The sequence below is a fragment of the Gastrolobium bilobum genome, unplaced genomic scaffold (genome assembly GCF_033153095.1).
Source record: "Gastrolobium bilobum isolate Gb01-03AN ecotype WA unplaced genomic scaffold, APGP_CSIRO_Gbil_v1 utg10602, whole genome shotgun sequence".
NCBI classification, from domain to species: domain Eukaryota; kingdom Viridiplantae; phylum Streptophyta; class Magnoliopsida; order Fabales; family Fabaceae; genus Gastrolobium; species Gastrolobium bilobum.
The window spans coordinates 1-72,089 of NW_026896827.1; the positions used below are offsets into that span (position 1 = coordinate 1).

The following is a 72,089-nucleotide window of genomic DNA, read 5'->3' on the forward strand; positions in this document are numbered from 1 at the left end:
AAGAAAAGAGTATGATCTCCTTGACTCTGTCTATATCCTAAGGTCATCATAACCTTAGTAAACCTTCTAAACCAAGCACGAGGTGACTGCTTCAATCCATACAAGGCCTTTTTTAATCGACAAACTTTATTTTCCCCCTTCACAGAATCAAAACCAGACGGGATTTCCATGTAGACTTCTTCTTCTAACTCACCATTGAGGAAAGCATTTTTCACATCAAATTGATTTATATCCCAATTGTAATGGGCAGCAAGGGACAACAAGATTCTCACTGTATTCATCTTTGCAACTGGAGCAAAGGTTTCTTCAAAATCAATGCCATAGGTTTGAGTGTAACCTTTGGCGACTAATCGAGCCTTGTATCTCTCAAGAGTGCCATCAGAATTATATTTTAGGGCATAAACCCATCTGCACCCTACTGCTTTCTTTCCGTTGGGTCTATCAATAACCTCCCATGTTTTATTTTTCTCCAACGCATTCATCTCCTCTTGCATGGCTTGAGCCCAATTCCCATCTTTCAAAGCTTCATGTACTGATTTTGGGATTGAAGTAGAATCTAGTGCTGAAACAAAGCTTTTGTGCTGCACAGAAAGATCAGCAGAGGAAACAAAATGGGAGATAGGGTATTGAGTACAAGAGGGACAGGAAGAACAAGATTTCTTGGAACAAGATCTTTTTCCTTTTCTTAAAGCAATGGGTAAATCATCAGAAGCAGTAGTAATGGGTAAGTCATCAGAAGTATTAACATCATGATCAGAAATATGAGATTCAGGACTTACCAATGGTTCAGACGATTGAGGTTGCTGTTGAGGCAATGTGGGTTGTTTCCTTCTTTGATATACCAATTCAGGTGTTACAATCTTCCGTATCTCTTGTGTACTTGATGTATCAGTCATAGGAGGATCAGACATAGACACATTAGGAACAGGAACAAGAGGAAGAGACACTGACACAGGTGAAGGAGTAGACTCTGAAGTTTCAAAGAAGGAAGGTGATGAGTCTTCTGGTGAATTATTCTCCCCCTGAAGATGAGACCTTGGAAAAAGGACTCAGATTCCTGAAATGTAACATCCATAGAAACAAAAAATTTCCGACTTCCACGGTGATAGCACTTGTAGGCCTTCTTATCAGGAGCATATCCAAGGAAGACACGTTTAAGAGCCCTAGGATCCAACTTACTGCGATGCTATTTATGAATATGAACAAAGACAACACACCCAAACACTCGAGGAGGAAGACTTTGCAAAGTTGGAACAGAAGGAAAAAAAGAAGTCATGGAGTGAATACGACTTACATGATCGAGAACCCGAGTGGGTAGACGATTGATCAAGAACGCTGCAGTAAGAATGGCATCTCCCCAATAGCATTTGGGTACATGTGTTTGAAACAGTAAGGCACGAGCAATTTCAAGAAGATGACGATTTTTCCTTTCAGCAACCCCATTTTGTTGAGGGGTGTCTACACAAGTAAGTTCATGAATCATACCTTGATTTTGTATAAATTGGGAAAAAGAGTGATTGACATATTCAGTACCATTATCTGTCCTTAGTCTTTTGATTTTTTTACAAAATTGAGTCTCAATCATTTTATAAAATTGAAAGAACAGTTGTGGTACCTCAGACTTTTCATGCATTAAGTAAACCCAAGTTACACGAGTGCAATCATCAATAAAAGAAACAAACCATTTATTTCCAGAAGAATGAGGGACCTTAGAAGGACCCCAAACATCAGAATGAATAAGATCAAAAGGTTCAACACTTTTAGTAATACTAGAAGGGAAAGACACACGATGATGCTTAGCAAACTCACAAATATCACAATGAAAAGACTCAACAGACTTAAAAAAAACAAAGACGGAAATTCAGACTTGAGTAAACTAAATGGAGGATGTCCCAAGCGCTTATGATGAAGCCAAATCAGAGAATCAGCTGTTGACTGGCCATGTGACAGTAAGATGTGATCCTTAACATGAGTTGCAGGAGATTGTGACACCAGATAGTACAGCCCACCTTGCTCTTTAGCACCCCCAATCGTCTTCCCTGTGGCGAGATCCTGAAAAACACAGTGAGTAGGAAAGAAGGTTACAGTGCAATTTAAATCTTTTGTGATTTTATGAATAGAAAGAAGATTAGTAGAAAGTTTAGGGACATGAAGAGCATCTTTGAGATGTAAGGAAGGCAGTAATTTTATGTTACCAAAACCCGCAACTGATGTATGGGAGCCATCAGCTACGGCTATCGTATGAGTGCCAATGGTAGGGTTATAAGAAACAAAGGGGTCAGCACAACAAGCCATATGATCAGTAGCACCAGAATCAACAACCCAAGAATGTTTAAAATCAATACATGAAGTAAGAAAAGAAGAAATTTTGGAGCTCATACCAGTCATAGCCAAATCACTAGTACCAGATGGCTTACTCAGAGAATCAAGTATGGTCCGAAGTCGTTCCAACTCATCTGGACGAAATGCAGGTTGGGTCTCATTAGGTGTAGGAGCTATATCAGAAGAAGTAAAATGCGTTTGACCACGCATCCTTGCCATCTTTTCTAAGACAGTTTGTTTTCCATGGAGGCGATAGCATAGATCCTTGATATGACCTGTTCTTTTACAATAAGAACACCAGCGATCATCTTTCTTAGGTCTAGAAGATGCTCCATCAGAATATTTTGGAAATGAACTCCTGTAAGTAGAACCATCCTTTTTTGTTGAAATCATAGCAGACCCATCAGTGGGTTTAGAAGCAGCACCATCTTTTGATGATAACATGACATATTTATCAGGGTTCATCATAACACCCCGACGATTCTCCTCTCCCCGAACAGTATTGAAAACAGCAGAAAAGGATGGAAAAGTTTCTTTGCCAAGTATCTGAACCCGAATAGGATCATACTCGGAATTCAAACCAGCAAGAAAATCAAAAATACGCTCATTTTCCACCTCCTTGGCTAAAGCAGTAGCATCTGCATTACATTTCATCTTCAAACTCTGAAATTGATCAAGTTCAGTTCATAACTCCTTCAAGGTGCCATAGTACTCAGTCACGGATAAAGAATCTTGTTTTGTAGTGAATATTTTATTGCGCAATTCATGGCACGCAGCCATATCCTGTTTCAAGGAATAAGTGGAGCGGACAGTTTCCCAAATCTCCATAGCAGAAGACAGGAACATACAATGACGACCCACTTCAGGAGTCATCGAATTCCACAACCAAGTCATGATAAGAGAATCCTCATTATCCCAAACAGCAAAATCGGGATCCGTGGCAGCAGGAGCAGAGCCATCAAGATGAGCAATCTTATTGCGACTCTTGATGGTAGTACGAATGAACTGAGACCACGACAAATAATTTGATCCGTCAAATCGATAACTCTGATGTAGACTTGGAAGATCATTGTGACCAAGAGGGGTCACCACATATGGGGTAGAAATTTTTCCAGATAAGTTTAGAGTTGAATCACCGTCGGAAGCGGCCATACTGCAAAACAACTCAAGGAATAGTACCACGAAGCCAAAAAATCACGAAAAATTACCAAACGACGTCCGATCAAAAAGGTGAGCACAAATCCAGAACGAACTTGGAGAGTCGATCAAGACTGCACCGGTCCGCAGCCAATAGCAACCGCCACGCGCTGTCACACACCGGTGAAGCTGGCGGCGCGTGGGATTCACGAGCAGGGAAAGGAGCGGCGCGTGGAGGCGCGTCTGACGCCCGATCCGGCTGGGCTTTTCAGGCGAAGGTCGTCCAAGAATTGCGAACCTATCTGGGGCTGATCGGAGTTGAATGGCCGCCAGAAAGAAGGTCAATCGCGATGAACAGTGTTCTTCGTTAGTGAAAAACGCGTTCTGTTTGAAGGTGACGATGAACGGTTCTGTTTGGGGTCTTGTTATTGAGGAAGATGAGAGAAAAACAAAGAGAAACAGTGATCTCTCGGTCCAAGAGGTCCCCGGAAAATTTTTCCGGTGGCGGCTGATGGCAGCGAGAGATGGGAAACAAAAAAAAAGGTTTCGTAGGCGCGGAAGCAGAGCCCTCAAGATCGAGAGATCTGATACCAACTTGAAAAAGGGTATTCTGATATATTTTAGAATTGTAAATAATCTGTACAAAGGGTTCTCTATTTATAGAGAATATTTGACCTAATTTTGACCTAATGAGCTTGGCCCAATACAACAATAAATGACTAAATAATAACTAAATCATTATTATTTACAACAAATAGACTCCCAGTCTTTCATATCAGCTTTCAAGAATAATGAACTCCCTAATGTTCTCACAGCCAATGGAAGCCCGCCACACTTTTTCACAATTTCTTTCCCAATCTGCAACAACTCAGGATATGTTCTCTCTTCTCCTTCTTTAAAAGCCCATTTGACAAATACGGACAAGGAATCATCTTCAGAAAGACCTTTTAAATTGTATGATGAATTAGTGGCCATCATAGTAGCAATTGAGTGACTACGTGTAGTTGCCAGGATTTTACTTCCTTCGGCCCCTCCTTGTAGTAATTTCATCAACTTGACCCATTTAACGCGATCCTCGTTCCATACGTCATCCAAGACAAGCAAGAACTTTTTACCATCAAGTTTACTCCAACAAGATGTTGTAGTTGCTCCATATCACAACTTTGAAAGCTTTCCTGGTGAGTTAGGGTAGGAGCAGATGTACTACTAACCGTGTCAGACCTGAGAATTTTACGAAGCAAATCCTCAAGCTCAAAATTGTCAGAGACACACACCCACTTCTTCAATGGGAAAGACTTATCGTCTATACTCTCATCTTTAAACACCAATTGAGCAAGTGTAGTCTTCCCCAAGCCTCCGATTCCCACGATGGGGATAACAGATAGACTTATATCATCACCATCATGTTGTAACAAAAGCTCTAAAATTTTATCTTTAGCATTTTCCCTTCCTATCACATCCGAAGCATCAACATGTGAGTGAGTCATTTCCCTCCTATGCACAACACGTCTATCATTCTCAATGTTATGAAGGCCAAACTTATGCTATCAGCGGCAACCTTATCTAATATTCTTTTGATATCTTTGGTCTGATGTGCCATTCGAAGACGATAAACAAGAGGATTTGAAGTTGAAAAGAAATGACGTACCTTCCTTGTGTTGCTACCGTAAGTGTTGACAACATGCTTTCGTAAGGCTTCGCACTCAACATCATCGATTATGTCTTCGGCATCAGAGAAGACACGCTTAATCTGTCTTAGCCAAACACGCAACTCATTGTTCTGTTGCTGCTTTTGCTCTGCATCCAACAGCACAGCTTTGATGAATGACACAGTTTCTTTGAGCTCTCGCAGATCATCGTGCACACCCAGCACCAAAGAAGCTTCTTGAACAGCAGGAGAAGCAAGCTTCCCTATGAGTGACACTGCGACACTGAAGAGAAGAGATTCAGCCATGATTTTGGGGGGAGAGAGAGAGAGATGAAAGAACAGAGACAGGAATTCAAAGCAATGCACTTAAAAGAAGAGGGTGACACGGTTTGTGTTGAAGAATCAGAATTATACCAAGTCTCGAGTCAATGGCCATCTTTTAAGTCACTTTTTTTATGTATACGGTGTGCAAAACACGATGTCGTTCTTTATTCGCGACATGAGCTGGACAAAATTGTCGTTTACAGCAAGTTGCGCATAAATTATAAATTAGAATATAATAGCAATATGGTATTAGGTGTGATTATCAACTTACACATTACGCAAATTACTATTTATTTGTATGAGGTTGCAACTTACAAATGAATTACAGATTAGGTAATAGTCCGGTGACGTGAGGCGTGATTTACGAATATGCAAGTTTCTCTAAAAAAAAACAATGGGATAGGATATTGTGACAACAAGTAAAGTTACAATCAATGTTACTACCAATTAATCTCACTGTTAGATTGGTAGTAACGATCCGACCAGTAGCGGACCCAGGAATTTTATTCAGAGGGGACGAAAAATAAAAATACCTCTTCATAAATAAAAGTACTTCAAATACAATACAGATCTAATATGCAAAAAATTGAAAGAAATCTATTACAGAAATTAAGATCACCTCACTTGACTCTTACTCTACGTGTTTTCATATTGTTAAACTCATCTATAATTGAATCCGTGCTAAAACTCAAAACAATTTCTTTTTCAATATATGTAATCAAAGAATCATTAAGAAATTGATCTTCCATTTTATTTCGAAGTCTGGTCTTGATTATCTTCATAGCTAAGAAAGATCTTCCAGTAGTTGCGGTAGAAACTGGAAGAGTGAGTACAAGTCTAATCACTCTATCAATAAGAGGGTAAATGATGGACTTTTCAGTTCTTGCTAGTCCTTGACATAATTCTAATGGATTTTTCCTGTTCTGTGAACTCTCTATAATAAAATTTATCAACAAGTTTGCAAATATCTTGGGACATTCGTTGCAAAGCTTGACAAAGGACTTCTGTAATGCCCATAATTTCTTTCATAAAGTGCAATATGATGATAAAATCAAAAGATGTCAATGATGAGTATGCATTATCTGCATCTCCACGGTGTGATGTTGTCTTTCCTTCATTAGAAATATTGTCAAGAACTTCACATGTGGCTTTAAACATTTTAAACAAACTTCATATTGAATTGTAATGCGAACTCCAACGAGTAGCTCCAGCTCGATGTAAAGTACCAATCTGATTAAGACCAACTCCTGATTCGAGTTCATCAATAGCAATCATTCTTGCAATTTCACTTGCTTGGGCAGCCCTTAACTCATCATTACGTTTATAAGAAGAAGTAACAATATTAATTATGAAGTTTAATTTTTCAAAAAATTGATGAACATGTTTTACCTCATGAGATGTAGCAACCAAGGCAAGTTGAAGGCGATAAGCTAAACAATGGACATAATAAGCAGTTGGACACTCAGCGCAAATTAAAGCCTGCAATCCATTCCTTTCACCTCGCATATTGCTAGCTCCATCACAGCCTTGTCCTCGAATATTTTGAACGTCAAGATTATGGTGACGAAGAGTGCTGAATATTCCTTGTTTCAAAGTCTTAGCACTTGTATCTTCCACATGTACAAGACCGAAAAACCTTTCCCGTATAAAACCATCTTTATCTACGAATCGCAAAACAATAGCCATATGCTCTTTTCTAGATACATCACTAGCTTCATCAACAATAAGACAAAACTTAGCATTGAAAATTTCTTCTCGTATTGTGTTCTTTACCTTTTGAGAGAAAACATGAAGAATTTCCTTTTGAATTCGAGGAGAACTATATCATGCATTTTGAGGAGCTTTTTCTAAAACAACTGCTGCAACTTCTTGATTATAAGAAGCTAAAAACTTTATCATCTCAAGAAAATTACCTCGGTTAAGTGAATTTTCGTTTTCATCATGACCTCTAAAAGCACATCCTTGAAGAGCAAGCCATCTTGTCACGTCCACAGAAACTCGCAGTCTTAAACGATTAGTTGCAATCTCCTGAGTAGTAAGCTTTTCAACCAATATCTCAATATGTTGAGATTGGTTCATAAGATCAATACTTGAACTCACAGCATTTTTATGCATTGAGATAGCATTTTTCCCAACATGGCGTAGAAAAGCACAATTTTCTCCGTCATTAACCTTTTCCAATTTCTAAAGCCCTCAACAACAAATGTATTAAGTCCAACATGACCACTACCACCTGGTTTACTAAATAAATAACAAGGCAAACAAAATGCAGCATCTTTACTTGGAGAATACTCTAACCAAGATGGAAACAAATCAAACCAAGAAAAGCAAAAATGACGTTGATTCCTCTCTAGCCCAGAAAAAGGATAATTTTGAAGCTTGCGTTGAAATGGACCAAGTTTAAGATAAGCACGACGAATTTCATCTTGTTGATTTATAGAATATTTCCATATTGGAGGGCGTAGTGCAGGATCTCTTTCCAGTGAATCAAAATCAACTTTAACTACCTCTTTATTTTCAATTTTAGGAGACTTTGAAGAAGGAGTTTCAATATTTGACAATACAACAGTAGAAGTAGATGACGACAAAGACTCACTATTCTTTCTCTTAAAATAAACATCAATAGTAGTACTCTTCCCCATAATAATTACCTACAATCTTTCATGTATAAATTCGAGAAACCCATTTTCCATATTTGCTCTTGTTACAGCGGTCTTCCATTTCCATATGTACCAACGGACTTTTTCTTTTTAAAATCCGTTAATGTCAAAACGTCTAGAAAGTCAAAACAGAGATATGAGCAGATTTATAAACAAGTGGATAATATTAAATGAGTTTCGACTTTCTAGAAAAACAAACAAATAGAACTACCACTTGCTAAAACATTATTTATTTCATAAAAAAACAAAAAAATAAGGATAGAGAAAGACCTGAGATTTCATGGCGTTGAGTGGGGTATTTTGTTTTTTATTCATCACTTAAATGTCGAAACTTGGAAACTGTGGGGCGGTCTTGTCAAAACTTGGAAATAAATAACATGCGGATGCAGAATTCATTGGATTTGAGACAAACATTTTGAAACAGGTTTATGAATCACAGGTATTAAACATTATTTATTTCATAAAAAAGAAAAGAAAAAAATAATAGAGAAAGACCTGAGATTTCATGGCATTGAGTGGATAATATTGAATGGGTTTTGACTTTCTAGACAAAACAAACAAATAGAACCTGTTAAAGCATATTTATTTCATAAAAAAAACAAAAAAAATAAGGATAACGAAATACCTGAGATTTCATGGTGTCGGGTTCTATGCCTCCATGGATGCAATGCAAATGAGGTCTCTAGGTTTGTTAAAGACTTAAATTGAGAGAGAGAGGTTTTTTTTTTAATAATTTAGTAATATTATTTAAATTTTATTTATATATATAAAAAAAAATCTGAAAATTTGGGGAGGGGGGCGGTGGCCCACCCTAGCCCCCCCCTAAATCCGTACCTGGATTCGACGGTCATGATTTGTTCCTTATATAGCCTCTCTCTCCCATTCTCTTTGACTATACTCTCTAACGCAGCAGCAGCCGCCGCCCATAACCTCCGTCGCGCCGCTGCACTCTACAGCCTCTCTGCCTCCGCCGCCGCTGCCCATAGCCGTCGGCCGCCGCCGCTTGTAACCCTAATAACATAAGGCGATGCAGTTTTGATGCGGATAGACCTTCCCATTTTTTGTGTTCTGATTGCTCTTTTAATTTATTACAATATTCCATGTTCCAAAACTATAGCAGCTTTTTCACAGGAGAAGGGTTGTTCGTATTATAAAAAGTGCATTCTTTGTATTCAACGAGATACTCATCACAAGGGGATAGGTAATAAAAAATCAATCACAACTTAGAGAACGGAAGAGAGAGGGGTTATGGAAATCAATTAAATCAGAACCGTAGACTGCAGCGGTAGAGTGCAGCGGTGCGATGGAGGCTATGGGCGGCAGCGACGGCTTCTGCGTTAGAGAGTATAGTCAGAGAGAAGGGAGGAGAGAGGCTATATAAGGAACAAATCATGACCGTCGGATCGTTACTACCAATCAAACGGTGAGATTGATTGGTAGTAACATTGATTGTAACTTTACTTGGTTGTCACAATATCCTATCCCTATAATTATACTATTAAACTTTTTTTTTTTACTTTTCACGTCAGTTTAAGTTGATGAAAAAAAATTTATACTAATAAATTTTTCAATAAATTATAACCATTAAATTGACGAAAATTAACGATGATTAAGTTAATTATAAAGGTGATAAAAAAAATTTAATGATAAATATATCCTGCCCCATTAATTATAATAATATATTTTTTAGAGCGACTTGCAAATGACTCCATAATTCGATACTGAAAGTTTACATGTTGATAGAAAATGTGTTTTACGTTATTTTAAGTTGCCAAATCAGTGGTAAATCTAGTCAAAGTTGCTTTGGCAAACCACCATTTTTTTTTAGTATGATTTTCCCATTGGTTTATTGGAGTACCCAATTAGCTATTCCTTCCGAGAGCTCAAACTCATGCCACCTAAATAAAACCAATGATTTTTAAAAACTTAATAATAAATTATTAATTTTATAAAAACTACGAGAAACTTGATTGTTTGTATAATCATGTTAAGGTAACTGGCCTAAGAAATCAATTGCTTATAATTCTTTACTCAGCCACCTAAATTTAATCTGTCTTTTCTCCCCTTATAGATTTGGCTTGATCAATTCATCAGTATTAGCCACTAAAAATAAAGAATCCTAGATCAACACTGCTTTGAATCGTTTTCAAGTGGGTACGAACTAACTATGAGGAGCAGTTCATATCCATCGTTGTAACCATTTTAGATAGATGTTCAAGGTCTCTCAAGGATACATATGATGGGGCTACTACATGTGTGAAAGCTTGTAATGGAACATCAAGTTATTTCCCTAACACGGTAGGTGTACACGGCTCTAAGTCCTTATCTCTTTGCCTTAGTTATGGATGAACTAACAAAAGATATTCAAGAGGAAGTGTCATGATGTATGCTTTTTGCAGATGATATTGTGCTTATTGATGAGAGCAAGGATGGTGTTAATAGAAAACTTGAATTGTGGAGAAGCACATTGGAATCTAAAGGATTCACATTAAGTCGAAGCAAGACTGAATATCTGAAGTGTGAGTTTTCTCTGGTAAGAGATGTAGACCAAGATCACGTGCATCTAAGTGGTCAAGAGGTACCCAAGAAAGATGCTTTTAAATACCTGGACTCCATTTTGCAAAAAGGTGGAGAGATTGATGAGGATGTAAATCATAGAATCAGAGCAGGGTGGATGAAGTGGCGCAGTGCATCTGAATTTTTGTGTGACTGCAAAATCCCCCTTAAGTTAAAAGGAAAATTCTATAAAACAACAGTAAGACCTGCAATGCTATATGGAGCTGAATGCTGACCAGCACATAGGCAACATGAGCATAAAATGATAGTAGCAGAGATGAGGATGTTAAGGTTGATGTGTGGTTATACGAGGATGGATAAGATAAGAAATGAAGATATTCGACGAAAGGTAGGAGTACTACCAGTGGCTGAGAAGATGAGAGAACATAGATTGAGGTGATTTGGGCACGTAATGAGAAGGCCCCTGGATGCTCCCGTAAGAACAGAAATTTGTTACCAAGAGCTCAACACAAAAAGAGGTAGAGGTAGACCGAAACTTACTTGAGAGAAAGTAGTAAAACAAGATTTAATGGAGTGGGATATAGATTGGCGGACAGTATGCCTTAGAACGGAATGAAAAAAAGCTATAAGCATGGTGGAGGATTAGACCCGTTGTTATTCCTATGTTCCATATAGTCCTTTTTAGTCTTTTTCCCCTTCATTTCCCCAACTTCTTCTTTTCCCTTTCTTTTTTACTTTGATATATATATATCTAATTCGAATTGAAGGGTGAGATAAAATCGGTTATATATATATATATATTATTACTTTTCTATTTATTTATTTTTATATTTATTTTTATGTTTCTTTTTTCAACCTTTTTGTATCTTTCATTTGGGTTCATCTACTACCGACCCCAATTAATTTGGGATAAAGATGATGTTGATTTTGATGTTCAAGTCTCTCAAATGAAACTAAAACAGTTATGCTCAATAATAAATGCTGATATATTTTTGCTTTTTCATAAAATTTCAACTCTTGACAAACATTCTCTTTCATATACATATATACACATTTCATATGAGAGTAAAGAAATCATTTCAAATAAAAATTTCCCATTGGAAAGAGCAGCTTCTACCTACAAAGGGAGTAATAACTGCCGCTAGCACTCCATGATGTGGTTTATTAATAGCTTGGAACTATTGGAGTCGTGCATAGTTTTCCTTAAGGAAGCTCCAAGGTCCTGATCCAGTGCCAATCCTGCAAATCAAAGTATATAAATGCTACTTTTTTAATCCTTCGTCATATACATTATTCCATAATTTGTATAGTAATATTTTTATTACATCTCCTATTTATTCTGAATGAAATATGGGTTGCATAAGAAGTGAAGGAACGATTTCTACTAGAACATTGCTTAACAACTGATAACTCAAACAGGGAATCTTTTATGTGCAGCAAAAGATGTTACCTCCAAAAGCCTGCAAATATCCTTAGACTCATGTAAATAGACAACGCAATCCAGATACCAGTAAAGCCAAGGCTTGAAGATAACGTATATAAGCTAAAAATGCTCACCAATGCCACCATAATCTGCGACCAATAACAAATAAATAAGACATAAGAGAGAGATAAACTGATTCACAGCAGGAAAAAGAGGGGATGGTGGCTGAACAAACCATACTCCGATTTTTTTAAAGTAAAAAAAGAGAGAAAAGATAAAAGGATTTCATTATATGAACATTCACAATTTTTTTCTTGTTTCCAAAGCCAGTGCCAAAAGAGGGCGAGCAGTTCTAGTGGTAAAGCTATTCCCTTGAGACTCGGGAAAATAACTTTTTTGTAAATATGCAAAGGTAAGGTTACGTACAAGAATTATTCTCACCCCACTGCCTTGTTGGGATTTAATGCGGAGTGAGTTTTTTTTTTTTTTTTTTCCAAAGCCAATGCCAAAGTGAGGTTGATCAACATTTATGACTCAAGAACACCATCTAAGATACTTCCTTGATTTGTACAGAAAAAATATATTTCTAAACTTACCATTGAGTACGCAGAGTATGTGAAGTCTGAAGCTCCATAGTTGACTCCATCAAAAACAAATGCCAGAGCATTGATGGGTTGAGTGGCTGCAACATACTAGTCAAGTAGTCAACAAGAAAATGAGAGGAAAAAATTATGAGCTTTTCCAATTGGGTAACCAATGCATAGCTAGGAAGAGACAGTAATCGTATTTTAACCATAGGGACATTACTTACAGGAATGCCAATACTGATAAGTCGCAGAACATTCATATCATTTGTAAATACCCTTGAAGCCAGTGGTAGTAGACTAAACAGTAGGATCGAGAGCACCAGCCCTAAAATCAAGCCAAGCTGCATGATGCAATGATTCAAGTAAAGTGAATTAAGAGCATAAACTGCTAACCAAATAAAATATGATGGGAAACAAGTTGAAATACCTGCAGCACACGTGAAGCAGATGTAATGACCTTGTTGTAATCCATTCTTGCAAATGCACTTGCAATAATGGCCTGAAAAAGAGTCTTCAATTATGGTTACATGGGCTTGAATGCATAATAGGAAAGTATTTTTGAATAAATAGAATCATCTCGAGTGAAGAATGATAAATGAGTAATGATAGATATCACAGAGCATGGGAGGATGCTGATGGAACCCAGTTTCTATCAGTTGCGTGCAATCAATGATGATTCTGAGGCAAATGCAACACAAAAGCATGCAGAAAATAACTAAACCCAATCACCTAGGAAATTTGTATATGCCTTAAACAGGTACGACAGTCATGGCATTAAAGATCCAAGGTTGGCATTGACACCTGTCATAACTAGTCAAACAATGTCTGGTTACAATTAATAGTACCCAACAATCACTGATACAACCCTTTAAAATCAAGTAAACCTTTAATGCCGGACTCCCCATCAATCATGCATTGATCTTTGATCCCACTAATAATTGTCATAATTTTCTTTTCCTATCATTAACTATAGCAGTTTTATTTTTTTTATTTCAAATTATTTTTAAAATAGGTTTATGGATTTATTCAAACCAATAATTGGCAATGAATGGTGTTGCATGCAAACTAACTAATAAATCTGAAACATGATTTAGTATCCAAGTATATTTGCTGCTTGATTTCTCGTGGTTCTCAGAGATGATAAGCAATTGATGTATTGAATGTAGTTACTTTGCTTTTGCTAGTTGCTTCTATCATGTATGTTTTCATTTCCTTGGCTGTAGGCTTGTATATAACCTTGAGTATCACAAGTCATTTAATTTTTAGTTTTTAGTGCAATACCTGTGCTTGACAAAAAATAGTAATTCTTTATCCCACTAATCGAAGTTGCAAAAGTTATATTTTCATAAAGAATTTGTTTCTTACTTGTCCAGCAACAGCCAATCCATCAGCAAGCAGAGATGTTGCCATCCAAATCTGTAAGCATATTTGAAAAGCAGCCATTGTTGTAGGTCCTTGCCTTGCTGCTAGGGATGCTGATAAGGTCACACAGAATGTCACAGCTGCAACTTTGACCAATAACAAAAACCCTACAACCAAGGGAAGAAAACAAAGTCAGAGATTTTCCCTCCAGAATGTATCAAACATATTTCCAGTCAAAGTGTACAAGAGATTGATCAAATTCAACAAGTAGTAGCAAAAGGAAAATTATAGAACCCCAGAACCCAGTTTTTCCCCTGAAAATGGCACTGTTCATATTCCAATCAGACACCCCAACGAATTAGGAGTCATGCATTTGGGTTGACAATTAACATTCAATAGTGTTAGGTGGTGCAATAAGATCCAATCTATATGCAAATTAGGACCCAAGTTTTGTGATTTTTTTAAAGAAAAGAACACTCAATATCAGGATAGATCATTCAACTTCAATAAAAATTTCAGTTTCATTTGTTATAAACAAAAAGCCAGAGCTACAGTTTTAAAGAAAAAAATGAAAATCTACACATCACAGATGACATTCTTCTTACACAAGAACTGCGAAATAAGTTTCTTAAATAAGGAGTATATACTATGCATTAAGAATAATGACAGCAACAGACATTAAGACTTCACTAAGATAAAATGTAACTTCAGCAACAAAATTGTTATCAGATATGCAAGTGTTTCTGCAGACAGGCAGACTTCTTTTATTAATAGAATGTAAAGTTCAGATAAGAAAGAAATCTATTGGAGTATCTGTAGGTCAAATTTTCAAAGCCTCTCTAGACAAAAAAAATAACATGCATGTTCAGCTGCTAAGTTATAAGTAATTAGGAACCAGAATAATCTGAAAATTCAAAAAGCATAGATAAAATTATAACCGTTTTTCAGAATCTTCTCAAATTGAAAGTCTCGGATACTCGGAGGCAGGAGAACAACTTGTTTCATTAAGCTCCACAATAGCATTAAGGAAATCAAGTACCTATAAATCGCATCCCAAGTTAATGAAATGAGAAACAGAAGTGAAACAAGGCTTCTAATTTGGAATATCGTCTCCAAAATCAGAAATGAATACCAAAGGTGAACTTACTGCGAAATAATGTGGGCAATGGCTGCCCCACTGACTCCCAACCGGAAAATGAACATAAGTATTGGATCTAAAATGATATTTGTTACATCTCCCATGACTGCAGTTAATTTCACAAATTACTGAATAGTAATAGAGTGTAATCAAGTTATATTTAGAAGTAAAGTCTAATTGATTTCCACAAATTCACTAAACTGTATCTAGATCTGATTCAAGAAGCTTGAATATATATGTATATATATATATATATATATATATAGATAGATAGATATATAAACAACATGCATAATACGCAAAAGGTTAATGAATCCCTTTCTTTTTTACATAAAAGATACAAACACAGATTGACATGTCAATACTTTTTTTTTTCCCCTTTCATAGCATCATTATTGTTGATTGGGGATCTGGAAAATCAATTTGATACTTGGCCATAAACATAAACTCAACTGATAATCTAATTATAATCTTAAGTTCTACAGTAACATTTCCTGATGTTGCAATCCTAGTCTAGAACATACTAAATTCATCTTTTATTCACAAAGAGGACATATTACTTTGAGATTAAGGAAATAAATTAAAGTTGATACACCAAAGGAAGTGATTTTATCTAAATGGGAGTGACATTATTAACTACAGTCTAACACTGATCGAGTATCATCATAATGAACTAGATTGAGATGTTGTTTCAATGGAAAGAGAGGAATGGTGTACTTGTGGCATATAAAGGAGTTCTTGTATCTTTGATTCCCCGAAAAACGCCTTGGATTGCCATAGAAAGAATAACAGCTGGTGCACCAAATGACCTCAGTATCAAGTATTGTTGTGCTGGTTTTAACATAGGAGAATTCTGCATGAAAAAGTAACATTGACAGTCATTTTACACTGTATGGTAAGGAAGCTAAAAGGAGATATGAGTCTTTAAAGATGACAAATAGCCACAAATAAAAATTGAATACTAATGGACTTTCTAAATTATGATATTGTAAAAAACCAATTTAACCCAAAAGTTTAAGCTAGTAAGTGATGGGCTGTTAATGGTTTTATATTATATCTCTCTAACACACACCCTCGTGCAAGAGCCCTTTAGGCTTGAAGCGTGAATATTGTACATGCCCATTTTTTTTGCTCTATCTTGTACTGACTTAATTCTACTAGAGAGTGGGGGGCAGTAAGGATTAAATTTGTAACCCTGTGGTCACCTTTACTCTAATTCATCCAACAACTCAAGCTTGTATGTGATGGGCTCTTAATGGTTTTATATTATATCTCTCAAACAGACACTCTTATGCAAATGCCCTTTGGGCTTGAAACGTGGATATTGCATAGATCCTTTTCTTTTGTTCTACCTTGTGCATACATAATTTCATTACTAAGTAAGGGGCAGTGAGGATCGAAATCGTGACCCCGTGATCACGAAGACTATAATACCATGATAAACAACCATTTCTACTAGCAGCTCAAGCTATTAAGTGAAGGCACATAAATGGTTTTTATATTATATCTCTCTAACATATATAAATAAGGACTAAACCTCAGTGCACAAAAGCACCCTGATTATGTGAGGATAGGGGTGAGAGTCGATAGTATGCAACCTTTACTCTTACATTTTTGTAAAGAGATTATTTCCAAAACTCAAACCTATGACCTTCGAATCACAAAAGAGAAATCTTACCACTAATGCAAGGCTTGCCCTCTTGAAGTATGATATTAATTATGAAATTAACTAGAAAGAGAATTAGATAAAACAACCTTCAAACAATTATTAAATCAGCCAATGTGACAAGAAAGATAGATTTAGTCTTATATCAAGTTAACACTGGTTTCATACAGAATTCTGATAGCATTTTGAAGAGAGGACTCACAGAATCAAGGCCCATGTAATTCAAGATCGGTCTAGCAGTAAAAATGAGAAAGAGAGTTTGTAAAACCCCAAGCACACCGCCAATAACTATTGCTGATGAAGCTGATGGAATGTAGCTTTTGTCATGGCCAAGTTTAGCTACTATTTCAATATTTGATGGTGATGAGCTGCATTCAGGATCTACATCAAAAAAAAAAATTCAAAAAAAAAAAAGAATGCTGATAGATTACTCTGGGAAAGTTTACAGGTTGAAACAAAATTTGTTGTAAGTTATTTTAAGCTGTAAGTATCCCACTCCAAGCACTAATTCTGTTTAATACAAGTTGAAAGCTATTAAAAGGTTTTATTAAAAAAAAAAAAAAAAAATACCAGCTTCGTTTGTCTGTTCTTCTACTTCCAACTTTATTTCCTCATTAACCGGAGAGACCTTGATCAGCATTTCTTTCTCTGATGGTTGAGTTTGTAATTTATCGGCAGCATCTTCCTCAGCAACCAAAGAGGTAGTAACACTAACAAGTGGAATTATTGCAATTTTCGAGACTTGATTGAAAATAGCAATTGATACTCCCACAGCAGCAAGCTCCACAGGACCTAAAACAGTATTTCATAATATAATTTAGATACAGTTCAATCACAAGCTGATGACCGATAAATTGACAAAATTTTATGCAAGAGGACTTGTTACAACATAAACAATAGATCTTACAGTCAATCGGAAATATTTAGCATCATTCTATCCCTTTAATTATTTTAAAAACTTGGACAGAAAGAGAGAGGATTTTAGGACTCGGACCTAATTAAGTACACTGTTACATGTATAACCATGCCTATTAGTACGATGAGTATAAAAATCATTAAATGTTTCGCTTCTATAGAACCCTAGTTCTCCCGTACTTGTCCGACTTTTCTAGATTTCAAGTCAATTTGCATCCCGTGAAAGTGTTTACGTATGTTACTTATCCAAGGACCTCGCAATGACTTAATGAAAACATTCACTAGCTGGTCATTTGAGTTAATGAAGCGAGTGGTAATATCTCCAGAAAAGAACTTCTCTCTAAAAATAACAAACTGCCACATCATGTTTGATCCTTTAACGAAAGACTGGATTTGAGGCGATATGTATTGCAGCTTCATTATCACAAATGAGTGTCATCTACGTAACCTCCCAAAATTTGAGCTCTTGAAGTAATTGTTTGAGCCAATTGAGTTCAAAAGTAGCTAATGTCATGACTTTATATTATGCTTCAGCATTTGACCTTGGAATGACATTCTATTTCTTAGTTTAGGATATTAAGTTATCCCAAATGAATATAGTTATTCACAATACCAAAAGTGGATTTCCTAAAAGTTAGGAGAACCCGCCGAATCAACATCTACGTATCCAACAAGTTGGTGTGACCTTTATCCTCATAGATGAGTCCTTTTCCTAGAGTCCCTTTAATGTAATTTAGGATACGAATTATTGCATCCCACTCACCTTCGCAAGGTAAATTTAGGAACTGATTTACCACAATGACTGCTAAAGAGATGTCTAGACGAGTGATTGTGAGACAATTTAGTTTCCCAGCTACTCCTTAGTATCTTCCTTGATCCAAAAGTAGCTCCCCGTAATTTGAAAGAAGTTTATCATTTGGATCCGTAGGAGTGTCATCAAGTTTTGTACTCAACAGAGTAGTTTCCTCAAGAATGTCCATGGTCTACTTTAAGAATTTATGACACCGTCCTTAAATTGCACCACCACTATACCCAAGAATTATCAAAGTTTTCCAAGATCTTTTGTCTAAAAGTGATGACAAAGATGTTGTTTTACCTTAAAATAAACCATGGTGATCATTGCCTACGAAGACAATGCCATCAGCGTACACAATCAAGTAAATGCACCCTTGAGCTAAATGGAGATAGAAGATCAAGTGGTCAACCTCACTTCGTGCCCTAAATTTGCCAAACGATGCTCGAGGTGATGTTTAAGTTCATATAGAGCCGAAAATTTATCAAGACCAAGATTGAGATTGTGAGCAAAACAAGTTGAACCAATGGATGGGGTGCCAATGAATGCAAAGATTGGTGGGGAATCAACACAAAATGAGGTATCTGGTTATCAAAAACAAAGGAGGGCTTCCAATAAATGAGATAGCAAGTAGTAAGAACACCATCGCGAAAAAAACGGAAAGGAACATTTTCATGAAGTAAGAGCGTTTGAATAGTTTCAAACTTTCAATAAAATTCCTAATTTTCAGTTTAGCAACCCCGTTTTCGTTAGATTCATACATTATAATTTGGTACCAGAGCTCTTTGTTCTGGGGATTTTTCGCTTCCGCTAAAACCCTAAGCCCACTGCTTAGGCGTTCTCTCTTTCATGTACTGTTACCTTCTCTAAACAATCCTTTTCTATGCAGGATTCGGGTACGGGGAAGACGATTGGAGCGGGCATTGAGTCACGAGGTCTCTACTATCTGATTGCTCCACCTTCTCCAGTAGCCTGTTCTCTCACAGAGTCTCCTGAGCTAATTCACAACCGTCTGGGTCATCCAAGCCTCTCCAAGCTTCGGCATATGGTTCCCTTTTTATCCAGTCTTAAGTCTTTAAACTGTCATTCTTGTCAGCAAGGAAAGCACACTCGCTCCTCCTTTGCTAATAGAGTCAATAAAAGAGCTGGCTTTTGGGGTAGTGTATCCCAAGGTTCTTTACAGAGGGTATTAGCACAATATGTTTGGTAAAGAATGTCATGAGACACCATAAACATTTGAAATGGCTAAGATAAGTACTCACGCACATTACTGCTGTGCAAAGTCCAAAACAAGTTTTGATTTCATTATAAAATAGTTGAAAAAGAGAAAATAAATCTGACTGACTTTCCATTAAGAAATTAAGAATAATCATCAATAAAAGTGACAAAATATCATAACCCCAAGGTGGAGTTAGTACAACAAGAACCCCAAACATCATAATGAATTAGAGTAAAGAGAGACTTAGCTCAACTATAGACACAAATGCAGAAATTGTAGAGAACGGAGATGTGATCAATGGGACCAAAATCTAAAACCTAAGGAACCAGTGATGACAACCTGGAGAGACAAACAAAGGAATTACCGTTGCTCGCAACAAAGGCAGTCGAACCAAAAGCCCTAACATTCCTCAAACCACTTCAAAAAAATCTGCATAGACAGCCATAGACGGTTTCAGAAGAATTGATGACTCAGAGGCTTCCCATGGAGCAGTCTGCCAAAATTGGCAATGCAAGGAAGGAAGCCATGGAAAGTCCAGCTTTTATCAATGGTGTGCGGTGGTGGTAGTGATTGCACTTGGGATGAGATTTGCCAAAATTAAAATCACAACAAGCACTCTAGGTATTAAAGAAATCAACTCAAGAAGTGCTACAAAGGCTTCATTGGAGGGGAAACGTCCCAATGAATCTAGACACTATTTAAATCAATACAATGTCATAAGTTCCAATCCCCAACCAATATCTTAGGGTAAGCTTAGAACTGAACTTTGGACACAGATTATGCATGTGTAAAGAGTCAATCCCCAAACAGATAGCATTACTCAATCAACATCATAAAATGCTACAAGGTTAGTGAACCAGTCAACCAATTTTCAAGATAAATGGAAATGAAAAATGAAAAACAAACCTATGTGGCCGATGAATGCAGTATCAATCAGAGAAGCAATAGGATCTGCTGCTAAAGCCAGAGTGGTAGGGAGTGAAATCTGCATTATTTCCAGGCCCAGTTCATCTTTTGCAAGAGCGTTCCTGGAAGCATTACATAATAAGATCCCTTCAGTTTTTATGAATTTAATATCTAACAAAATTAGCAACAACAAAAAAAAAAAAAAACTTCATCCAAGTTATATCAAAATCAGAAAACACTCCTGAGCTAAAGAAACATAGTTCAGGTTATTATCTTTTTGTTTTTGAGGGAGTGAGTTGCAAGAAAAATCATGATAACGAAATCAAGTAACTTTTCTTTTCAGTATGTAAAACATCAAGTGTTAAAGGATAATAACATCAATAGGAAATTTTCCAATTGAAAGAACACCAACAGGTAAAAAAAAACATGAAAGATTCTTCTAATATTTATTCATTCAGCAAAATATTGTGCAAACGAAAAGTAGTACCTTATTCCAGAAAATAACATCAGAAGGGTCATCTTTCCTGTCCTCGTTCAACACTTCAACACATAAAGAAAAGAACTTTGGCCATAACAGGTATATTTGACATAAATAATGGAATTTGTTTACCCACTCTCTTCCCAAGAAATTGGATGGAAAATTGGACAATCACCTTCACTTGGACAACAAAGATGAATTTGTGAATAGACCCTCAACCAATGAAAATCAAAAGATTAAGAGTTTTTTTTTTTTTTTTTATTTGTATAGGTAACAACTAAATGAAGCAGCATGCTTCAAGCAAATGGGTAAATCACATAACATCATATGATATGAAAAATGGGAATTGACTTCTAATGCCCAATAGAATTTATATTTTTGGTACCAGATACGTGCACTCTGCAAAAACCTCCCTCAGTTGTTCAAAACTCAGTTGGTACAAGGTTTAACGAATATTATAATTGAATTTTATATTATAATGTAAGAAAAGTATAAACAAGTCGGGTGAATCGCATTTATAGGGATTATGGAGTTGATACCTGACATTGACAGTAGTACAACATTGGTCATGCTTTATCTATAATATGAGACACGATAATTGGAAATATTAATTTTAAAAAATATTAAATTTTAATATATTAAATAATATTTTGATATTAAATAATATTTTTAAGTTATATAACATATATTATATTTAATAATTTAATAAAAAATAAAGTTAAACTTATAATATCTATTAATTTTGTAAAGAAACATAAAATATCTCAAATATTTATGTTAAACTTAATAAAATAATAATCATAATTCAACAAATCTAATCATTGAAACTAAAAAAGCAACGCAACATAAATTTTAAATTATTTTTTGAATCATTGCAATACGTGCTAGAGTATTGAAATATCAAAAAGTTTCAAACAACATATCAGATTTTTTGAAATATCGATTTGCATGTGTTCTGTCTGTATGACAGAGATATCTAGTCAAGGGCTAGTAGGTCAATATTAGATCTAATGCTCTCTCTAGATACCTATCAACTAGGTATCATGGGGATAGCAAATCACGGTACACAAATACGAGGCCTTAGCCACAAATGGGGGTGGTATGTGTGCACTGTGATTGCATAAAATATGTTAGAGAGATTAGTCATACATGTGGTCTTTAGCTCCTATTTATAAAATTTATCTTAGAGTTTGAATCATTTGGGCCTCCTTCCTTTCAGCTTGCTTTGTGGTTCGCATGCTACTTAGTTGTCTGTCCTTTATTGGACCTCCCAAGCATATGGGTCTTACACAGGTCCATAACAGTTGCCCCCAGCCCGATAGAATGACAGTTCGGGCTGCCGGGATGTATGAATCAGAGTTTTCCAACCTCATAAGGTTTGGTTACCCAAGGAAACTTTCTTTTAATATTGTTCTCTGGACTTTAATATGGATTTTACACCTCGGATTTGAATGTAAGCCGCCCCGGATTATAATGTAAGACGGGGTTTACTCTTCCCTGAAATAATGCTCAAGCTCTGACTTGAACTCTGCTGTTCATCCAGGTTCTTCCATTTAGCTGACAAAACAACTCACAACTGAGGTTCTTTGATTGGCCCCTTTTTAATTCTGCACACACACCTAAAGTGATTCGCAACTCCATGTCGGCATAGGATATCTTTTGCTCAACCCTTCGTTCTCTATGAAACGTTTCTTCTCCCAAGCAATGATAACTGCTTTCTACGAGGCCTCTCCTTATAGGTGCGATGTGTGCCACTACCCCTTCTACGCCGCCTCGCATTGATTTGTAACTGTCAGAACATCCCTTAACTGTCTTGTCTGCTTATGAAATTACCTAAATGCCCTTGTCCTTTCGTTTCGCGGGCTTTTATCTGTTTTTGTTTTGTTTTGTTTTCTTTATTTTCACGCTCCACTTCACCATTTCCTCTATATTTACCTTCTTTACTTTGCATCATTTTTTCTGAGCTTTTTGCTTCTCCTTTTTCTCTCACAACTTCGGAAGCTTTCTTGTTCCATTTTTTGCAATCCTACCTAAGGCTTACTTGCTTCATTACAGGTACATTTTACAAACTTTCATCTATATCTACTTTATATCATGACCCTGAGTGTTTTCCCTTCCAGTTTGCTCTTCTTCTTAATACATCTTTCATCATTTTCTTTTACTCTGTACTGCTTAAATATGTTGTTCTGGTACTGTTGCATAGCATTGTGCCTTTTTCTTCTTATAGTCTGCTGCTTGCCATACTTTGATATGCATTGTACTGCTTAATAAGGGTTTTCCTGGCTACCCATTTTTATTTTTCCCTTTGGAAACCATTTCCTAGTATGAGTGAGGGGAATTTCAGCAGTAAGGGAAAATCCACTTGCCCTCATGGCTTTGGCCGCAGTGATGAGATAGATGATGAAGAAGAGAGGTTTATCCAAAGTCTTTCCCCGGGTCCAAGGTATTGGATCTTTGGAAGACCTCAGACCGAGGAATAAAAACAAGCCGCATTATTAGGGGGATATCGAGGAGGTGGAGGTAAATGGATGTCATCATCCTATCATTCAATTCAAGGACGTGGTCAGGGCATCAGCCATAACCCAAGGGCTTTATCCGAGCCTAGCAACCGTAGTATAGGTCAAACCTCTACTCCATCACTTGTAGTACATAGTCCGACTTATGATCCCCTTTCAACTAGAGTTCCTCAAAAGGTCGTGGTTTGCAACCCAGTTAATCGAAACCCGGATCCATGCTATACTTGTGTATACCTCAGTGCTCAATTTGTTGAGAAGGGAAATGATTTTATGGCCAACCTAGTTCTAGGTAGTTGCACCCATCAACCAATTCCATCAACCCCGCTTTCCTTGGTTACTTCGGTTGACTCCTCAAGCTCTTCCCATAGTAATTTATTTAGTTCAGGTACGTGCTTTTCCTGTTTTAATCCTACCATGTTGTTGTTCTAGGTATTTATGGAGTCACCTTCTGCAAAATTAGGTGTCGGGGTAACCTCAACTAGTCAAGGATCAGAAGCTGATATAACCCCTGTTGAACAAGGCTCCGCTCGTCCTAGTAGTGACCTTCGAAAATAATTTCAGGGTAACAAAAGAAGTTTTGAGCTTCAGGTCAAGTATGAGCACTGAAGATGTATCCAGGCTTCCTATCGGCAACCCGGTTAGATTCAGTGCTTTTCCTCCAGTAGAAGATGAACCTGTTTGCTTAGGACGGAATCATGAAGAGTCACATTCTTTTTTCTTCTATCGAGATCTGATTACCAAAATTGGTATTCGATTTCCATTTTCAGAGTTCCAAATACAACTCATGAGTCATCTTCATCTTGCTCCATCTCAGATTCATCCTAACGGGTGGGCATTCATAGTTACCTTTGAGCATCTATGCTCGTCTTTGTCATTATCTAGTTCAAGTACGTGCTTTTCCTGTTTTAATCCTACCATGTTGTTGTTCTAGGTATTTATGGAGTCACCTTCTACAGAATTAGGTGTCGGGGTAACCTCAACTAGTCAAGGATCAGAAGCTGATATAACCCCTGTTGAACAAGGCTCCGCTCGTCCTAGTAGTGACCTTCGAAAATAATTTCAGGGTAACAAAAGAAGTTTTGAGCTTCAGGTCAAGTATGAGCACTGAAGATGTATCCAGGCTTCCTATCGGCAACCTGGTTAGATTCAGTGCTTTTCCTCCAGTAGAAGATGAACCTGTTTGCTTAGGACGGAATCATGAAGAGTCACATTCTTTTTTCTTCTATCGAGATCTGATTACCAAAATTGGTATTCGATTTCCATTTTCAGAGTTCCAAATACAACTCATGAGTCATCTTCATCTTGCTCCATCTCAGATTCATCCTAACGGGTGGGCATTCATAGTTACCTTTGAGCATCTATGCTCGTCTTTGTCATTATCTTGCACCGTTCCCCTTTTCCTTTATTTCTTTATCGTATGCACCCCTCGAACCGGCTCTGAAGATCCTAAATTTAAAGGGTGGACCAGCATCCGTGGTCGTGCCAGCAAACCCTCTAGGAAGCTATTTTCTGTTTATAGTGATTTCTTCAAAGACTTTAAGGGTTCGTATTTTAAGGTAGCTGCTGAGGTCGAAGAAAGACCGTGGTTTATTGGAGAAGACGGGGAGGGAAAGTTTCCCCTTTACTGGTCCCAAGAACACCATCTTCTTAAGTCGACCGACTTTAAACTGAGGCTGTCGAGGGAAGATAAAGTAACTGCCAAAGCTTTATTAGACCATGTAAATTCCTAAGGCCATCTAAACGCGGCTTCCCTTATAGCCAGAGCACAGGCCAGCTCAGACCGAACTAGTATGCGTAATCATTTTTTTCCTTCTTCTGTATTGTTTATCTCATATTTCTCAGTTTAATTATACTTATTCTCACTGCAGATCCCAGTATAGAGGATGAACCATATTACATATTGGCCTTACGAGGAAAGTCTTCAACCCGGCCCAGCCAAGCTGCTAAAAGACAGAGGACTATTGGTCCCTCTGCCGCCACCACCTCTTTTATCACGGCTACTAACCCGGCAGTGTCAATGATGGATCTTACAGAAGATACTGACAGTTGGTTAGAGTCGGAAGGTTCTGGAGGTACTACATGTGCCGTAGTATCAGTACACCAAGGTATTGTAATTCCCCCTACTCTTCCAGCTGGCTTGAGGAGAGACGCATTATAGGAAATTGGAGTGGCCACCGAGCTTCGAGGTGTAACTCTCCCTCCTCTCGCATGTTTTGGTTCTGGGGTGATTTCCAGAGTTGAGATGGAAAACTGCAAAAAGCCGAATTGTATGCCTTCAAGGCTGCTTCCTTGATGAAACCTTATTCTCTTTTATTAGAGAAACATATAGAGCTCGTTGCTGAACTTGATGTGCTTCGTGCTGATTGTGATAAGGCGAACAAGGAAAATCATAGTTTAACTGTTGCTGCAGCCAAGTTAAAATCATCTTTAGAATTATCCAAGGCTGAACTGAAGTTTGTAGCTGACTCTTTCAACCTTGAAGTTGACAAAGATATCATTGTTAATCATTTCAAAGAGAAATCTACTTTGTTGGCGGAGAAGGAATGAACTACTAATGCCCTGGCCTTGGAGAATGAAAAATTGAAGTCTGATCTCCAGAATTTATAATCTGATTATGATCTTAGTTAATCCGCGTTGGAGAAGGTGGTTGGTAGCACATTCACTAATGCCATCAATCAGATGAAATATTTTAATCCAGACATGACCTTGAAGACTGATCAGCTTGAATGTTTTGGCTACATCCGAGGTGGAGTCTACATCCCTCCCAGAATCAATCGCGATCTAGATACGACTGAAGATATAGTAATCACTCTAGAAGCCGAAGCTGTTGGTCAGGCCTTTGCAGCCGAAGTGACTGAGATGTTGCAGGATGACCAGTCATAATTTCTTTTGTAGAAGGACTAGAATGCCGGTTTATTTTTGTACTTTGCATTTCGTTTGCTTTCTTTTGAAGGGGCTCAGAAACCCTTTTTTGGTTATGTAATGAATATTGCCAAGATTTGTTCTTGAATTTTTTACTGCAAATTGATTGAGGCTTTTTGTATCTCAAATGCTGATCTTGCCAAGTTATTTTTCGCAGATTCTGCTATACTACCAATACGGTTTTATTTAACCCGATTGATTTGTTTTGAGGTAGCTGATGAACCCTTAGTTCATCAGGTTTTTGAGCATGAATTAGTATAAATCAGTGTGATTAAATGGATGAAAAAAATGTCAATGTCCTATAAATTCCTAAATACAAGTTCTGGAAGTTGTATTGAAAATTTACATTGTTCTTGTAGGGAATTGAAGCTCAAAGAAGCAAAAGAGAGAAGGAAGAAGATTCTGAAAATTAAAAAATTCTAAGTGTTAGGCGCTAAAACGCCCAAAACTGAGCGTTTTAGCGCCCTGCTGCACAAAAGATGCTGGTGCTGAACATTAAAACGACCAAAACAGGGCGTTTTAGCGCCCCAAGACAGTTAAAAGTAGTTGGGCATCCGTCAAGGTTGAGCTAAGACGTCCAGAAATGAGAGTTTTAGCGCCCATGTCAGTTTTCAGTTGTAATTTGTAAATTATAAAAGGACAAGGGGCCTTCACAAGAGGAGATCAAATGCAACTCTCTCATATCCATTCTCTGATATTCTGACTTTCCCCATCACACTTGGAGAAGGGAGATTAGGTCAGATCTTTCATAGATCTGATCTGACTCCTCATTTTCTCTGACTTTCCAAATTCTTAGGACTTAGTATTGTAATAGTTAGTATACTTTCATGTAATTGTACTTGAAGATTGAAGACTCAACTATCATGACAATGGAGTTTGATCTTTCTTCTTCTTCTCTTGTTATTATTTGTATTATGTCTGAGTAGAGTCCTTTGTAGTCTGATTCAATGGAACTCAAGTTTGAATTTATGAATGGTTAATTAGATGTTTTGTTTATCTATTATGTGATTGTATGAAGTTGTCTTGATTAATTCTTCATGTTGAGGAATAGTGTAGAACAGACATGTTTACAGTGTTTCTCTATTTTTGACAACTTCATCATCAGTGTTCTTGTAGTCAAGGGATTGATGCTAGGATTCTAATGTGATCTTAAGACCTTAGTAATTAATGCATGTATTAAGAAAGGAATCACCAAGAGATTGGGGTTTCTGATTAATGTGTCTATCAGGGTAGTAAGGGATTACATCTTGAGATGATAAGAAAAAGGTTGATCAACATCACATAGTAGATAATTCATAATGGAAATTGGTTCATCTATAAATTCATGTTTGAAGGAAAATGACATCTGACTACTTGTTTAAATTATAAGTACATTTTATTTGTTTTATCAAATCTTAATTTTATGCAATTCAACTTTATTTCTGGTGACAAGAAATCAAGCAATCAATGATCTTTTGGTTGATTCAACTCAAATACATATGGTTAGTCAGTGCTTGACACAAATCCTCGTGGGAACGATCTTTACTCATCATTTTATTACTTGTACGACTAGTACACTTGCTAGATTCGCATCAAGTTTTTGGCGCCGTTGCCGGGGATTTGTTATTCAACATTGACAGACACCATTGATATTTGAGATTGAATCTTTTATTTTTAAGCAATTTAAATTTATGTGTGAATTTTTGTTCTTTCTGGTCTAGAGCGCTAAAACGTTCAGACGTGACCGTTTTAGCGCGATGCGACGCACATCAATGTGCACATGTCTCTGGAGACTAGCGCTAAAACGCTTGATTTCAACGTTTTAGCGCTGGTTCACTTATATGATTTTTGGTTATCTCATATGTTTCACATACTCTCACATGTCTCAGCATTAGTTTCTGCTATTTTCATTTTTTAGTTTTATTTTGCTATTAGTTTACTTTTGTAATTCAGTTAAGTCCATTGGGATATTCACTGTTTTTGCATAATGCACAATACGATAGTACTGATGCTATTGGTTTATATATAAATGTGTTTCAGTGATCCATTGTTGTTTTAGATTTAAATTAGTTGCTAGGGACAAAAACGTTTAAATCTGGGAATTGGGTGTGATTGAATGACATGCAAACTTCATGGAGATATCACACGAATTGATGAGCTAAAACAAGGAAACATCTCAATCTCTTTTCTTTTCTATGTTTTTCGTGTAATTTAGATGTTAGTTGTGATTCAGAATTTGGATTTCAGTTTTAATATGAATTTCATGAGGATTTGACTGATCAAAGTTTTATATGATTGATCAAATTAAGGATACAATCTTATACCTTGCATGTTGAGCTTAAATGAAATGATGCATGACTCATTCAATGTGTAAGAGTAGAGAGATTAGTTTTGATGCATATAGAGAAAGTCAAGCATGCACTCTGAATTGTGAGAATTTGAGCTTATACAGAAAATTTTTATTCAGAGAGCACTTCACTGCATGAGTAACTCTAGAACTTGCCCTGTTTCTTGCTTGAAATGGTCCATGATTTGTGAGGGAGAGTTGATTGAGGCATTCCCTTTTGAACCAAATGTTCTCATTGCATGAAAATCTTGAGCCTAAGCCTGTTGTTTGATAAAACCAAGAGCCTACATCTATCCCAATTTTTCAGATTACATGTTTCAGATAAGGGATAATGGATGAAAGTGTTGTTTGGAGAAAGGTGTTTTTTGCAAGATATGACAACACAAAGTGTTGGAAATTCGGAGAAAAAGAAGGAAGACAAAGGAAAAAAGCAAATAAAGGCACAAAGTGCTTGGTGAAGGAAAATGAAGTATTTGGAAGAAAAAGGAGGAAGAAAAGTTCAAGGAAAAAGAAAAGTTGTAGAAAAGGTGGTGCAAAGAATGGATGAAAGGAAGAAGAAAATTGGAAGGATTAAGGAGAAAATGGACAAATTCAATTGTGATCCTCCTTTTATCTGAATCTGAGTCATTTAATCTGGAACCTTTTTCAACATTGAATCCTACCTCTAGCCAACCCACATGCCAAGCCATATTCCATCCTTTAAATCAGAATTTTATCTCTAGTCAAGCCACACACCAAGCCTCATTGCCAGTCATACCAAGACCTTTTTGAGCTGCTTTATAGATCATTGTTACTGTGGATAGTGAGAAGATGGGCAAGCCTATGGCAGTTTGAGTGCAGTGAAGAGTGAGTGATAAGTACATCCTTAAACACTAGTGTGCAAGAGTGTTAAAATTCTCATAATTTTTGAGAAGTTCCTAGTGAGGGGGTGTTGTTGTTTGGGAGTCTCTGTATATCATCTTTACTGATCAGTTGAAAAGTCACAAATGATGTTGGGCAAATCATAGGAAATAAGAGATTGCATGGTTATAATTTTGTATGATGAAATGTTGATCTTTTGTTAATTGAAGTTTATCCTCACGAATTTCATCTGTAAAGAATCTCAAGTCCTTCTCTGTTTTAATTCATTGCTGAGGACAACAATGTTCAAATCTGGGAATTGTGATGAACCCTTAGTTCATCAGGTTTTTATGCATGAATTAGTATAAATTTGTGTGATTAAATGGATGAAAAAGAGGTCAATGTCCTATAAATTCCTAAATACAAGTTCTGGAAGTTGTATTGAAAATTTACATTGTTCTTGTAGGGAATTGAAGCTCGAAGAAGCAAAAGAGAGAAGGAAGAAGATTCTGAAAATTGGAAAATTCTAAGTGTTGGGCGCTAAAACGCCCAAAACTGAGCGTTTTAGCGCCCTGCTGCACAAAAGATGCTGGTGCTGAACATTAAAACGGCCAAAACTGGGCGTTTTAGCGCCCAAGACAGTTAAAAGCAATTGGGCATCCGTCAAGGTTGAGCGCTAAAACGTCCAGAAATGAGAGTTTTAGCGCTCATGTCAGTTTTCAGTTGTAATTTGTAAATTATAAAAGGACAAGGGGCCTTCAAAAGAGGAGATCAGATGCAACTCTCTCATATCCATTCTCTGATATTCTGACTTTCCCCATCACACTAGGAGAAGGGAGATCAGGTCAGATCTTTCATAGATCTGATCTGACTCCTCAGTTTCTCTGACTTTCCAAATTCTTAGGACTTAGTATTGTAATAGTTAGTATACTTTCATGTAATTGTACTTGAAGATTGAAGACTCAACTATCATGACAATGGAGTTTGATCTTTCTTCTTCTTCTCTTGTTATTATTTGTATTATGTCTGAGTAGAGTCCTTTGTAGTCTGATTCAATGGAACTCAAGTTTGAATTTATGAATGGTTAATTAGATGTTTTGTTTATCTATTATGTGATTGTATGAAGTTGTCTTGATTAATTCTTCATGTTGAGGAATAGTGTAGAACATACATGTTTTACATTGTTTCTCTATTTTTGACAACTTCATCATCAGTGTTCTAGTAGTCAAGGGATTGATGCTAGGATTCTAATGTGATCTTAAGATCTTAGTAATTAATGCATGTATTAAGAAAGGAATCACCAAGAGATTGGGGTTTATGATTAATGTGTCTATCAGGGTAGTAAGGGATTACATCTTGAGATGATAAGAAAAAGGTTGATCAACATCACATAGTAGATAATTCATAATGGAAATTGGTTCATCTATAAATTCATGTTTGAGGGAAAATGACATCTGACTACTTGTTTAAATTATAAGTACATTTTATTTGTTTTATCAAATCTTAATTTTATGCAATTCAACTTTATTTCTGGTGACAAGAAATCAAGCAATCAATGATCTTTTGGTTGATTCAACACAAATACATATGGTTAGTTAGTGCTTGACACAAATCCTCGTGGGAACGATCTTTACTCATCATTTTATTATTTGTACGACTAGTACACTTGCTAGATTCGCAACAGTAGCAAATTGACCTGATCAGATCATTTTAACTTCCCCCCTCTCTTTTTTACAAGTCTGATTTCTTTATCAGAACTTCGACGTATTTCTTTTTTAGCAATAATTGGATTCTTAAGGGCGTCCCCTCGTTTTCCAAGATCTCGACTAGAATCCACTGCCTTGCATTTTGCTAGGCGGGTTCCAATACCTCAATTTATGACCTCGGCTAGAATCCACGACCTTGCTTTTGCAAGGCGGGTTCCAATACCTTGGATCTATGCCTCAGCTAGAATCCATTATTTTGCTTTTTTGCAAAACGGGTTCAAATACCTCGGTTTTATTCCCCGGCTAGATTCTATGTCCTTGCTTTCTTGCAAGGTGGGTTCCAATACCTTGGTTTGCTTTATAAAAAGTAAATGACTTCTGAAAATTGAAGTTTTATTGATGTAGTTGTTCAAAACAAGCTTTGAGATTACAATAGTAGAAAGTCTTAATAGCAACTCTTCTACTTTCAACTATAGTACATTTTCAGCTTGTCTGCATTCCAAGTTTCTTTTATGCTCTTCCCTTCTAGAGTTTCTAGCATGTATGCTCCTTTTGGTCCTTCTAGAGTTTCTAGAGTTTCACCCTATATGGTCTTTCGCACCTTGGAGCTAACTTTCCTTCTGTCGCATTGCGTCCTCCAATGTCTGCTCTTCGAAGGACCCAATCACCTACTATAAACGATCGAGGTTTCACCTTCTTATTAAATCGGTTCGTAACTAGTTGCTTTGCTACAACGTTCCTATAATGGGCTGTAACCCGAACCTCGTCTATCATATCCAACTCAACTGCCACCTTCTTGTTGTTCTCTTCTTCTGTTTGTGATAATGCCTTAACTCTTCTCCAGGATGGTTCACCTAGCTCTACTAAGATCATAGCTTCACATCCATAAGATAATCTAAATGGGGTTTCTCCTTTGGAGGTCTGCGTTGTGGTCCTGTACCCCCAAAGCATGTAGTACAACTCTTCTACCCAATTTCCTTTTGTGGCTTGCTTTAACCTTTTTCGTAACCCATCAACAATGACTTTGTTAGCCGCCTCAGCCTGACCATTGGTTTGCGGGTGTTCCACCGCGGCAAAACGATGTCGGATATGGAGATTTACCATCAGTTCTTGAAAGGCTCAATTTGCAAATCTACAAATCAAATTTCTTTCAAAGAAGCGTTGTATTCTGGCCGAGATGATAGTAGCCACTGGCTCTGCTTCTATCCAATTTGTGAAGTAATCAATAGCCATAATTAGCCACCGCAACTAGCCTTCTAATGTCGCGAACGGACCTAAAAGATCCATTCCCCATTTGAAGAAAGGCCAAGGAGCAGTAATAAGATTGAGCTCCTCTAGAAGGGCCAAAAGATGTTTTTTATGCCTCTGACATTGGTCACATTTTCTAACATGTTCCTTGGCATCAACATTCATGGAAGGCCAAAAATACCAGGTTCTAAGTGCCTTCTGAGCTAGTGTTTTACTTCCAACATGCTGACCATTTATTCCCTCATGGATCTCAAATAGGACATATTGTGCCCTATCCAAGTTCAAACACTTTAACAGAGGCGAATAAACTCCTTTTTTGTAGAGTTTTCGTTCCACCATGGTGTATAAGGCTACTTCTCAGATTAATCTTCTTGCCTCCTTTTTTTCCTGGTGGTAAAACTCCTCTTCACAGGTATTCCACAATGGCAAATTGCTAGTCTTCTACTTCTGCGATTTCCATAACACATGTCGGCTCTGGGACGCTCTGTTCTATCATAGTCCTGTTATTTCCATTACCCTTTATACTTGCTAGCTTGGATAACATATCAGCCCTGCTATTTTCATTTCTGGGTATATGACTTATGTCCACCTTTTCGAATTCTGCTATCAATTGCTTGGTTACTTCTAGGTACTTGGTCATCAGAGGTCCTCTCGCTTGGTAACTACCTTCAATTTGGGAAGTGACCAATTGAGAATCACTAAATATCTTGAGTTTTTGCGCTCCAAGCCCCTTTTCTTGTTGCATACTGGCAAGGAAAGCTTCATACTCCGCCTGATTATTTGATGTTTTGAAGCTCAGCTGGAGCGAGTATTCTACTGATATACCTTCAGGGCTTTCAATGATAATCCCGACTCCACTTCCTTTTGCATTGGAAGAGTCATCAACGTATATTCTCCAAACATCTTGGATTGAAGTGCGCCTTCTGACAAAGTCAGCCAGTGCTTGAGATTTGATAGCCTTCTGACTTTCAAAAACGATATCAAATTCTGATAACTCAATTGCCCAATTCATCATCCGTCCTGCCAGATCTGGTTTATGAAGAACCTGCCGAATTGGTAAATTCGTTCTGACCACCACCTTATGCCCCTTAAAATATGCTCTAAGCCTTCTAGCAGATGTCAGCAAAGAGAATGTCACTTTTTCCAATTTCTGATATCTAAGCTCTGCTCCATGTAGCAGCCGACTTGTGAAGTAAATCGGTTGCTACCCTCATCATCTTCTTGCACCAGCACATCACTGACTGCTATGTTGCCAACCAAGAGATATATTATTAATGTTTCTCCCAATCTTGGTTTTGACAAGACCGGCGGGGAAGCCAGCCGCTTTTTTATTTCCTGGAACGCTGCCTTGCATTCCGGGCTCTACCCATACTGTACATCTTTCCTCAACAGCCTGAAAAGAGGTAATGTTGTTTCCGATGACCGAGGCAGGAATCTGACAAAGGAAGCCAATCTTTCTATCAGATGTTGAATTTCCTTTTTTTTTTTGCCTTCATTTCTAACACGGCTCTACACTTGTCCGGGTTTGCTTCCATACCTTTGTGGGTTAACAGAAAATCCAAAAATTTTCCAGCAGGAACTCTGAAGGCACATTTTGCCGGGTTTAAACGGATATTGTGCCTTCTCAACTTCTCAAAAGTATGCTCCAAATCTTTGATGTACATTGTAGGCTCTGCCGATTTGACTATCATATCGTCAATGTAAACCTCCACGTTCTTACCCAGCTGATCTTCAAAAACTTGGTTCATCATCCTCTGATAAGTAGCCCTCGAGTTTTTTAATCCAAATGGCATGACATTGTAACAATAGTTTGCCCTTTCTGAAATGAAGGCTATTTTTTCCTGATCACTAGGATATAAAGGGATTTGATTATATCCTGAGTACGGATCCATAAAGGATAATAACTTGAACCCAGAAGAACTGTCCACCAGCTGATCGATGTTGGGAATGTGATATGAATTCTTTGGGCATACCTTATTTAGGTCGGTATAATCCGTGCACACCCTCCATTTTCCATTTGGCTTTTTCACCATCACAACATTTGACAACCAAGCGGTGTATTGTATCTCTTGGATAAATCTGACTTCTAGAAGCTCCTTGACATGATCCTCCAGAACCTTCCGGCGTTCAAAGCTGAGTTTTCTTTTCTTCTGGGCTACAGGCTTGGCTCCTGGATATACCGACAACTTATGACAACAAAACATGGGGTTTGCTCCAGGAATTTTTGATGACTTCCACGCGAAGACATCTTTATTTTTCCTTAAACACCTGGTCATCTCATTCTTCAATTCATCTCTCAATCCTTTTTCGACCTTCGCTATTTAGCCCTGCTATCCTATCATTATTTCTTCTAGCTCTCCATCGGGTTCAGGCCTCGGCATCTGAGTGTCATCCCTCATATCTATTCCACCATATTAACAGAATTTTTCTGTTTCTTCTGTGCTAGTGAAGATTGTCCTACATGATCACCTTCTCTTACTCGGGTTGGAGATAAAGGTCCATCCTTAATGGCCCTAACTGACTTGAAGTAACATTCCCGGGATTCTTTCTGATCTCCACCAACGGTAATCATCGTATTTTGTTTACTAATCATCTTCAACTTCAGGTGCTTAGTTATACCAACATGTCCCAATTATGAATAGTTGGTCTTCCCAATAACACGTTGTAAGGTGGAGGGAAATCAGCAACTATGAACCTGACCCTTTCGTAACTAGTCAAGCCAATGAAAGTGATGAGTAGCTTAGTTGTAATACCTCTTCAACTTATTTGGGTTTCACCTTCTTTTGATTGGCTTTTCATGGAGCATTTCAAGGATTTAAACGCCTTTTCCAACCCTTATCATATAACTCCTGGGAAACTTCTTGGTTTATCTCCTATGGATGAGATGACCCCATGGCAAAACCCAACTGGAACTCCTCATGAGCCCTATCCAGCGGAAGTCCCACATTTGGATCATCCTGGTGCTGCTCCTAGAGTCGGCCCCACGGTAAAACCCGACCGGAATCCCCAAAGGATATCTCCAGCGGAAGTCCAAACCACACACATCTACTGGCCAGAGATCACAAAATTTCACACACAACCTGCTCCAAGCATGTCATACAATCAAGCAATAATGCACGAACATACATATTCACACAATGTCCAAAGACACAAAATCCAACCACAATCTTCCACTAGGTGTGGTGGAGCACACAAGGGATTAAAACCCAAGTTCTAAAGGTTTACCTCAACTCCGCAATTATTGCTCTTCCGCGTAAGCTCCAAGCTTATTCCACTTCTATTGGTTCCATGAGAGGCAACCTATATGATCAAACAATAATGATCAACCATACAATTCACAAGGCAATCAATTCACTTTCAAAATACTCATACACAAACCCATTCACTTAGGCCAAAGGGCTATTTACACTTATTTTTCCTTATACATCATTATAGGTCAAATTACCACATACTCAATACATCCAACATTCTTCCTTCCAATTCCACAATATCATACCAACCTACCATCCATTTAAACACCATTTACAACCATACAACCTCTACTACACAATTTTTACGTCATTTTTCCTCCAAACCCTTTATGGTTCGAATTCTTCAAGGAAGCCTACACCAAGGCTTTCAATTCAATTTAACACTTTCACATGTCTTATAATCTCATTATTAACCCATACCAATACTCCACAACTCAATTATCCAATCCCATCATCATGACCATTCATAAAGTATTGAAATCTCATCATAAAATTTCCTAAGTTAAAAATTCCAAATCACAATAATTTTTATTACATCAATCATCATCATTTATTATTCTAAGCATTTAATTCCATAGGAGACATACCATTTAATGCTCCTAACTACCATAACTCAATTTACAAATTCAAAACCCTCATCCAATTTATGATCTCCATTAAAACTCAAAGAGAGTGTGAAAACTTACCACCAATAGCTTCCTAGGGTCCAAGGGGATGATCTCCAACCCATGAATCAATACAAGGATCCCCAAAATTTCACCAAAATGCCACCAAATTCGCGGCTGTAAATGAAGGTTTTCTCCCTCCATAAAGCTCCCCACAAGATGCATTCTACATGAAAGTCACTCACAAGATAATGAGGAACAACTTTGTAGTTGGAAGTTTCTCTCAAAAGTGTCTAGAAAAAGAGTTAGAATTTCAAAGAGCCAAGGCCCCCTCCATGGCCATTTGCTCGACGTGAAGAAGGAGAAGAGGAGAGAGAAGGTTCAGAATTTTTAAGAACATTTGGCTCTTGAGTCACTTAAGTGGGTCCCACCTGTCACTTAACTTTCTTAAATCATCCATTTTAACCCACAAATTCATAACCTACGTATTTTTCTCGTTCACGTCATATTTTTATTTCCTAAAAATACTGATCATATTTTCACGCTTAACGGTACAATTATACCGCAGTATTTTACACCAAAAAAATCACTATTCATCAAACTTTCTGAAACTTGCCTATCCACTCGATTTTTCGTCCTGAATTTATTTTCGGCATTATTTTTTATCATTTGAGACTTTCTACTCAATTTTTTATGTCTAGGGATACGTGTTTGGTAAATTACCATTTTGTCCTTTTTACGTATTTTGGCCCTAATTTCAGAATTTTCACCAATCCTACCATTTAATCATCATTATCTCATATAATTCTACATTTAGAAATACGAGGTCTTATACCATCATTAATAGCATTAAAATTCCAAATATTTTTGGCTATCATCATTTTTTAATCATTTTAGTTTTTTAATGCATTTACTTGAATGGCACGACTAATGACCTTCTTTGCCTTTTCAAATTTCATTCAATATGTTTGTGTAGCTTTTTAAAAAAAAAAATTTAAAACTGCAAACAATACAAAAAGACATCATTAATATAATTAATATTCCACACATTTTTGACTTGCATATTTTCTAAACATATGTTGGTTTTCTGATAATTATGATTTTGTTTTTCGATATATATATATATATATATATATATATATATATATATATATCTGTGGAGAGAGATCATTTGACTTCAGAGTAAGATTTATAAGTCTTACTCCTTATCTCAGCCTTTGATTTTCGCTCATCCAACGGTTATAGTTTAGGAAGTCATATTAATTAATTAATTATTAATTACATTACAAATGACAACCATTGATTTTCGTCCATCACAACGATTATAGTTTAGGAAGTCATATTAATTAATTATTAATTACATTACAAATGACAACCATTGATTTTCGTCCATCAACGGCTAAGATGAAGACTAAGACTTAAAAGTCTTACTCTGGAGTCAAAAAAACCCTCCCCATATATATATATATATATATATATATATATATATATATATATATATATATATATATATATATATATATATATATATATATATATATATGCCACTTTAGCAATTTCTTTGGGTCTTTTAGTTTTTCGATAATTATGAAAAAAATTATTCAATGTTTTTTAAAATGAGGGTTAACAATTTTCAAGTAAAAATTAATGGAAATTTAATATAGCTGTCTCCTACCAAAAGATGTTAAGCCCTTTTTTCCACCTATATCAACTTCAAATTTTGAATTTTAAAAAAGAAGTTGGATATTAATGCACCTGTTTGCCACTAATTAATGTTAAACTCTTTTCGCACTAACTATTTAGTTTAAATATTTTAAATTTCGATTTAAAATAAAATGTTTTTCATTCATCTGTGTTTTTAAATTTTATATCTCGTATAATTATTTTTTGTTTTCCATCTTATCATTATAAGCATTGACAACTCTCATTTTTACGAGGATTCCATTCATATCTCATTCTTCTTAGGATTAACGATTTTCCATTTTTATTCGAATTGGCAACTCATTATTAGCATAAGAAATTACACAATAAATGACTTATTCCTAATAGGTATATTAATTATTGTTATTTTCATTAACTGTTAAAAGACTCCTTGTAATATAATTACTTTGTGTTTTGCAAACGTCTATAGTGACCTTTGAAATTTTCCATGCAATCAGGATTATAATAGGAATTCCTTGAAATTTTCAACGCATTCAGGTTTACTATAGAAATTCGAAACAATATCCCATATGATGCATTACTTGGATCGTATTTTTGGGTTGCATGTGCTTTATTTAATATGTATTTTTGTTTTATACCATTTCTTATTTGAAACTAAATAATGGAATTAATATTTCAAATTTTAACTTAAATATTACAGAAGTAGAGCTTGAGAAGATGAAAATATAAAGAAACAGAAATAATAAACAAATAGAAATTTTAGGTTATTTGCACAATTTTAAAAGTTATTTTCCTTAAGATGTTTTTGGAATTTAAATATTTTATTCACATTTAAAGCATATTAATTTTTTGAAAGTTTACTGAAATAGGTTTTGAATATTATTTAATTTTGCTGGAGAAAAAAACAAAAATAAAAAGGATAAAAAAGGATACATCATAAAAGTCATACAGAAAATAAAGAAAATTCATTTTTTTATATACAAAGGATATTAGTAATTATATTCGGTGGAGAAAAAAATAAAAAATAAAAAATAAATAAGAAAATGAAAGAATATATAATAATATATCCTTTTGGTTATTATGAAGTCACAATTGCATGATGTATATACAGATAAAAGAAAAAAAAATGGTTAGCTGCAAAATCGAAAAGCCAAAAGAGGGTAACCCATATCTTCATCTTCCACCTAATATACGCACAAACCGTTCTTCTTCTTCTTAACCCTAATGTCATTGATGATATTGGTTTCATGGTAGATTGATTGCTTTCACCATTATAAAGCCTTGATCTTTTCCTTTTCCACCATTATGCATTTTTTGCGTTTTCCTCACTGGTACCCCTGAAACATAAGCATAAAATGAGAAAGAACTATAAAAAAACCCCTAAAATCTTTTTTCCACATTTGGAGGAGACTAATTATATGCTAAGAAAATTTGTACTTGATCTACGTACCACTCGCACAAAGCACACTTAGGCTTGTGACCCATAGATTCTAACTTTCGCGTGCAAGGTTAGACCTTCAGACTGTTTTTTATAAATTCTTCCAAGATGCTAGTCACTACCACCTACAACCAATCTATAACGTGAACCATTAAAGGTAGCTCTTTTAGGACTAATAAAACAACGGATCAATGAAAATGGAAGAAAAAAAGAAGCAAGGAAAGCAAGCCATGTAAAGGGAAATTAAAAATGAGATAGATGTAGTAAATAATGAAGAAGAGGGACCTTGGTTCTCAAAGGATGTTGCTGGAGCTGTTTCAAGTAATTTTTCAGTCCGATCCCTTCTTTGCTAAAGATCCCATCTTGCTTCCTCTTTGACTGGAAAGAGGTAACCAGGTCCGTGACTAATGTTCAAGAAAATGAGAAATAGAATGAGAGTGGATGACGGGAAAGGAATGGATGGGGTTTGGGTGAAGAATAAGAGCTGAGAAAGGCATTGTGAGAGAAAAATAAAGATGTCATTTTGGAATTTGGTATTTATAAGAGTAATTAAGAGAGGAGGAACTGAAAAGTTTTCTTTTAATAGTATAATTTTCAATATCATTAATAGACTTTCCACTTTCCAATAATTTCCAATTAAAAACCTTACAATTCCAATGTAGAAATGATAGTGGAACATTAATTTGATGTCTCTCACTAATTCCGTAATTTCGAATTTTGATTTATTTTATTATTTATTTATTTATTTGTCTTTTAAAATTGGTATATAAGTGTGAACGTACACACGACACAGTTTGAACGCATAGTGTGAACACAAAGCTGAAACTAGGGGTGTTCGCAGTCTGGATTGGATCGGTTTTGGAAGCAAAAATCATCTAATCCAATCCCTTCGGTTTGATCATATAATCATCCATTCGGTTTTGATTTTCTTTCAAATCTGATCCGATCCAATCCAATTTTATTCGGTTTGGATTGGATCGGTTTTCGGTTTTTTGAAAATCTTAAAATTTATTTCATGATTATTGTGCAACTAACATCTTTTGTATATATTGGCTTTGTAAATTTTTTTTTGAAATACAAAAACATTAGTAAACTATAATATAATTTTTTTTAATTTTGGGAATGAGATATGAAGTTCTACAGAGATAAAATTTTGTTGATGAGATATGACTAGATTTTTTCTTGGGTTTAGTTGATGGGTTAATGGGTCTTGGGTTTAGAAATTTTTAGCCTATGATTAGAGAATACCCAAGTAGGTAAAGGAAAATTAATATATTGGATCGATTTGGATTGGATCGGTTTTCATCAACCCATCCAAAAATCGATCCAATCCAATTAAAATTTGTGGTTTTTAATCGGTTTTTGGTTTTTGATTTATTCGGTTATCGGTTTTTCGGTTCGGTCACCGCGGTTTGAATCGGTTTGGATCGGTTGATGAACACCCCTAGCTGAAACTGCATGAGATATTGACTCGTCAGCTTTTTTGGTTCTCCTTTAAGTATCTAATAGATTATATTGTTTTGATATATTTTTTATATTTTATAAAAAAGAAAAAAAATGACGAAACACACAAAAATGACATAATTTTATTAAAAATAACATAAAATTATGCCATTTAAAATAATAAATATTTTTTTCATAAAATAAATATCACTGTGGTTTTTTAAAATTTCATAAATTCCTATTTAGAATTAATTATGGTCGTCGAAAAAATGTAACTCTAAAATAATTTTGAGAGTATAAAAATTTGCTACGACCATATATATACTAGAAGTAGCAAAACAGGTCGGCCCGCCTCGCCGCCAACCCGCCAAAAATAGGTTGGCCCGCAAATTTTGATATAGGTTGAAAATCCCAACCCATCCCATTTTGTGGTGGGTTGGCAGGTCAACCCGCAAAAAAAAACAAAAAATAGAGTAAATACCCTTTTCGGTCCTCCGCAAATTTTACGATACCCGTTTTAGTTCCTAGCAAATAAAAAGGCTCTTCGTGGTCCCTAAGAAATTCAAAGTGGACCCATTTTAGTCCGTTTGAGGGACTAGTATGGGTCTTTTTGAATTTATGAGGGACCATGATTTTAACTAAATGAATTCATTTTGAATTTCTTAGGGAACACGAATAGCCTTTTTATTTTCTAGGGACTAAAGCGGGTATCGGAAAATTTGCTGAGGACCAAAAAGGGTATTTACTCTAAAAAATAATTAAAAATTAAAAATAAATTATATTTTTTTAATTTTATAATATTTCATATTTTCATTTCATAATCCCTTTAGTTTTTTCCAATCTCAAACCTAAATGTATACTAATATTTAGTCAAACATATTTTAGGAACTTATTTTTGCCTCAATATATGGATAACCTTTGTAATAAATAAAATTTTTCTTCTTTATTTTTTTCTAAGGGAGTACTAAGATAAAAATTTTCATATCACAAAAGTTTAGTGACAAATAAAATATTACCTATTAGTTAAAAAAAAACTGACCTGCGGGCCAACCCGCCCCGACCCACCGCCAACCCATTTTGACCCACAACAAAGCGGGGCGGGTTGAGATTGGTTGAAAAGTATAACTCAACCCATCCCGTTTTGGCCGGTTGACCCGCCGGATTCAACCTAAATTGGCACCACTAAATATATTCTGCAAACACTATTCCATTGATTGGAATTGGAACTACGTTTTTTCACAAGCACGGACCAACGGAGATAGCACTAGAGCAAATGATTTTAATGCGGTTTTTTTTTTCCTACTGCTATATGGTACAAGTTCATTATCCGAAATAGAAGAATAAATTGATTTCTTCAAATACAAATTTTAACCATTTTTTTCAGATTAAATTTTTTTAAAAAATGAGAATAAAGTAATGTTTAGCCTTATTCATTTTTTTTTGCTAAACATATAGCCTTATTCTTAAAAAGATTAAGTTTTACATTCGTTTTGTCAAATAACTTGAGTTTATTTTTAGAGTAAATACCTTTTTGGGTTCTCAACAAAAAATACGGAACTCATTTTGATCCCTTAGAAAAAAAAGTACCCATAATAGTTCTTTTCGAGGGACTAATGTGGGTCTTCTTTAAATTTTTAAGAGACCACAATTTCAAATAACTGAAATTTCAGAGGGATCACAAGTTGATTTTTTTCCTAAAGGAATAAAATGGGTTCCATGTTTTTTGTTGAGGACCCAGAATGGTATTTACTCTTCTTTTTATTTAATAAAATTCACATAAAATTTATTTCTTGATAAAAATGTGTTAAAAAGAATGTAGCAAACAATATGTTAGCTTTTTGTCCAAGTTGGCCAAGAAGCTTTTATTGTTCTTCAAGCTCCTCATAAAGAAGGTAGAGTACGGATAGAATCAGATTATGAAGCGGTGTTCAAAAAGATAAAATTGCGTATGACAACACTACTAGTCTTGTCTAAACCCTCTCCCGAGATATCTTGATTTTGTACTTAGTAGTAGTAGAAGAAGCCATCAACTTAGCCCTTGTAAGGGAAACAAAAGACGGATAACAATTGGTGTACTTCTTCAATCTAGCACTTGAGGGACATGAGGAGAGATAACAGAAGTTAAAGAACGTGGAATTCATACTACTCATCACATCCAAGAGACTACGACCATATTTTCAAGTACACCTCATTTAACAATAAACGAACCCACTAGGTAATTATTGCACAAGCCCGATCTAGTATGAAGAATGATCACATGGGCAATTGAACTCTTTGAGTACAAAATTTTACACGAAGCTACTCATGCCATTAAGTCGTTGGTTTTGGCCGACTTCCTGGTTGAGCTAACACCTATAGAGAGAACCGACCAGGAGTAAGATGACACATGGACTATATATGTTGATGAATCCTCTAATACTAAAGGGGGGACACCGAAATCATTCTGGAAAACCAGAAGACATCACTGTTGAGCACTCCCTCTACCTTGAATTTCCCACCTCAAAAAATCAAGTTGAGTACAAGGCCTTCATTGCTAGATGAATGTAAGCTAAGGATTAAATGGCTAAGAAAGTGGACATATGCACTGACTTGTAGCTTGTCACTTCTCAGGTGGAGGGAAAATACTAGGTAAAAAGGGCCATGTATGACCAAATATCTAACCCAAGTCAAGGAGCTACTTGTCAACTTTGACGAAGAAATTGTCAACTCTAAGGCGTACATACTTTCAAATCTTGCAAGTACCAAGAACCCAAGCAACCATCGCAGAGTAGTCTAGTAGAACATACTTGAGCCGAGTTATATCTTGGCCATTGCCCAAGCAAAATATTGGAAATGACCTATCTTGGCATACTTGGATAAAGGAGAGATGCCAAGCGATCTCCTCCAAGCCAAGAAGCTGGTTAAGAGCTCATCTAAGTATTTCGTGGTTGAAGGATAACATTATCACAAAAGGTTCTACTCCTTTATGCTGAAGTGTCTTAACACTAAGAAAGTAGAATATGTCCTTGTCGAGATACGCAAAAGCGTCAATGAACATTAGTTGGGAGGGAAATTCTTAGTGAGGAAGGCATTCTAGGTTGGATATTACTGACCCACTATGAAGGTTCAAAGTACATGTTTAGAAGTGTGACATATAACACCCCATTATCGGAATGAAATGTTATCATCAATTATGATATTAAATGTAGTTACAATCACAGTAGTTCATTTAACAATACGAGAATTCTTTTCTTTTTAATAATGCTTGCCTTTTAAAACAATCGTATTAAAAATTTTACAAACTATGCTCATAACTCATAACTTATTGCGGAAACATAAATGTTAAAGCTTAACATCATACAACATGGATTTAAAGATTCTAAGTGGTTCACATAAACCAACAAAGCATAATTACACAATTTTACGTTTTACAGACTTGGGGTACCTTCAATTTTCTCAAAACTACAGATGGACTACATGTCCATAAATTCCCATATTTTATTATGTTAAACTAGACTCTTCTAGCTTCCCAACTAGGTGACACACGCCTTAATTGGAGTTCTATAACTCCGGATATGCTCGCCGTAAGTTAATTTCTTAAAATTGTCAACACTACACTTTCGAGTTCACCAACATCCCTTACTGTTTTCAAAATTGAATTTGTTCTACTTATCTATTTGCTCCCAAATTTTAATATGTTCTATTAGTCACCTTGGTATTTAATTTGATATATTATAAGCCTAATTTGGGTATGAATTGAGGGAGATGTGAATTTTTAAAGATTGAAGATAGAGGTTGTCTTCAAAATTCACGAATAGGGCAATTGACACTCATCTGAAAATTGGGCAATTTATACAACTCATGATAGTCCCATATTTTAGGACAACAAAGAGGACATCCTAAGCTTTAAAATGGTGTGTCACACATCTCATTTGACTACGAAATGAGGGAGATATCGATCTCCAAATTTAGGGTAAAAACCTCACCGATTTCTGAAAATTTTGGCTTGAAATGTTTGTTTCTACAACTAATCCCTTAACTTTAATTGTACCTAATTGACATTGGAAAGGCATCCAAAGGCCCAATAAACTTTGGTGCACTTTCATCCTTATTATCAATTGTTGCGATCACAACAAGTATACCGGTCGTACAAGTAATAGAGTAATAAGTAAGTTATCGTTTCCATGATGATTAATTGCACCAAGTACTATTCTCACTATTCCTCTAATTTAAACAGATCAATAAGTGTAGAGAAGAGTAGTTTTTAATGAAAGAACTAAAAATAAAGACAGTTGCAAGCAGTAGTAATTCAAACTAAGAACGATGAGAACTAAAATGTGTATTAAGAATTCAAATACGGAGACTATAGTTAGGGAAAATTTCACATTCGATCCTCCTTGAATAGCTTAAATTAATCTCAATAATAAACTATCTCAATTGTTTCAAACAATTCACCTTCTTGATAATTAGTTAGTTAAATCCTAATTTCTTAGTGACTTTAACCCAATTAGAACTTTAATGTCTTAGTAATTTCTCTTAGATTAAGCATTAAGCGTGATGAATCCTAAAAGTTTGCAATCCAAGAAAGCCTATATCTAGATCATGCAAAGAACTTGTGTTTTACCCCTGTCAAGATTATAATCCCAATATGCCTATTGTGAACCCTAACCCTCAAATCCCTAAAAGAACGATCAATTCATATAAGAATATATAAATTTAATCCAAGGTAAAACACAAACAATCTAAGACAATTTACTAAAGAAACAAATTTAAACCAACACAAGGATTCATGTCGGATCCATAACCCTAACTTCAAGAGAAAACTAGCCAGACAAAGCTGGCTTAAACAAAATAAAATAATTAAAGAAAATAGAAGAAGTCATTGAGAAGAGGAAGAAGAAGAAGTATCAATGATTGATCAATCTCTCTAAGCTTCCTTCTCTTTGAATCATCAATCTTCAACAAGAATTCTCCAAGAACGTTATGTAGAATCTGCTCCTCAAGTTGCTCCTGCCAAAAGATTACCCATAAGGGTTTGGTTTCTCCTTTTTATATTATGCATCAAATCTCCACAAAATCTTTGCACGTAGTCTTTTTTATATACAACTTGATTCCACTAAAAATGTCACGTGCTTCTGGCGCCACTCACGCGATACTGGCATGGTAAAAATAATAGTGGATTTAGGCTTTGGCGTTGTTAGTGTGGCTTCCGTGGTACAGACATGGACAATTAGTTCAGTGCCGGCACTCTTGGTGCGGTACCCGCACTAGTAGCATTGTAAAACAGGGGCTTCAAGCTATTTTGGTGCCATCAATGCCATTATTGCGCTTCTAGCACTGAGGAATTGGAGTTTCCTTTCATCTTGCTCGCTTGAATTGTTCTCTTTTCAATGTAAATTTCCTACAAAACACAAGATTTCTAGTGAGAGTAAATCTGAGAGCACTTCAGAGAAAGTCAAGCATGCACTCTGAATTGTGAGAATTTGAGCTTATACAGAAAATTTTTATTCAGAGAGCACTTCACTGCATGAGTAACTCTAGAACTTGCCCTGTTTCTTGCTTGAAATGGTCCATGATTTGTGAGGGAGAGTTGATTGAGGCATTCCCTTTTGAACCAAATGTTCTCATTGCATGAAAATCTTGAGCCTAAGCCTGTTGTTTGATAAAACCAAGAGCCTACATCTATCCCAATTTTTCAGATTACATGTTTCAGATAAGGGATAATGGATGAAAGTGTTGTTTGGAGAAAGGAGCTACTTGTCAACTTTGACGAAGAAATTGTCAACTCTAAGGCGTACATACTTTCAAATCTTGCAAGTACCAAGAACCCAAGCAACCATCGCAGAGTAGTCTAGTAGAACATACTTGAGCCGAGTTATATCTTGGCCATTGCCCAAGCAAAATATTGGAAATGACCTATCTTGGCATACTTGGATAAAGGAGAGATGCCAAGCGATCTCCTCCAAGCCAAGAAGCTGGTTAAGAGCTCATCTAAGTATTTCGTGGTTGAAGGATAACATTATCACAAAAGGTTCTACTCCTTTATGCTGAAGTGTCTTAACACTAAGAAAGTAGAATATGTCCTTGTCGAGATACGCAAAAGCGTCAATGAACATTAGTTGGGAGGGAAATTCTTAGTGAGGAAGGCATTCTAGGTTGGATATTACTGACCCACTATGAAGGTTCAAAGTACATGTTTAGAAGTGTGACATATAACACCCCATTATCGGAATGAAATGTTATCATCAATTATGATATTAAATGTAGTTACAATCACAGTAGTTCATTTAACAATACGAGAATTCTTTTCTTTTTAATAATGCTTGCCTTTTAAAACAATCGTATTAAAAATTTTACAAACTATGCTCATAACTCATAACTTATTGCGGAAACATAAATGTTAAAGCTTAACATCATACAACATGGATTTAAAGATTCTAAGTGGTTCACATAAACCAACAAAGCATAATTACACAATTTTACGTTTTACAGACTTGGGGTACCTTCAATTTTCTCAAAACTACAGATGGACTACATGTCCATAAATTCCCATATTTTATTATGTTAAACTAGACTCTTCTAGCTTCCCAACTAGGTGACACACGCCTTAATTGGAGTTCTATAACTCCGGATATGCTCGCCGTAAGTTAATTTCTTAAAATTGTCAACACTACACTTTCGAGTTCACCAACATCCCTTACTGTTTTCAAAATTGAATTTGTTCTACTTATCTATTTGCTCCCAAATTTTAATATGTTCTATTAGTCACCTTGGTATTTAATTTGATATATTATAAGCCTAATTTGGGTATGAATTGAGGGAGATGTGAATTTTTAAAGATTGAAGATAGAGGTTGTCTTCAAAATTCACGAATAGGGCAATTGACACTCATCTGAAAATTGGGCAATTTATACAACTCATGATAGTCCCATATTTTAGGACAACAAAGAGGACATCCTAAGCTTTAAAATGGTGTGTCACACATCTCATTTGACTACGAAATGAGGGAGATATCGATCTCCAAATTTAGGGTAAAAACCTCACCGATTTCTGAAAATTTTGGCTTGAAATGTTTGTTTCTACAACTAATCCCTTAACTTTAATTGTACCTAATTGACATTGGAAAGGCATCCAAAGGCCCAATAAACTTTGGTGCACTTTCATCCTTATTATCAATTGTTGCGATCACAACAAGTATACCGGTCGTACAAGTAATAGAGTAATAAGTAAGTTATCGTTTCCATGATGATTAATTGCACCAAGTACTATTCTCACTATTCCTCTAATTTAAACAGATCAATAAGTGTAGAGAAGAGTAGTTTTTAATGAAAGAACTAAAAATAAAGACAGTTGCAAGCAGTAGTAATTCAAACTAAGAACGATGAGAACTAAAATGTGTATTAAGAATTCAAATACGGAGACTATAGTTAGGGAAAATTTCACATTCGATCCTCCTTGAATAGCTTAAATTAATCTCAATAATAAACTATCTCAATTGTTTCAAACAATTCACCTTCTTGATAATTAGTTAGTTAAATCCTAATTTCTTAGTGACTTTAACCCAATTAGAACTTTAATGTCTTAGTAATTTCTCTTAGATTAAGCATTAAGCGTGATGAATCCTAAAAGTTTGCAATCCAAGAAAGCCTATATCTAGATCATGCAAAGAACTTGTGTTTTACCCCTGTCAAGATTATAATCCCAATATGCCTATTGTGAACCCTAACCCTCAAATCCCTAAAAGAACGATCAATTCATATAAGAATATATAAATTTAATCCAAGGTAAAACACAAACAATCTAAGACAATTTACTAAAGAAACAAATTTAAACCAACACAAGGATTCATGTCGGATCCATAACCCTAACTTCAAGAGAAAACTAGCCAGACAAAGCTGGCTTAAACAAAATAAAATAATTAAAGAAAATAGAAGAAGTCATTGAGAAGAGGAAGAAGAAGAAGTATCAATGATTGATCAATCTCTCTAAGCTTCCTTCTCTTTGAATCATCAATCTTCAACAAGAATTCTCCAAGAACGTTATGTAGAATCTGCTCCTCAAGTTGCTCCTGCCAAAAGATTACCCATAAGGGTTTGGTTTCTCCTTTTTATATTATGCATCAAATCTCCACAAAATCTTTGCACGTAGTCTTTTTTATATACAACTTGATTCCACTAAAAATGTCACGTGCTTCTGGCGCCACTCACGCGATACTGGCATGGTAAAAATAATAGTGGATTTAGGCTTTGGCGTTGTTAGTGTGGCTTCCGTGGTACAGACATGGACAATTAGTTCAGTGCCGGCACTCTTGGTGCGGTACCCGCACTAGTAGCATTGTAAAACAGGGGCTTCAAGCTATTTTGGTGCCATCAATGCCATTATTGCGCTTCTAGCACTGAGGAATTGGAGTTTCCTTTCATCTTGCTCGCTTGAATTGTTCTCTTTTCAATGTAAATTTCCTACAAAACACAAGATTTCTAGTGAGAGTAAATCTGAGAGCACTTCAGAGAAAGTCAAGCATGCACTCTGAATTGTGAGAATTTGAGCTTATACAGAAAATTTTTATTCAGAGAGCACTTCACTGCATGAGTAACTCTAGAACTTGCCCTGTTTCTTGCTTGAAATGGTCCATGATTTGTGAGGGAGAGTTGATTGAGGCATTCCCTTTTGAACCAAATGTTCTCATTGCATGAAAATCTTGAGCCTAAGCCTGTTGTTTGATAAAACCAAGAGCCTACATCTATCCCAATTTTTCAGATTACATGTTTCAGATAAGGGATAATGGATGAAAGTGTTGTTTGGAGAAAGGAGCTACTTGTCAACTTTGACGAAGAAATTGTCAACTCTAAGGCGTACATACTTTCAAATCTTGCAAGTACCAAGAACCCAAGCAACCATCGCAGAGTAGTCTAGTAGAACATACTTGAGCCGAGTTATATCTTGGCCATTGCCCAAGCAAAATATTGGAAATGACCTATCTTGGCATACTTGGATAAAGGAGAGATGCCAAGCGATCTCCTCCAAGCCAAGAAGCTGGTTAAGAGCTCATCTAAGTATTTCGTGGTTGAAGGATAACATTATCACAAAAGGTTCTACTCCTTTATGCTGAAGTGTCTTAACACTAAGAAAGTAGAATATGTCCTTGTCGAGATACGCAAAAGCGTCAATGAACATTAGTTGGGAGGGAAATTCTTAGTGAGGAAGGCATTCTAGGTTGGATATTACTGACCCACTATGAAGGTTCAAAGTACATGTTTAGAAGTGTGACATATAACACCCCATTATCGGAATGAAATGTTATCATCAATTATGATATTAAATGTAGTTACAATCACAGTAGTTCATTTAACAATACGAGAATTCTTTTCTTTTTAATAATGCTTGCCTTTTAAAACAATCGTATTAAAAATTTTACAAACTATGCTCATAACTCATAACTTATTGCGGAAACATAAATGTTAAAGCTTAACATCATACAACATGGATTTAAAGATTCTAAGTGGTTCACATAAACCAACAAAGCATAATTACACAATTTTACGTTTTACAGACTTGGGGTACCTTCAATTTTCTCAAAACTACAGATGGACTACATGTCCATAAATTCCCATATTTTATTATGTTAAACTAGACTCTTCTAGCTTCCCAACTAGGTGACACACGCCTTAATTGGAGTTCTATAACTCCGGATATGCTCGCCGTAAGTTAATTTCTTAAAATTGTCAACACTACACTTTCGAGTTCACCAACATCCCTTACTGTTTTCAAAATTGAATTTGTTCTACTTATCTATTTGCTCCCAAATTTTAATATGTTCTATTAGTCACCTTGGTATTTAATTTGATATATTATAAGCCTAATTTGGGTATGAATTGAGGGAGATGTGAATTTTTAAAGATTGAAGATAGAGGTTGTCTTCAAAATTCACGAATAGGGCAATTGACACTCATCTGAAAATTGGGCAATTTATACAACTCATGATAGTCCCATATTTTAGGACAACAAAGAGGACATCCTAAGCTTTAAAATGGTGTGTCACACATCTCATTTGACTACGAAATGAGGGAGATATCGATCTCCAAATTTAGGGTAAAAACCTCACCGATTTCTGAAAATTTTGGCTTGAAATGTTTGTTTCTACAACTAATCCCTTAACTTTAATTGTACCTAATTGACATTGGAAAGGCATCCAAAGGCCCAATAAACTTTGGTGCACTTTCATCCTTATTATCAATTGTTGCGATCACAACAAGTATACCGGTCGTACAAGTAATAGAGTAATAAGTAAGTTATCGTTTCCATGATGATTAATTGCACCAAGTACTATTCTCACTATTCCTCTAATTTAAACAGATCAATAAGTGTAGAGAAGAGTAGTTTTTAATGAAAGAACTAAAAATAAAGACAGTTGCAAGCAGTAGTAATTCAAACTAAGAACGATGAGAACTAAAATGTGTATTAAGAATTCAAATACGGAGACTATAGTTAGGGAAAATTTCACATTCGATCCTCCTTGAATAGATTAAATTAATCTCAATAATAAACTATCTCAATTGTTTCAAACAATTCACCTTCTTGATAATTAGTTAGTTAAATCCTAATTTCTTAGTGACTTTAACCCAATTAGAACTTTAATGTCTTAGTAATTTCTCTTAGATTAAGCATTAAGCGTGATGAATCCTAAAAGTTTGCAATCCAAGAAAGCCTATATCTAGATCATGCAAAGAACTTGTGTTTTACCCCTGTCAAGATTATAATCCCAATATGCCTATTGTGAACCCTAACCCTCAAATCCCTAAAAGAACGATCAATTCATATAAGAATATATAAATTTAATCCAAGGTAAAACACAAACAATCTAAGACAATTTACTAAAGAAACAAATTTAAACCAACACAAGGATTCATGTCGGATCCATAACCCTAACTTCAAGAGAAAACTAGCCAGACAAAGCTGGCTTAAACAAAATAAAATAATTAAAGAAAATAGAAGAAGTCATTGAGAAGAGGAAGAAGAAGAAGTATCAATGATTGATCAATCTCTCTAAGCTTCCTTCTCTTTGAATCATCAATCTTCAACAAGAATTCTCCAAGAACGTTATGTAGAATCTGCTCCTCAAGTTGCTCCTGCCAAAAGATTACCCATAAGGGTTTGGTTTCTCCTTTTTATATTATGCATCAAATCTCCACAAAATCTTTGCACGTAGTCTTTTTTATATACAACTTGATTCCACTAAAAATGTCACGTGCTTCTGGCGCCACTCACGCGATACTGGCATGGTAAAAATAATAGTGGATTTAGGCTTTGGCGTTGTTAGTGTGGCTTCCGTGGTACAGACATGGACAATTAGTTCAGTGCCGGCACTCTTGGTGCGGTACCCGCACTAGTAGCATTGTAAAACAGGGGCTTCAAGCTATTTTGGTGCCATCAATGCCATTATTGCGCTTCTAGCACTGAGGAATTGGAGTTTCCTTTCATCTTGCTCGCTTGAATTGTTCTCTTTTCAATGTAAATTTCCTACAAAACACAAGATTTCTAGTGAGAGTAAATCTGAGCATGAATTAACAATCTTTCTCATGATTATGAATATTTCTAGGTTAATTTAGATTAAATCCTTGCTCTTTTAAGCCTTGAAAACATTATATGCTAGAGGCATATCAAGTGGTCAGGTTTCAAGACCTAGCTTCCAAACAACTAGCACGAGTCCAGCACATTAAGAAGGTCAAACCAAGGTAATTCAATGTTAGCGATCTTGTCCTGCGCAAAGATTACATGGACAACAAAAATGCCAAGCAAGGCAAGTTGGCCCCTAATAGGAAGAGGCCATACAGGTTAAAGATGAAGGTTTTGAACGGAATTCATATGTGGATGTTCTTGGATTTGTGCCCAATTGTTGTGCTTTTGTATGTTATGCATTTTACATGATGTTATTGTTGCACATTGAGTGAGCCACAGGGTGGAGTAATCCTCTAGTACCCTTGGTTTACTGAGATATATTTGTATATCTCACCCCGCGTTTGGGGACATCATTTCAGGCTACAGTGAGCATGAAGGAGCTTCGGGCAAGAGGCCCGCTTAGTGGAGGATTCTAGCATGAGGTGCATATGGATAGCATGGCATTTTGGAGGAGAGTATTTGATGCACATAGTATGACATTTAGCATTTAGGACTTAGATCATGAACATATTGCATGTTGAGATTTCCATGCTTTTGTGGTGTTCATGACTAGATTCTAAGTCTATGTAATTGATGTACATTTATGCCTCTTGCTATATTTGTATTTTGAGTGAGCATGGAACTTGTCCATGGCCACATATTTTGTATTTTGGAGGCATTGTAAGACTTGTGTTGTAAATAGACCATTTGATGTGTAAAATGGCTATAATATTGCGAATTTTGTAATTGATGCATTACATAATGAAAATGTATGATGGAAGGGCCTAGAGCCTACATTAGTACTAGTGTAAGATGTATATTAAGTATTAAGGTGTTACGAGTAAGTTACATCACTCATTTTGTGTTTTTAAAGCTGTCATATGTCATTTTTACAGAAGGGTAATCGATTACCTTTCATTGGTAATCGATTACCTGAAACAGGGGACGCAAATTTGAGCTACTGCGTTCAAAGTAATTGATTACCTTGACATGGGTAATCGATTACCTATGTCTAGGTAATCGATTACCAAAAACAGGGGAGCCCAAAATTGGCTACTGTCTCATTCTGGAGCCTTTGGTAATCGATTACCATTTTTGGGTAATCGATTAACAGTATGTAAAATTTTGAAAATGTGTTTTCTGAAATTTAAAATCAATGGTATTGCTTAGAGAGATGATAATTAGTATGTTTTCTGCTTCCGCGAGTTTTGCATTTACAATTACGACGTTGTTTTAATTAGTTACAGAAATGGTTAATGGTTAACAATGAGGATTCAATGAAAGAAAAAGTTTACCCGTAATTTAATTAACTCAATTACTGTGATTGTAACTGCGCTTTGCAATGATAATATTTTTGGTACGTAACGGGCTGTTACAGATGGCCTTCTGTATTATTTGGAATTTCAATTTTTGGCTTTTTTTAAAAAAAAAAACCTAAACAAACAGATTGAATTTTATTTGAAAACCATTTATGTAGGTCATTACTTCGTGCAATTCCAGTAATTAAATGCATTAAAAAATGAGATGATTAAAAAATGATGATAGCCAAAAAAGTTGAAATTTTAATGCTATTAATGATGACCTTCTATAGCATTTGTAATTTTAATTTTTGACTTTTTGAAAAAAAAAATTAAATAAACATATTGAAATAAATTTGAAAATCATTAATGTAGGTTATTAGTTTGATAGGTTTGATTTTGCTAATTGGTGTTAGTATTTTACACAATGTTATTAAAACTGACCCGGTCAATGTCCTGAGTCAGTGAGTCACTGGTTCAACCGCATGATCCGGTAATTTTATGCAATTTTATAATTTATATTAAAAAATTATAAATATACCCAAATATCTAAAAAAAAAATTCAAATATTTTAATATAAAAAATAATAAATCACATATTATTATCCAATAAAGGATAATATAAATATAATGATCATAGTACTGGGCTTTGAATTCAGAAAATCACATCTCTAACTATAAATCAAATCAAAAAATTTTGCGTAATGCACAATTGAGATAATATTAGGGTTGTTGGTACATAATTTATGTAAGTCAATAATAACTTATGTAAGTTAATAAGAAAAAAAATATTCAAATATGTCCATTATGATTTTTTATTTTTATTTTTAAAAATTTGGATTTTTTTTTTAGGACCGGGCCGGGTCACCGGTTAACCGACCGGGTCATCGATTTTCATAAAAACCGGACGGGTCGGACCGAGTCGTACCGGTTCTGATGCATGGACGGTCCGTTGCTTCAACCGGACCGGTTATATGACCGGTTTACTGGTTCTCGGGTCGACCCGGCCGGGTCGGTCCAGTTTTAATAACTATGATTTTACAGACCACTTTAATATTTCCCACTACTTAATTTTTGCATTAGAAATTATTAAGCATATTAATACTATTTTTTATTATATCTATTGGGTAAAAAATATTTAATATTTAAAATTCAATCTTTTTATATTTGAATTTTAAACTTGATAGGTGGAAAAAAAAAGTTCAGTATTCAATGTTTCTATAGTGAGAAAAAAGATATATAATAAATTTAAATTTAATATAATAGATTATAGATTAAACGAAAAAAATTAAATTATAAAAAAATATGTATAGTTGATTAAAAATAATTTAAATTTGAAATTTAAATTAAAAAAATAAGAAATGTGACATTTATACTTTTAAAGAAAATAAATTAAAAGTTAAACTTAAAAAAATATTACAAAAGAGAAAAACATATGTATGAAAATGTTTTTTTTTTATTTTTTAACTTAAACGTTTTAAATATATATGTATAGCCAATATTAAAAATTATAAATAAAAATAAAAAAATTAAATTTTAAAAAATATGTATAATTAATAAAAAAATTAAATTTTAAATTTTAAAAATTAAATAAAAATGACATTTATCCTTCTGTAAAAACTTAAAATTTTAAAAATTTAATCACTGTAAAAATTAATGATCATTTAGGGTGTGCATGACAACCATTCTATTCCCTAGTACTGTTTCTGAAAAGAAACAATTCTTTTCTATTTCTATGCCTTGAAACAGTTTCTGAGAAAAAAAATGTGTTTGATAACATGTTCTATTTTTATTCCGAGAATGAGAATTGTGTTTGATAACACAACAAATAATATTACAAAAAATAATTTCTATTAAATATAAAAAAAATTTGGATCATCACTTTCCTTTCCATATGGTATGGTTGTGGTGGTGGTGACGGCGAGTGGCATGGTGGTGGTGGCAGCGGTGGTATGGTAGTGGTCGTGGCAGTGACGTGGTGAAGATAGTGGTGGTGTTTGTGACGGCAGTGGCTGCGAAGATGGCGGTGGTAATGGTGGCGGCGGTGGTAGTGGTGGGGATGGTAGTGGTGGAGGTGACGGCAATAAGTGCGATAATGGTGGTGGGTATGGTGGTTAGTGGCGGCAATAATGGCAGCAGTGGCATGGTAGTGGTGTTTGTGAAGGCATCATGGTGGTTGTGGTGGTGACAGTGGCGGTGGTGGTAGGTGACAGTGGTGATGGTGATGGTGGCGGTGGTGGTAGTGGTGGCGATGGCGTGGTGATGGTAGTGGGGGTGGTGTAATGGTGGCTATGGTTGTAGTGGTGACGGTAATGGCTGTGACGATAATGGTGGTGGTTGGTGGTGGCGGCGGCGATGGCGGCGACGGCGCTGGTGGTAACGATAGTGGCTGCGACAATGGTAGTGGTGGTTGGTGACAGTGGTGGTGATGGTAGTTGTGGCGTCGTGGTGGTGGTAGTGGTGGCGATGGAATGGTGGCAGTGGCGTGTGATGGCGGTGACGGCAGTGGTTGCGATGATGATGGTGGTGGTTGATGGCGATAGTGGTGATGGTGGTGGTGATAGTGATAGTGGTGGTGGCAGCGGTGGTAGTTGTGGTGGTGGTGACGGTGGCATAATGGTAGTGATGGATGGAGGTGGTGGTAATGGTGGCGGTGGCATCGTGGTGGTGAAGGGTGGTGACGACGGTACTAGTGGTACGATGACGGCGGCGACGATGGTGGTGGCAGTCGTGTCGGGATGATGGTGGTGGTGGTGATGATGGTAAAGGTGGAGAGTGATTGAGAGAGATAAATGTTCCTCATTTTGTGCTCGGGAACACAAAAGCAGAAATTTTCTGATTCTCTTTTTTGTTCTCCAGCACAAAAATTAAATCGGTTCATCCCGAGAACAAAAAATAAACTGATTTTACCAAACGAGTTTCCTATCCATTTCTGTTCCCGAGAACAGAAATTAAAATAAAAAAAATTTCCGGGAAGGTTGTCATGCGCACCCTTAGTGACCAGTGACCATCCAACTCCTGTATTGTAAAAAGATATTTGCCATTAAATATTTTACATATTATTTGAATGATTCTCACTACTTTATGTATGAAAAATTGTTAAACCTATTAATAATATTAAGATTATGTCTATTAGGTGAGAAAATATTTAATATATAAAATTTAAACTTTTTAAATTTGAATTTTGAACTTGATAGGTGGGAAAAGAATATAAAGCAAAAATTGAAATTATCAAAAAATGGAATTTGATTAAACAAAGTATAAAGCAAATAAATGATTACACATGTAAAATATTTAATTTATAATAAAAATATAAGTTGTTAAAATTAAAATTTAATAAACTGAGGTATAAAGGAAATAAATTTCTGATGTGCTACTCATTAAATCTTACGTTATAATAATTTATAATATTATTTATGAATGGACAAATGAATTAGTTAAAATAATTGGAAAAAAATAAATTTCTCTTTAAGATTCAGAAAGCACTCCTCACATTCCTGCGTCCACACAAAAGAAGTATCATTTCGTGTTAAGCGGGTCAATGGTAGTACCATTTTAGAAAACCGTTCGATAAATCTAAGGTAATAACCGGCTAAACCTAAAAAACTTCTAATTTCAGTCATCGTTTTAGGACGTCCCCAATTCATTACTGCTTCTATCTTGCTTGGGTCCACTGCAACACCGTTAGTTGAAATCACATGACCCAAGAATTGCACCTCCGAGAGCCAAAATTCACACTTCGATGGTTTGGCATACAACTTTTTATCTTTCAACATCTGCAACACAGTTCTCAGATGATCTGTATGCTCTTCCTTACTCTTGGAATATATCAAAATATCATCAATGAATACAATAACAAATTGAGCCAAATAAGGTTTAAAGATGTGATTCATGTAATCCATGAACACCACCGGAGCATTAGTGAGTCTAAATGGAATCACCTGGTACTCATAATGTCCGTATCTGGATCAGATAGCTGTTTTAGGTACATCCTCCGACTTAATCCGGATATGGTGATATCTAAACCGAAGGTCAATCTTCGAAAAGACACAAGCACCTCGAAGTTGATCCAAGAGATCGTCAATTCTTGGTAGAGGATACTTGTTCTTAACCGTCACTTTATTAAATAGCCGGTAATCAGTGCACAGTCGCATGCTTCCATCTTTCTTCTTTACAAATATCACTGGTGCTCCCCACGGGGACACACTAGGTCGTATGAAATTCTTTGCTGACAACTCTTCAATATGCTTCTTTAATTCCGCCAATTCCTATAGTGACATTTGGTATTGAGCCAAAGAGATAGGCCCCACACCATGCAACAAGTCAATAGCGAACTCAATCTCCCTCTATGGTGGAAACTCAGGTATTCCGTCTGGAAGCACCTCCATAAATTCCTTCACTACCGGAATATTAGAAATCTCCACTTCTTTCTCACCAACCAGACAACCCAATAGTACATAGCCCAAATTCCCAGCCTTCAAGGCCTTAATAGTTTGACACACAGACAAATACGAAGAAGGACTAACAGCGGGTTTCTCAGGAGGTAAAATTTACCTTTTTCCGCAACAATCAATCATTGCGCAGTTTTTAGACAACCAGTACATACCCAATATCAAATTAACCGAGACCAGCGGTAAGATAATCAAATCAATAGTGTAACCCCTGCCTTCATACACAAACTCAACATCTTTACAAATGAAGGAAGAATCACTAACCTTTCCTGTAGCAGTAGTAATATGCATCGGGGAATCTATCTTTGTTACATTTAAATTCAACCCCATAGCCACATATTCCGCAATAAAAGAATGGGTCGCTCCAGAGTCAAACAACACAGATAAATCATGATTAGCAATGAAAATTATACCTTTAACTAAGTTCGGAGCCTTATAAGAATGTTGGACATTTGTAGTATAGATGCGTCCAATCGTAGGAATAACATCAGTAGTGGTAGCAGAAATCGGCAAGGCCTGCAGATTTGCGGCTTGCCCGGCAGAAAAAGTATAGTTTCGAGCAAAGTGGCCAGTCTGACCACACTTAAAGCAAGCACCTGGAGCCCAACCACACTGACCTTTGTGGTATTTCTTGCACTTCCCGCATTGTGGGGTAAAATATCTATCATTTGGTCCGCCTCCCGAGACTCCACCCCTCTTGAATTGCCCTGGAAGGTTGACTCACTTATAAACCCTTGCCTTTGTTATTACCCTTCCAGGGTGAATCGAAAGGATTAGCATTCCTCTTCACCTCTTGCTCACAAGAAGCATCGGACTTCGGGTACCTCCTATAAACCGTCTCTACCCTTTTGCATTGGGTAACAAGATCCACAAAGCTTTGCACCGCCGTATTAGACATACGCTTCGCTATTTTCTCATTAAGTCCCCTCTGGAACTTAGCAGCCAGGAAATCCGGGGTAGGTAGAACCTTGCCATAATTAGCAAACTTTACAAGCTCATTAAACTTCACCACATAAGCATCCACTGACATGGTGCCTTGCACCAATCTATCAAACTTTCCCTGCTTCGCTTCCCTAGCATCTCTAGGAAAGTACTCTTCATGAAACAAATTTTGGAATAGTGGCCAGGTCATTTCTTGTCCTTGTATCTCAAATGGCCTCGACGCATTGCACCATCACTCATGTGCCTCACCTTCCAGCATATATATTGAGTACCTTAGCCTCTGAGGATCCTGACACCTCATAACTTGAAATATCTTCTCCATGCCTTGTAGCCATGTATTGACTACCTTAGGATCCTTAGACCCCAAAAAGGATGGAGGCTTGTGTTTCTGGAAAGAGATCATCCTTCTCTCTTCCGCATCCGCCTCTCCAAAGTGGTCAACAACAACAGTATGTTGACTAGCATCACCAGTGTGATGACTAGCCTCGCTCTCCCCCTGCTGAGGAGTCATAACAGGTGTAGGCGTAGGTGTAGGAGTCATCGTAGCCGTGTGTGGAGGAGAATCATCCCTCCTCTGGGCATTTCTCTTAGCCTTCATCTCAGTGACGAATGGTTGAAGCAATTCTTGGTTTGCTTTCATGAGATTCTCAGTAGTAGTCCTATTTGCAGCAGTTTCATTCTGCAGAGCAGTCAACACTGCAGCTATAGGATCAGGCTGAACAGGAATTGCATTCGGTGCCCCGCGGTTACCACGGAGTCATCTCATGATAACTGTACATGTAACACAAAGGAATGAGCTGATCACACCCACACTAAGGAATCACATATACAATAATCACAAAGAGTCTACAGACAACTACACAACACTAAACACAATCATACAATCTACAGAGTTCCCTAAGAAACTGCTCTGATACCATAAAATGTAACACCCCGTTCCCAGATCGGTGTGTTATCATCAATTATAATATTAAATGCGTTTACAATCACAACAGTTATTTGAAATTACGGAAAAAAATTTTCTTTTTAATATCGTTTGCACTTTTAAAATAATCGTATCAGACAATACACTAACTGTGATTATTACTCAAAACTCAGCAGAATTATTAATCAATAAGCTTAATACTATACAACTTCTATTTATAGGCTACTAAGTGGCTCCCATAAACCAACAAAGCTTAAAACTCATTCTATCCATGTTTAACACTGAATGCCCTATTTTTTTATTTATTCTAGGAATATTATACTCCTCTAATGATTCTTCTTTCTTAATATGTTATATATTTCTTTGTTAGCTTCACGTGGGTTCAAACCGCGCTCAATTTAGAGCATCGTAGCTCAAGTTATGAACTTTCTAAGAAAGTGGTGCTGAACCCCCCAGGGTCCGGCGCGAATAGCGCCACGAAGCAGAGGATTTCCAGAATTCTGGCGCGAACAACGCCAACCTGGCACAAATAGATCTAGGAATACGTCATTTCCCTATATGTTGGTGCGGTTAGCGCCACCACAGCGCTAATAGCGCCACAGGTCTGGAGATAGACACCAAAATAGGGCAATGCAACCAACTTTGGTATTTTACCCATAACTTGAGTTATACTGACTCAATTTACATGATCTTGGTCTCGTTGGAAATCTAAAAGAAAGATCTATAACTCCCAAGAAGTCCAAGGGGCTCAATTCTATCATATAGGATATGAAAATCGGGTAGCACTTTGTTTATATTTCCAACAATTACCAATTTTCCAATCATATACCTAATCAATTATCATCCCAATATTTACTTGACTATTTCACAGCTCAACACATTCAATAGGTCATTCACCCTTCCATCAATTATACACCTCCATAAAATATTCTTTACAACAAGTAATTTGCAAACATAATCCAAGTGGCATGGACACCCCCCATGCTCACCCATATCCAAAATGATAAAATGAGGCATATACAATTGGATTCCAAAATACAACTAATAATCAAGAGACTTAGGATTACATATGAACAACAAAAGCATGGTAAATACCACTACATGCAATACCATGTTCATATACTAAGTTCTCTACACAATGAATGTCAACAAAATATAGAAATCTCTCAAAATGGTATATGAATCTCATGCATCGAAATCTATCTCCACCACTAGGTGGGCTTCTTGCCCGAAACTTCAATGTGCTCACCTGGACCTGAAATGGTGCCCCAAAGAGGGGTGAGTATACATATATATCTCAGTAAACCAATGGCACTGGAAGGTCACTCCGCCCAGTGACTCACTCAATGTGCATGCAATGATACATAATGAACAGTATAACATAAAAAATCATATCACAACCGGGCACTATCCAAGAACATCCACTAAAGGATTCATTCACCATCAAACTTCTCCCGGGACACTTCATGGCGCCTCTCCCATGGTTGAAAGACTCCATAGAAAACCTAACTGGAACTCCCAAGGAGACCTAGCCAGCGGAAGTCCCACGTTTGGAGCTCCCTAGTGCCGCTCCCAGAGACGACTCTACGGCAAAACCCAACCGGAACACCCCAAAGGAGCATAAATTGGCGGAAGTCCAAGCCAACACATCTACTGGCCAGAGATCACAATTACAATAACACACAATATGCCACACGCATGTCAATCAACATATCAATAATGCATGAACATACTATTGCACACATTATCAAAGAGCACACATCCAACCATCACCCTCAACTTGGGCATGGTGGAACACACAAGGGGATTCCAAGAGTTTACCTCTAAGAACTCCTCAAGCAATGCTCTCCAACGTTAGCTCCAAGCTCAATCCACCTCTACCGAATCCTTGAGAGGTAACCTGCAATGATCATACAACAATGATCGTCAACAACTCGATCACAAGTCACAATGATTCTACAACCCACAACAAACCTCACCATTTAATCAAACACTAGCAAACCATTCCACATACTCAATAGGCACCTTACCACAATTTCTCCCAAATGTGCTTATATAATCAATGAGTAAAGACCATGGTTCCTAGGGGGTTTTCAATGATTATATCATGCTTTAACCTTTCATTTTCTTCCATAATTGATTACACCAATCACCAATACATAAGTCCAACAACCATATTTATGACCCCCAAGTCCCCAACAACAAAATCCCTCTCAATTTTGCCTAAGTTACCAATTCAAATCACAATAAATTTTATTGATTCAATCATCATCATTTATCATTATGAGCAATAAATTCCAAAGGGACACTATCATTAAAGCTCTCCAACTACATCAACCAACATACCCTCATCCAATGTTCATCAATTTTATGATCTCTTAAATAACTCAATGAAATTGTGAATACTTACTACAAATGGACTCCCAAGCACCCTAGGAGTGGTTTCCAAGCACCAATGCAAGAGATGAGAGCCTCCAAGCTCCCACACACCACCTAGGTCGAAAACATTGGAGGGAGAAGATCTCTTCACACACCACACCCCACAAGATGCACTCAAGATGAAAGTCACTCACAAGAGGATGAGGAACAACTTTGTAGTTGAAGGTTTCTCCTAAAAGTGGCTAAAAAATGAGATGGTAGTTCAAAGCTTTCAAATGCCACAAAAATGGCTTCCTTGGTGATTTTGGAGAGGGTGATCGAAGGTAGGAGAGAGAGAAATCAGATTTCTGACTCAAAATGCTCTCTCTCACGTGTTTCAATTCATTTAAGTGGGAAGTGGGTCTCACATGTCACTTAACTCACTTAACACATCCATTTTAATTCACTAATTTTACAATCCATAATTTTTATCCAAATTTCACATATTTTTATTTCCTATATCATAATTTCATTTTTCAAGTTTATCGGTAAAATTACACTGCAGTATTTTATCTGGTAAAATCATTATTCATCAAAAAAATTTAAAATATACCTATGAACTCCAAATTTCGTACTGAATCCATTTCTAGTATTATTTTCCTCAAATTAAACTCTGATTTATCATTTCTCGGTACAGGGTTAAACAGTTGGCAAATTACCATTTTGCCCCTGATGGGTATTGTGACCCCAAATCTCAAGATTTTCACTAATTAAACCCTCTAACCCTCAATTTAGCATTTAATATCATAATTAAATATGCGAGGTGTTATAGCAGGGCCATCGCGCCTGGCAACACGTTTTTTCTTCTTATATTTATTGTCTAATCTTTTTTGTTCTTTCAATATCCACTTTCTGTTCACACTTGAAACCACTTTGAAATGTTCATCTTTTAGTAACTTTTAAAACTCGAAATTTAAACTTGATAGGTTGGGGAAAAGTTCAACATTCTTTGGTGGCAAACAATTGTATTAATATCCTACTACTTTCTACATGGGTAATTGTTAAGCTTATTAATAATACAACTACTTTCTACATCGAAAATTGTTAAGCCTATTAATAATATTTATTATTATGTCTATTAGGATTAATTAATTTTTTGGGTCTACAAACGAACCCATGATTATTAGGATTAATAATACCACTATTTCACAAATTACAATGGCAATAGTATTTGAATACAAAACATATTAAATCAAAATTTTTATCATATTTAATAAATCACGTGTACTTAATAGAGATTTGAATAAATAAATCGTATGTTAATGAAGAACTCCATTTTTAAAATATTTTAAAAAACAGTAATTTCATACTCATATCCACACAACCAACAGGAGTATCAATGAATACATCAATACCTTTCGTATTAGATCCCAATTGCATATATATTGTTGGGTGACAAGTTTCATGAGTCTAATGAAATTGTGACATTTGTTGGTTATGTGCTTTTTGTTTGTTTACTTCTAATAGATGATAAATACTACAAAATACATAAAACAATTCATAGTTAATTTTTTAAAATTTATAAAATTTCTTTTTTAAAAACTAAATAAATTCATATATGATAAATAGCTCTAGCATGAAGAATCATTCTTTTAAAAATGGATCCCTCTAACAGTTTAATTTGATATACTAACAATAGAAAGTAAAATAATTATGAAAGTGACTTAAATATCTTTATTTTGATATCAACAAAATAATTTTGTTATCAATACTTTTAAACTATATATATTTCAGTTCAAGTTAATTTATAAAATTATGCAGGATTCCAAAAAAAAAAAAATTATAAAATCTATTCTTATTAAAAAATTATTCAAGTAAAAATATTAAATGCAAGTTATGTATACTAGCAAATATATCATGTATTATATATATATTTTTATTTTAAATACAAAAATATAAGTAAAAAAAATATTTAAGATTTTGTGAGAAAAAAAGTTTTAATATAAAAAGTACAATCTTTTTAATTGAAAGTACATACTAATGTAAAATGCTAACAGTTAGAGGTGGCAAAATAGACTCGGCCCAGAGGACCGGCCCACCCTATAACACCTCCCAATTTTAAATCAAGTAATTAAAATATTAAGTGAGCAATCAAGCGATGAATTAGTGAAAATCCTAAAGATTAGGCCAAAATACAAAGAAAGGGCAAAACGGTAATTAGCCAACACGCAACCCTAGGAAGATAAAAATTGAGTAGAAGGTCTCATATGGTAAAAATAACCCCGAAAATGGGTTCAGAACGAAAAATTGAGTGGATAGGCAAGTTTCAGAAAAATCAGTGAATAGTGTTTTTCGCGGGTAAAAATACCGCGTTACGATTGCACCGTAAAATGTGCCAGTGGAATTTTGAGCTCTAGGTTTCAAATATGAGTTAAAAATGGTCTAATGAGTTAGGAAATATGATTTCTTATGATATTCGATGAAATTAAGACAGTTTGGGGAAGCGTGCCAATGGCGCGCGTAATAGCTTAAAACAGTGTTTTCTCCGAACGAGTGGAGAACTCTTAATTCATCTGATCAAGCATAATTAAAGGAGAATAGTTAATGTTAAAAATTAGAGTTTCTAAATAAGTTTTGAATTTACGGACGTTTAGTGAGAGTTTGGACGCGTTTTAAATCGCGTGAGGTGGCGTGGGACCCACCCCACTTAAAATTCACTTAAAACACCTCATCAAAGTACTATTCATCACCTCCTTCACCCCTCCTTCAGCCAAAAACCGAGCCCCCCTCCTTCTTTCTCCAAGTTTTCTTTCAAATTTTCTTCCCACCTAAATCACTCAAATCCTAACCAAATTCAACAAAGTTTAACTTGAAATTTGTTGGAAATTGCCTTCTAAAGCCATTGGTGCTATCCTTGAGTCGTGAAAGTGGCTGGATTTTGAGATCCTCCCCCTCAAAGGCCGCGGCTCACTTGTGGAATTTGGTGTTCATGGAGCTTTGGAATGCTCCAATGGTGGAGTATACCTAGAAGGAGTCATTTGCCTTGCATTTGGGTAAGTTATTTCAACATTTCAATGGTTGATTGGTGAATTGTGTTTATGAACCCTAAAGAGGGATTTTATGATGTGTTGTGTTAGAGAGCTCAAATGGAAAATGTCTATTAGATGATAATGCCTTAAAATGATGTAGTAATGCTAGAAATGCAATGAAAATTTTAAGTGAAATGTGATGATTTTTAACTTAGAAAAAATTGATGATCATGATTTTGGAATTTGTGAATTTTGGTGTTGAGACTTGTTTGATGATGGTGGCATGATGGTATGATGATATAATAGGTTGTATGATGGTTGGAATGATTAAAGTTGTATGGAAATTCCTTGGAATGCCATGGGTTAAAATTCGATTCTTTGAGGAAAGATTGAGGAATTGATGTTGAAAAATGATTTGGATAATGAATTGTGTAGTTATATGGTGCTTAGATGGGTTGTGTTGTGCTTGGAGGGTGTTTGAATCAATGGAAAAAAATGAATTGTGTTAGAGACCTAAATGAGCCCAGAATGAAATATTTCGCAAAACGATGCGTAAATGTCGAAAAACGGAAAAACGACGATTGAACTAGCCTCTAAACAACCTAAGGGAGTGTTATAAAATGAGAAAGAAAATTTAGAAAAATAAATCTCAAATTTACACCTACATGGCCGAACCTCCAAGGGGAAAAGGGGTGATTTGGCGATTTTCGCGTTTTGATGTAATTCGACGCGAAAATGACGAACCGGCTCTTGAACTGGCCTATTGACAACCTAATGAGACGTAACAAAATGAGAAAGAAAATTTAGAAAAATAAATCTCACATTTACACTACAATGGCCGAACCATCAAGGGAGGATGGGGAGGAATTTTGTGTTTTTCGTTTTGATACTATTTGACGAGTACTGATGGATGTACGTTATTGTATAGGTTGCCGTACGTCGACCTGAATCCCGAATCTTGAATCAGTGAATTGCCCTTGGTCCGGGACCAAGTGGATTGAGGTAAGAAATTGGTTCATGGCATGTGTAATTATAAATTAACATGTATGGGTTGAACTGAGAGTGATTGGGAATGTCCTCTGTGTAGGCATTCCGCTGTGTACCGAGTTGAGGGATAAGCTGCTGCGGAGCTTGTGGAAACACGAATTAAGGTAACCTCTTGGTACTGGGGCTTGTTCCCCTTTTCTGTTCCACCTTGCCAGTTGATGGCAACGGTAGGAAGTGTGTATGAATAGTATAGAACACATGAGCATGCATGCATTATTGCTATGGGTACTGCGGTACCGAGTCTCTGGCCAGTAGACAGTTTTATTAGCCTTCGGGCATTTTCGGACTTCCGCTGGATAGGTCTCCAGGAGGGAGTTCCAGTTGACTGCGGTCATGGTGTGTGATCCGGGTAGGAGCACACTAGGAATGTCTTTGGCGTTTTGGTTGGTTTGGGCATCATGGTTGTGGTTTCTGTGAACACACCTTGGATGATACCCATAGGCTTATATATGCCGAGGGCGTACGTGGAATTGGGGTTACCATCCCGTATCGTCGTATTTTGTTTTCCTTATATTCCCCATTCTCTAAATCCCTTGCTATATCCCGTTTTCAAAGTGGTTGTTGTATTCTATTGATATGCATCGAAGTGAACCATTGGGTGGAGTTTTCTCCAGAACCTCTTGGTTACTGAGATATATTCGTATATCTCACCCCGTCTCGGGGCATTTATTTCAGGAGGTAGCAGTGGAGCAGGAGCCTCGGGCAAGAGGCCCGCAGAGTGAGCGATGGAGCGTTTCTTATTTTGCATTTTGTTGGCCGTGTGGCCTAGGCTAGACTTAGGGCATGAACATGTCATTTGTATTTATTAGTAGCTTCATTAGCATCTTGTTCATGCCATTTTGCCTAAGTCTAGTAGTGATGTATTTGGTTATGTTGTCTTTTAAATTAAGTTGAAATTTTAGAAGAATGTAATTTGAAGTTTTAGTTTCAAGTTGTAATTTGTAAAGCCATATTGTAATAGTATTGATGCATGTCTAATTATGATGGAAGGGCCTTAGGCCTATTTTAGGTTATGATAATATGTATGATGGAAATATGCATGAAAAAGGTGTTAGTGATTGCAACTACTTAAGAATGATTAATATGGACTCTATGTTTAATAACTATAAACTGGATTGGGTTGTAAGTGCCCCAAGGCGTTGTTGGTCCTTGTGTGTGCCACCCATTGGATTATTACTGTATTATCATGTGTTTATTAGGTACATTTGAGGTTTAAATGATCTTTTACAAATTTGGGATTATTGGAAACACAAAGGAAACTCTGGCGAATTTTCTGTAGAATTGGCAGATTTTAGGCGAACTTCGGGAGCGCATATCTCCCTCCATAGAAGTCCCCTAGGGACGTGCCATACGCCATTTTGAAGGTTGAGATGTCCTCTACCTTGTGTCCAAATTTGAGGAAAATCTGGGTTGATCTTCGGCCTGAAAAAAATAGAGAAACACGGACTGCCCATGTGCCCCTGCACCTGAGGCAGATTCTGGACCGGATTTGGGAAATTAATTTCCGCTTCGTTTCTCAGTCAAATTGAGCGTGTGATATATCAAAATGAAGTTTGAGATGCCTAGTTTGTATGATAAAAATTTGAGAGCAAATGGTTGAGTGGATTGAGTGCAGTAATTCGAGCAATGTGAGTGGTTTGGAGCTGTTTTTGGGGTTGTTTGGGCTAATCGCTTATCCAACTTCAAACGGCGATAACCGGAGCAAATGAGCTCCGAATTGAGCGTATTTTAGCTTGTTAAAAAGGGAATTAAGTAACACAAAGATATAATCTGAGAAGTAGGGTTGGTTGCGATCGGTTTGGTCGCGGAAAAACTTAGAGTGTAACATGTTCGAATTGGTATAAAACGTAAAGTTGGAAATTGGCTAAGTGAGTTTATGGGAACTCCTTAGTAACTTATAATAAGTAACGTAAGTGATAAAAATAGTTTAAATAAGTCTTCCGCAAGAGTTTACGGTTACGCTCACAGCTTTTAATTATTACGCCTTTTTATGATTTAAATGCTCGCGTAATAGTCGGAAAAAATTTATTCTCGTTTTTATAAATGAACTGCTGTGATTGTAACTGCGCTTAATATCATAATTAATGTTAACAATACCGGTACGTAACGGGCTGTTACACACCCCGCCCGCCAAACGGGTGGGTTATCCTGCCAACACACTTTTTTTTTAATTATATTTTATGTCTAATAAATTTGTCTTTGCGTGGCTAAGATCATTGGATTTACTGCTAATATGAAATACTGACAGTTAGAGGTGATAAAATAGGCTCGGCCCAGAGGGCCGGCCCACCCCGTCGGCCAAACGGGTGGGTTATCCTGCCAACACACTTTTTTTTTAATTATGTTTTATGTCTACTAAATTTGTCTTTGTGTGGCTAAATTCATTGGATTTGCTGCTAATATAAAATGTTGACAGTTAGATGTGGCAAAATAGGCTCAGCCCGGAGAGCCGACCTACCCCTCCTGCCAACACTTTTTTTTTTCTTCTTATATTTACTGTCTAACAAATCCGTCTTTGCATGGCTAAGATAATTGAATTTACTGCTAATATAAAATACTGACCGTTAGAGATGGCAAAATGAGTTAGGCCCGGAGGGCTTACTCACGTCACCCCTCCCGTTCAAATATTTTTTTATTTATATTATATTATATATATATATATATATACAAACCTGTCTTTGTGTGGCTAAGAACATTGGGTTTACTGCTGATATAAAATGCTGATAGTTAGATGTGGCAAAATGGGCTCGGCCCGGAGAGCCGGCCCATCGCGCCTGCCAACACATTTTTTTCTTCTTATATTTATTGTCTAATAAATCCATCTTTGTGTGGCTAAGATTATTAGATTTATTGCTGTACATATTTCAGAAATAAGCATCTAAACAAAATGAACAAAAATCATATTGAGACAAGCTAATACAAAATGAACAATCCATCTGAGAAATATTGAAAGAAGCCGTGTCAAAATACGTAATTTATAAATGACTACAGGACAAGATACTAAATGGCATCTACTAACTCAAATATTTGTCAACTCTACATGTACAAAAAGCTAGAGTTAGGCACCTCATATTGTTAATTTAAATAAAATGCAGCAATATACTTTTACGATTTGCGAGATAAACAAACTAATTTTTTTTTTCGTGCATCGCACGGGTAATATTCTAGTTTCATTAAGAGTAAATATCTTTTTTGGTCCTCAGCAAATTTTACGATACTCACTTTAGTCCCTACCAAATAAAAAGGCTATTCGTTGTCCTTAAGAAATTCAAAATGGAGCAATTTAGTTGAAATTGTGATCGCTCACAAATTCAAAAAAGACTCACATTAGTCTCTCAAAAGGAGTAAAATGGGTCCACTTTGAATTTATCAGGGACCACGAATAACTTTTTTTATTTGTTAGGGACTAAAGCGGATATTATAAAAAATTTTAAGGACCAAAAATGATATTTACTCTTTCATTAAAAAAAATAACGTAATTTTAAATTGATAAACATTTTTTCCTTATTTTATTTAAAAAATAATTCTACCTTACCTTTTAGATAAAATTAAATTTTTTCCAAATCTTCTCGGAAAATCGAGTTTTCACTTTTTCGTTTTCTGAATTTCAATTGTTTTCAATCTTCGTGTTGATGAGGTTTCTTCATAGAATTTGCCCCCTTCGCCATTGAAAAATCTCTGAAAATCCTCAAACAACAGCAACCACTGCAATTTAAAATCATTTAGGTTTGGAAAGTTTGGATTTTGTTGAAGTTGCAAAAGAATTGGGCAAATAACCCATGGATGATGATGAACCATCTGAATCTTCCTCAAAACTTCCATGGATTTGGGTCATTGAAGCCCTAGCAGGCTTCAGTGAAATCACTACATCCACTTTACAGGGTACGAAATCTAACTTGACAAGCCATTTATTTATTTATTGTTTTTTCAGTTTAGATAAATAATTCATGATTAGATTTATTATTGTCATTTCTCTGTTGCAGGTTTGATTGATGCATCCCCTATAGAGCAAGATGATTTTTGTGAAAATACAAAGGAATTGGTTGCTATGAGGTGTTTGGAGGAACTGTGTGTTAATCGTGATGCTTCTTCTACCTTGGATTCCAGAGTTGGATTTGATTTTTCACGAAGTTGTGTTGATGTTCTCCAAGAAATATTGCATGAGGTAAAACAATTTGAAATGTTAAAAGATATTTGATATGTGAAGTAACAAATTCTACTTACATTGTACGTTAGAAGCTAATTGAACCAGTTTGGTTACTTGTTCTATTAAGTATTTCTTTTGCGATGTTTTATGATGAGGACTTTATTGTTATGCTAATTGAGATAAATCCTTTTTCTTTTGGGGTTATATATGAATCAGATACCATTATCAAATCTGAAAATGGCTGGAGCAGAGCTTTTGAGATGGGATGTTAGTTCATTTATTATGCACAAAAGATCTGGCACTATTAAATGTCACTTAGAGCAGGTGATAGAAGTGTCTCTTTCTTTTGGAAAAAAAAATTCTGCTTTCCCTCTCCCTTTTGAAATTAATACATTTGCATTTACCATTCTTGTTTGGTCCTGTCTTCTCCCTTTTTTGAATAGCTGAAAGAATCAATATTGGAAGGCACTCAACCACATACTGATTACTTAAAAGAAAGGAGTGGATTATTCCTCCAGAATATGGGTCATACAGGACATGTAAAGGGTGGTGAATGCGATGATCATTCAGACAAGGATAATGGGAAGTCCACTTTTGCTGAAAACATCGAAACAAATGAGAACTTGGTTTCCTTAGTTTTAGATAACAGGGATAAATCTTCAAAAGAACATTTACTTGATAATAATTTTTTACCCTTTAAGAGGAACAGGGTTTACTCAGCTGATAAGCATTTTGTGGGACACCTTCGTGAAAAGCAAGTTTGTATAAATGAATGTGATGATTTCTTAAGAAATACAAAGAGAATTAAATGTTATGCATCTACAAGTTTTGATTCCAAGAAAGAAAAAACTGTTTCTCAACTCGGAAAGGAAGTGTCAGAAAATTCAACTGAAAGAATTCTTCTAATTTCTGAGAAAGGAGAGCATCAAACAGAAAAGATTAACTGGGGAACTATGGGTGGTGGATCCATAGAGGATAGTCACAATAGGTGCACTGCTTCAAATTTGTGCCAATCCAGCAACCAAAATGAAGTCGTTCATGATGAATCAAATATTCCTTTCGATGCTACTTTGATGCCTCAGCATACATTTGGAGGTGAAAATTCTCAGCAAAAGCAGATTGAGTCAATTGCAACTGATGTTGCATGCCCAGATGAAATTCAGCATAAGATTTCTGGAAGTAAACCCTGGTCTAAACATGAAACAGA

General features: G+C 36.0%; 3 protein-coding genes and 2 pseudogenes across 5 annotated transcripts in view; 1 reads left to right on the forward strand and 4 right to left on the reverse strand.

Annotated features, from left to right (window-relative positions):
* Positions 1 to 4,200: 4,200 nt before the first annotated feature.
* Positions 4,201 to 5,413, reverse strand: LOC133302211 (putative disease resistance protein RGA1; annotated as a pseudogene).
* An 894-nt stretch (positions 5,414 to 6,307) lies between these two features.
* On the reverse strand, positions 6,308 to 8,073 carry LOC133302212 (uncharacterized; annotated as a pseudogene).
* Positions 8,074 to 11,594: 3,521 nt separating this feature from the next.
* Positions 11,595 to 21,497, reverse strand: LOC133302209 (protein DETOXIFICATION 42-like). The gene is made up of 13 exons (XM_061501951.1): positions 21,105 to 21,497; positions 20,618 to 20,739; positions 17,355 to 17,576; positions 16,987 to 17,165; positions 15,836 to 15,971; positions 15,128 to 15,224; positions 14,919 to 15,019; positions 13,984 to 14,147; positions 13,046 to 13,117; positions 12,843 to 12,959; positions 12,628 to 12,723; positions 12,059 to 12,180; positions 11,595 to 11,847 (listed from the first exon to the last, which is right to left on the reverse strand). The coding sequence occupies exons 1-13, from the start codon at positions 21,134 to 21,136 to the stop codon at positions 11,787 to 11,789; spliced, it is 1,521 nt and encodes a 506-aa protein (XP_061357935.1). The 5' UTR covers positions 21,137 to 21,497; the 3' UTR covers positions 11,595 to 11,786.
* Positions 21,498 to 58,329: 36,832 nt separating this feature from the next.
* Positions 58,330 to 60,016, reverse strand: LOC133302213 (uncharacterized). Its single transcript, XM_061501956.1, has 4 exons — positions 59,626 to 60,016; positions 59,185 to 59,529; positions 58,699 to 59,030; positions 58,330 to 58,467 (listed from the first exon to the last, which is right to left on the reverse strand). The coding sequence occupies exons 1-4, from the start codon at positions 60,014 to 60,016 to the stop codon at positions 58,330 to 58,332; spliced, it is 1,206 nt and encodes a 401-aa protein (XP_061357940.1).
* Positions 60,017 to 70,350: 10,334 nt separating this feature from the next.
* Positions 70,351 to 72,089, forward strand: part of LOC133302210 (uncharacterized) — a 7,142-nt gene continuing 5,403 nt past the window's right edge. The window contains exons 1-6 of one of the 3 annotated variants that reach the window (XM_061501955.1): positions 70,351 to 70,617; positions 70,719 to 70,900; positions 71,099 to 71,206; positions 71,326 to 71,421; positions 71,458 to 71,611; positions 72,080 to 72,089. The exon at positions 72,080 to 72,089 is cut by the window's right edge and continues 1,443 nt beyond it. In XM_061501955.1, coding sequence (XP_061357939.1) covers positions 70,515 to 70,617; positions 70,719 to 70,900; positions 71,099 to 71,206; positions 71,326 to 71,421; positions 71,458 to 71,611; positions 72,080 to 72,089 — 653 coding nt within the window. In that variant the 5' untranslated portion in view covers positions 70,351 to 70,514. Of the gene's footprint in view, positions 70,618 to 70,718; positions 70,901 to 71,098; positions 71,207 to 71,268 lie in introns of those variants that run through there. The other 2 variants (XM_061501952.1, XM_061501954.1) reach the window with 2 other exon arrangements.

Coding starts and splice junctions, on each gene's coding strand:
- LOC133302209 (XM_061501951.1), bottom strand. CDS start 21,136: ATGACCCTTCTGATGTTATTTTCTGGAATAAG. Junction 14,148..14,918: donor TGAGAAGATTCTGAAAAACG/GTTATAATTTTA, acceptor CCTTGGTTGTAG/GGTTTTTGTTATTGGTCAAA. Junction 11,848..12,058: donor ATATTTGCAGGCTTTTGGAG/GTAACATCTTTT, acceptor TTTGATTTGCAG/GATTGGCACTGGATCAGGAC.
- LOC133302213 (XM_061501956.1), bottom strand. CDS start 60,016: ATGAAAGCAAACCAAGAATTGCTTCAACCATTCGTCACTGAGATGAAG. Junction 59,530..59,625: donor CTCAATATATATGCTGGAAG/GTGAGGCACATG, acceptor TGTTTCATGAAG/AGTACTTTCCTAGAGATGCT. Junction 59,031..59,184: donor TTTCGATTCACCCTGGAAGG/GTAATAACAAAG, acceptor GTTGGGCTCCAG/GTGCTTGCTTTAAGTGTGGT.